The following is a 72,089-nucleotide window of genomic DNA, read 5'->3' as shown; positions in this document are numbered from 1 at the left end:
AAAATGTTTCAAAATTGTTTTGCCTTTGGAACTTCACTCAGATAAAGAATAGGGTTTTGAATCAATCTTGTTTAAAGTAATGCGTCAAATCCTTGGACTCAAAGAAAACTCTGATAGAAATCAGAAAATTTGTGATTAATAACTTCCACTTCTACCTACTAGTTATTTAATAACATTACCTATTTTAGAGATAGGTTAGAATGCCATTGAACACTCTGTAATCACGTCCAAATAATAGTGACTCAAAAGAACCTTACATAAAATACGCAGAGACCAAGAAAACACTAGTGATGTTATAAATATCCTTTCTTGGGAAATAACTAAGTTAACTATTGATTAATTTGATTAAGTAAAAGTTGCTATGATGTTGATAATACTGAATTCCAACATGGTGACACATTATGAATGTACAATCCCTTCTATAAAAATTGGAAAACTTCAAAGTTAAGCAGGTGTTGGGAAGAACCATATGTTATACCAAATCAAATCAACGATATGGTGTAGAAAACCCACAAAAAAACAGGCTTTCCAAGCCAAAGGTCATCTTTTGTGATGGTCTTTAGAAATACTTTGGTGAGTGAACAGTGTACTGGGTAACTTCATTGAGTAATTGGCCAGCAGAATGTCAGCCTGCTTAAGATCCCGGGGTTTCTGTCGAGACCACTTCCAGAGGATTTTCTCAACCACTAAGAGAGAACTCCCTTAGTGACAATAGGCAAAAAGAGACTGTTACATCTATATATCATAACTCACGGAAAATAAAACCACCAAAAAATGTGGTGAATAAACAAGTGAGTGTTCTGTTTTATTTTTATATTAGAATTATTCAAGAGGCTTCACAATAAAACTAGGACTGTATTGTAAGCTGTATTTTTCTTCTGTAACTTAAATATATTCTAATTACATAGTGATGATGAGGTAATGGTCTATTAATTTGCTATAGTTAGTAGGAAACGAGTACAATTAAAAAATATTCAGTAAGTAAATGAGTAATCAGTAAGTAATTCAATTCAGTGTTAGTAATGATGGTTATAGTGTCTATTCTGTTCTAAGAGAGCTAATCAGTATGTTAATTCTTCAGGTAACTTTATTTGTAAGTTAGGGGTACGAATCATTGGTTTCGGCGTTTCTGTTGAGACTTTTATTTCTGAAGTTAAGCTTACAGGGTACATCCTGTAGCAAACAGTTTTGATGAGATAATTTAATTCGTTCTCGTCACTAGGATCGTACTTGGCGTAATTTTTATCAAATAATTCAAAAGAACTCACCTACCGATGCCATTAGATTTTTCAGTCTTCCAGATTCGACCACACTGTTCTAGACTCATATAAAGTTTCTACCTAAGGTGCCGTCTACTTCTGATAATTTAAAACTTTCTTGCTGCCTTTCGCCCTCCATTGGCACAGCGGCACGTCTAACTTAAATCGATAAAAACCGTGTTTCGATATCTGTGGTGGTCAAAATACACATAGCTCATTGTGTAGCTTTTTGCTTAACTTCAAACAAACACGCCTACTGCGTTTCAAAAGATCTATGTATTTATACTTTATTTCAAACGTAATTCACTTATTGCATTACATATTTTATATATACATTAAATTTAACAAATATTCTGATATCAAACAGTTGTGTATATTAACCCTGATGAAGCCGCAAAGGCGTCTAATATGTAACAACTCATTTTTGACCTCTGTAATAATTTGAGATTGGTCAGTCAAGAATACAGTTTAATATGTGTCTGCTGTTTTCACGAAATATGTCACTGATTTTGCTACCAGTCTCACTAATGGGCAGCAGGTTACAAAGGTTATAAACAGTACAGTATATAACGATTGTATTTGTTTGTTTGTTCAGAATTAAACACAAAACTACACAATAGGCTATCTGTGTTCTTCCTTTTACGGGTATCGAAACCAAATTTATCGCGGTGTATGTCCACAGACATATCACTGTGCCACTGGGGGGGGGGCATATATAACGAATTCTGATAAACATGTAAAAGTATTTTTAATGTAAAAATGATTTGTTGGGTATGTCACTGAAGTTTGATTGTCAATGAGTTGATATGTTACACAGTATGGTTAAGTGGTTAGGACATGGAACTCGTAATCTGAGGGACACAGATTCAAATTCCTTAATATGCTCGCCTTTTCAGCGATGGGAGCGTTATATTGATACGGTTAATCGTACTATTTGTTGGTAATAGAGTAGTCCAAGAGTTGGCAGTGGGTGATGATCACCAGATGCCTTCCCTTTAGTTTTGCACTGCTCAATTATGGAAGGGTAGCGCAGATAGTCCTCGTGTAGCTTTGCGCGAAATTCAAAAAACAAGTGTGTGTGTGTGTGTTTTCTTGTAGCAAAATCACATCGGGCTATCTGTTGAGTCCACCGAGGGGACACAAACCCCTGATTTTAGCGTTGTAACTTCGTAGACCTACCGCTGTACTAGCGGGAACTCCGAAAACGAAAACAAATAAACAAACAAAAGTTACACAACGTGGTCAGTTGCAGCAAAGAAAACCAAGACGAGTGTCATGGTGAGTATAGTTAGTAATGTTAGCATAAACAACGATATCGAGAAGGAATGGATTGTGTCTAAAAACAACAACAGGTTGCTCAGTGAAAATACCCGTAGTTTAAGTATTAGTTTTGAAGAATGTAAAGGTTATCCCTGACAGTTTTGGTGATTTGAGGAAACACAAGGGGGAGATAATAGATAGCTAAGGTCAGCTTATTACGTTCCGTTTGTTGTGTCAATGTCTCAAGAGTATTCTTACGAGTTTTATGGCTAGCTTCAAAGAAAGCTTTTCGTTACATCCATTTAGGATAGACCCAAGAGAAAAAAGTCAGTCTTCCCTTTACACTTGTGAACAAATTCATTATTGCCACTACAAATGCAACGTAAACTCAAAAACCGTAATTAAACGGTTTGTTATCTTCAATGATGATTTCCATGTCAAGAAATAATTATTAAAATGTGCCAGGTGAAGTTTAAAGAAAAGTGATAGACTGAAACAGAATGGATAAATTTGTAAAATTCAGTTCTATTGCCAACAATTATGCAAAAACGTTGTCATTATACCTAGCGCACAAACTGGGAATTTATTTCCTGAAAACTTGGGAAAAGACTGATTTTCATTACAGCTAGCAAACAAATTTATATATGAAAGAATCATCGTGGTTCTCATAGCGACATGACATAATTGTTTATGAAAGGTGTCATTAAACTTAAATATATTCAGATTTACTGAAAGTTCAGTAAACTATAATATTGTTCAATGGGAGGTATAAGTGTGTCTTGTATATAAAGGAAGAACTTGAGGGCTTGTAAACACTCAATGTGAGGAATAATTGTGTATAGGAATATTATATCAGCCGCAAAGATCATAACAGAAGAGTTTGTGTGCATATTAAAATTGTTACATAACTGCACAGTATATGTTGTGCCTCTAACATGGGAAAGAAAGTTTGTTGGTTTTTTTATGGTGGGAGAAATAATATAGTCAATAAAATTAGAAACCAGTTCTGGAGACAGTTGCACACAAGGATAATTCAAATTTATGGATCTTTGGTAGTAACTAAAAGACGAACATTCTAGGACATGATTAAATAAGATAACTTTCTTCAGATGGTAGGTTTGTTTTGTCGATAAGTATGTTTATGGTTTTGGTTATTTGAGTTTGTATACTTCGGAGAGAATTGTTACCATTAAGAGAGCGGTAAAATAAGTTGTTGGATAAGTGTTTTTCAGCTTCAGCTATATATAATTCAGATCTCTAGGCTACAATAGCTCTTTTTTATAAAGTATCACATCATTATTTCAAGAGCCTGGCATAGCCTAGCGCGTTAAGGCGTAATCTAAGGGTCGCGGGTTCGCGCCCGAGTCGCGCCAAACATGCTCGCCCTCCCCAGCCGTGGGGGCGTTATAATGTGACGGTCAATCCCACTTTTCGTTGGTAAAAGAGTAGGCCAAGAGTTGGCGGTGGGTGGTGATGACTACCTGCCTTCCCTCTAGTCTTGCCCTGCTAAATTAGGGACGGCGGGCACAGATAGCCCTCGAGTAGCTTTGTGCGAAATTCCAAAACAAACAAACAACATTATTTCAAGATAAAAATGGCTTAATGTTCCTCTTTAAATAGGTTGTCTGAAGATGCAAAAGTAGAGTAGCCGATATTTTTTTATTTGTTTGCGACAATAGGATATTAAGTAATTTACTACACAGTTCATTTCCCCAATAATGAAATCCATTTGCTTGTTATTAATTTGGCTCAACATGGTATCAAAACAAAGGTTGTTGGAGAATCAGACTTGGTGTAACTTGTCTCATTTGAAGAATTTGATCACTAGAAAGTGTCTCACTTACTGATTTATTGAGATTAACCTGCGAACAAATTCACCAGAAGAATCATTTTTGTAAACACAAACTTAAATCCAACAGCGCATGGTTATTGGTAAATAGAACATATAAGCATTAATATTTGAAAACGTGTCACAAATCCAGATGGCAAACAAAGTACCAGAAACCTTACAAAGTTTCAAAATAGTACGAAAATATCTCTGTGGCAACAATACATTTCTGAGAAGTTGGTATGATGAAGTTCTGTACTCACGACTTTAATAACTCCACTATGACAAAATGCGAATCAAACGTCACGAAATAAATATGCCTCAATCAAATTTATACTATATCTTACGTTTTTTTTTGTTTGCTCGTTTTTTTTTAAATTTCGCACAAAGCAACTCGAGGGCTATCTGCGCTAGCCGTACCTAAATTAGCAGCGTAAGACTAGAGGGTAGGCAGCTAGTCATCACCACCCACCGCCAACTCTTGGGCCACTCTTTTACCAACGAATAGTGGGATTGACCGTAACATTATAACGCTCCCACGGCTAAAAGGACGAACATGTTTGGTGCGATCGGAATTTGAACCCGCGACCCTGGGATTACCCCTCGAACGCCTTAACACACTTGGCCAAGCCGGGCTCTATAGCTTACATAGATAAACTTGTCCCAATGGTATAGCGGAATGTCTGGAATTTACAATATTAGAAACAGCGTTTCAATACCCGTGGTGGTGATTTGTGCATAATTCTAAAGAAACGAACAAACCAGATAAACTTTTTAATAATATTTTAACTTATACCTAGCATAACTATTATACATGATTTTAATCATATTAAAGTAAGTTTGGCTTTTGTATTATTTCATTCACGTTTTTTAAATAAGTTGAAGACAAAGCTGTAAAAAAAAAATTAAAAGCCCTATTATGGGGCGAACTGTTTTATGCAAGATGTGTGATAAATAGTTTTAATTACCCTGCATAAGACATCATTTACTGTAGTAGCACTAAATCAAAAGAACGTTTTTATAAGATTAAATGAACTTTTACTGTTGACAAAAATCGTAACCAGTTGATAGAATTAGCTGCACAGATTTGTCGCTGGATCCTCATTTAAAATTGGTTGCCAGATTTAGCAAAAAATTCGTCATTAAAAGGTTGAAGTGAAATCACATTGAAACTTGTAAACTTACTGCTACAATCATTGAACGATTTAAATTAGACTTTAGCCATATATTGTAAACAATTATTCGTTTGTCAATTTAATATTTATAAATTTATTATATTGGCAACAGTTCTTCTCTCTTCTGTTTGAATGATTCGTCCTCGTGGAATATATTGGATATAATGAATAAACAACAAATAACTGTGTATTATGGTTATTGTATTTATAATTTTCGCGATTAATTAAATAAATTGTAAGTGTGAGTAAGAAAATTAAAAGTTCTTTTGGTCCTGAGTAAAACCATGGTAGCCAATTTGGTATTGATTTAAATAGGACGGAAAAAAACAGATTATTTAGAATTTCATTTTATCCCTGAGTAAGCTTTTCGTATTTATATACGAAAAAAATGTTACTAATGTAACGTTGCGATTCTATCCTTTTTTGTTGCTGTGATTTGTATCTTTTGGTAATACACATTAATGGGCCTGCCATTTACAAATTATGATTGAAGTCATCTTCATCAGAGAAATGATATAAGGCCTAAGTTTTATGAGTTAAAACTTAAAACTCCTAATCAAAAGTAAAATAAATTTTAAAATTTATTCCGTAAATTGCGTATATATATCTTATTATGTGTTGATACAGTAAGATTTAACGATATTGAACTTAAGATGAAATCATGTATCCTTTCGTATAATTGCAATATTCAAAAGTAATGAAGTTACAATGATGTTCTCAAACTCTTTTGAGAGGTTTGTAAAAAAATAAGTGCTAAATCCATTTTTTACCTATTTATCTATTACGCCCTATTTCCAAATACTGAGTCAATATTAGATTGACATTAAATTCAGTGGATAAGGAACCATCATCCTTCATAACTTTCATCATGTTAGACAATTAAAAAAGATAATTAAAAAAATTGGCTCCCACTTAACAACACACAGCAATATTAAAAAAATAACATGGAAAATTTGTATTTTAATTACAAAGAAAGTACCATATACGTGGGTCCCTTCATCAAACTTAAAATTATATTTTTTGATATTATTAAAATATAACATTCGTTTCTTTAGATGTTTAAAATTTAAGAATAATTTTTCTTTGGTAACTGCATAATTCTCCACATCTTGTTTAAAAGCCTGTATTTCTCAGTACATTGCTACTTTGCCAACTGTATATTTTCTATGGCATTAATATTATGAAGAGACAAAGCCATATAATAACATTCAATGATACTTCTTACTCAGGCTACCCCTCGGTGTGGATTCCTGTACGTGGCGAGGGGACCTCCCAGGGAAGGTTCTGTTCTTTCAACTTATCTCCTCTAGGATTTAAACATTCACCCACGTGTTTGCCGTGCGTGACGACACCCTGAAGGGGAAGAGAAAATCCTGGTGGTTGAGGGGTCCAACTCTAACACACCACTTTGGCCTTGAATTCCTGTAGACGGGCGGTCTTGGGGTGATCCCTAGGGTCAACCAAGTATCAGTGTTGGATGCTCTCAAAAGGTGTTGTGGACATTGTATCTGATGCTGGTGTTTGGGTATAGTGCTCACGAAACCCTGACGTTGCTGCAACGTCCTTGTTTTGTATTGTAATGAGTTCCCTCGTACGGCTCCATGCAAGGTATGGCCAAGCCATACATTCCAAACTCTCTCAGATGTTTCCAGTCTTAGCGGTTTCGTCACTCGAAGACATCATGTCGTGGTTCCTTGACGCATGTTCTTTTCGGATGACAATGACCATAATGCCTATGAATGTGAAACGGACCCTCATTGAATCAGTTACAATGGCTCTCACCCGTCCTACTTTCGTTCTTACCCTAAAAGGTTGGAAGGAAAAGAGGAGCTGCATTTGAAAACAATTCAAAACATTACTCGAAAGTTGCTGTCCACCTCTTCATTTCGGACGTATGCTGCTGCAGTTCATTCCACTACTACAGTGAGAGTGCTCATGGACCTATCTGTGCCTCCAAAGGAATTGTTCTCAAACAAAATGAAAAGTCTTTTGACCTCCATGATTAAAAAGTTGATGAATCAACGTCAACACGCATCTCTGTCCCATCATACATTCCAGCAAACCCTAATAGTGGATATTCCTTTAGTTCCTAGTACAGGTATTTCCTCGGGTACAATTTCTTCTTCCACCTCAAAATGCAAAACGATCATTCGTTCACATCCTCACTGGCTGGAATCCTCTTCCCACAGCAAAGACCTGTCCAATCGACCCAGGCAGGATCCATGGAGGTCGATAGACTTACCTCGAATAAAGATAATAAAGAAAAAGACGTAGTCGTAAACAGAAGAGTTATCCACTCAATTTGCCTTCACATAAATAAAAATGGTCACCTTGATACAACGAAACTATCGAGGTTTCCGTCATAATCTGGATGACATTAAAGCACTGGTCGCTTTCTACCATCCTGTATATCTTTTCTTACAGGAAGCATTTCTGAAACCCGCCGATACAGTCACCATTCGGTAATTTTCGTTGTACAGTAATGACAGGTTATGTGATGGACGAGTGCATGGAGGGGTACCACTGTTGGTTGAACAACATGTGCCCATCCTGACTTTGCCACTCTATACACCCTTGGAGACCGTAGCCATTCGTGTTTCCTTTGGTGATACCATCACTGTTTCTTCTCTCAACCTGTCGCCTGGAGAGACCTGTGATCAATCAGACCTTGATGCTCTCATTGAACAGTTGCTGTCTCCCTTTTTAATCCTGGGGGACTTTAATGAACATAATCCCCTTTGGGGAAATGCTGATACTGATGGAAGGGGTCGCTCCATAGAGCGTTTGCTTTTGATCATAGCCTTTCTCTTTTCAATACTGGTTCTTATACATATTTTCATGCACATAGTCAGTCCATTACGGATATTGATGTCTCAAATTGCTCTATTCACTATTCTCCTGCTTTTCATGGAGGGTTAACAATAACCCACGAGGCAGTGACAATTTTCCAATAACTTTGAAAGAGACTGAGCGTGGTCGATGCCACTTGAACCACCTGCCCTGGTGGAAGGTGGATCAAGCCACTTGCCCTCTTTCACAGTTTTTCTCAGAACTTGATCTTGCCATCGTTTGTAAGACATCAATAGACGACTGTGTGGCAGCAGTGACTGACTGTATTATACAGGCAATCAGTGTATTCCTAAAACTTCGACATGTCTTCAACGATATCCTCGTTCGTGGTGGAATCCTGCATGCTACATGGCATAGAAGGCTCAAGAACGGGCCTGATATATTTTTGTAGATATTTTACATTCTCCCATCACATCGCTTTCCAACAGGCCCATGCACATGCTCGGCAGGTAAGACGCCAAAGCCAGAAGGAATCATGGATTAAGTTCACAACTAGTATATCTTCTACCACTAATTCCAAAGTCATATAGAGCAACATTCGAAAGTTCAATGGGCAATATAATTCTGTCCCCTATCGATCTTGCTCTCTGAAGACCAGGAAGTAGCTGATACACAGAGCATCACCGATAATTTAGGTGAAAGTTTTTGCCAGTATCTAGCACTTCTGCCTCATCCTCCACCTTCTTCATCTTTAACTTTCAAGCTGATTGTCTCTATGATTATAATCGTCCATTCACTGGTTGAACTCAAACTGGCCCTTCACTGATCTGGAAGTACATCAGTCAGACCTGATTATGTACACTATGAAATGCTGCAACATCCATTTCCTGCTTCTTGACATTCTTCTTATTGTTTTAACTGGATATGGCAGGAGAATGTTTTTCCTGATGCCTGGCATCAGGATATTGTCCTACCATTCTCTAAGCCTGGGAAGGATACCAAGATTCCCTCAAACTATCATCCAATTGCTTTGATGAGCTGTCTTTATAAGATTTTAGAGAGGATAGTTAATGCTGGTCTTGTTTGGTTCCTCGAATCAAACAACCTCCTCTCGCCCACCCAGTGTTGGTTTCGTCGAGAGTGCTTTAACATAGACCACCTGGTTTGACTTGAAACGTTAATCAAAAAAGCATTTCTCAAACAACAACATTTTGTATAAATATTCTTTGCCTTGAGAAGTCTTATGATACTACATGGAGGCATGGCATTTTGCGAGACCTCCACTTATATGGGTTACATGAACATTTGCCCGTTTTTATTTTGAAAAGTTTGATGGACAGGTGATTCAAAATTTGTGTGGGTTCGACACCTTCCCGTTCTTTTCTACAGAAACTTGAAGTCTCTCAGGGCTGTGTTTTGAGTGTCACATTTTTCAGTATAAAGATTAATGCCATCACTGAACAACTCACTCTTACTGTTGCAAACGGGCTCCTTGTTGATGACCTACACATTTCATGTCAGTTGTTGAACATGAAGTATATTGAGTGGCAGCACAGCAAAAGGTTTTACCTTCTCTCTCTAGAACCACATTTCCATGCACTTTTACTGTCAACGATGTATTCACCCTGATACTGAACTCCATATCGGTGAAGTTGTGCTACCTGTGGTCCCTGAGACAAACTTCTTGTAGCTTATCTTTGACTATAAGCTGACCTTTATACCACACATCAAGCAGCTACGGATCGATGTTCTATGCTAAAGATATATCGTGCTCTTATTCGATCAAAACTAGACTTTGGGTCACTGGTCTATGGCTCTGCCAGGACCTTGGCCTCGAAGATGTTAGACCCTATTCATCATCATGCATGTCGGTTCAGCACCGGAGCTTTCCACACTTCCCAGTCCAGAGCTTATACGCAGTCTTATGAACCTCCTCTACACCCCCGTCATTTGCAACTGTCTTTACTATTTGCTTCGAGACTTCGTTCCTTACGAAAGCATCCCACCTGGGGTTGTGTTTTCCTTTCTCAGTCGGCCATGCTTTTTCAGAACAGATGATCTGCCATTGCTCCTTTTAGCCTTCGTATCCAGGTGCAGTTGGATGAATTTGGTCTGTCCTTGGATAACATTGCTGTTATCATTGGTCAGCTCCTCCCACCATTGCTTACTGCAGATTCAAGATGCGTCGTATCTTTAAGTAATCTAAGAAAAGCAGACACTCCTGATTAGAAATACTGTCTCTTATTTGCTGAACATCTCTCGAATCATCTTTCCATTCCTATTTATATAGATTGTTTGAAATCAGGTGACTCTGTGGGCTCTGCCATGGTTTGTTATGTTTTGGTGGTTGAACACAGAATCCCCTCTACAGTTTCTGTGTTCACTGCTAAATTGTACGCCATTTCCTTTGCCCTGGATCACATGGAAACCAAGCAGTACTCAAATTGCATTATATGCAAAAACGGCTCGTTTGGGTTGAGAAAATATTTTACATAGAAAAGCGAACAACGTTTCGACCTTCTATGTAAAATATTTTCTCAACCCAAACGAGCCGTTTTTGCATATAAATTTCTCAACAAGTGGGTTTCTCGACATCACTGATCACAAATTGCATTAATTAACCGGCTCGCTTAGTTCTCTACTGGCTCTGGAACCGCTTCACGTTAGTTCTCACTCTGTTCTCGCTGATATTCAAAACCGACTGGCCCATTTCTCTGTAACATCTATTTCTACTCAGATTTTCTGGAAACCAAACCAAGTTGGTATTCGTGGGAACGGACTCGCCGACACCGCAGTCCATTTTTAATTTAATTCCATTTTAGAATCAAAGTACATCTAGTTCTATTTGACGTTACGGCCATTTTCTAATGAAAAGACCAACTTCAGGTGACTAACGCTGCTGTTTGAACTACCCGTTAATCAGCCTGGCGAATTATAATAATTAAAATTTTGCTACAAGTCTTTAACAACTTGTATTACTTTATTTTCTGAAACTGGCCATAACATCAAATAACTCGAAACCAGGACTGGAAAAGCCAACTTCAGGTGACCAACACTGTTTTTTTGAGTTTACGCATTAGTCATCCTGGCGAGTTATGATAATTACAATTATGCTACAGAAAGTCCTTTACAACTTGTGTTACTGTAGTTTTCTTTCACCGCTGTAGACGAGATGCAAACATTGGATTTAGTGCTATTTATATTTTTAATTCAAAAATTAACTTTTTCTTATCTTACCTCAATTTCCTTTTATGAATTTTTATATATATTTTTTAATTTCAACTTTTTACCGAAGATTTGATGCAAAAAGCCTAGTTGTTTTGCGCCATAAAACACCAAACCAACCATCCAACCATTCCATCAGTGTGCTTCTGAATGCAAATGGTAAACTAACTTTCTAAATAAAAATTACAGCTATCATACAGCAGTAACGCAGAAAAAAATTAAAATTATATTGTTTTGTTTTTGTTTGTTTTTTAAATTTCGTCCAAAGCTGTTCGAGGGCTATGTGCGTTAGCCGCCCCTAATTTAGCAGTGTAAGACTAGAGGAAAAGAAGACAGTTATCACCACCAACGCGTGGGCTACTCTTTTACCAACGAATAGTGGGATTGGCCTTTACTTTATAACGCTCCCATAAAAGGGCGAGCATGTTTGGTGCGACGGGGATTCGAACCCGCGACCCTCGGATGATGAGTCGAACGCATTAACCCACCCGGCCAAAAATTATATTAAACGATTGTTTTACCTTAATTTACATACGTGTGTAAACAGTATCTTAATAAATAAATAAATCACTAATTTGTTGCGTGAAGTGTTTAAATATCTAAATATTTCAACAAATAATTTACTATTTACCAATTTGTTGAAAGAGTTCATTTAAGAAAGAATTTTCATATCAGATAGTTTTATAATTATTAATACAGTATGGTACTCACATTGTTTATTCAACCCTCAGTTTGAAAGCTTTGCAAAAACACTGATTTCTTATTGGGGTATACTGGTTGTGTAGGTTATGCATTGCAGCAGCAATTGGGAACTAAAAACGGTTGAGACAGACTTGTTTTCTTTGTTGTGTCATAAACATTACCAGCACTGCCAGAATGCAAATGTATAGCTATATATATTTATTTAGCGTAATATTCATATATAGAACCCTTATATTTACTGAGTTTGTTGTAATAATGTCTAGAACTTACAGGACTAACATGTTTAATGAACTTTGTGCTATGGTGTAATGGCTTGTATTTATGATTATGGTATTTCTGTATGTGGATTATATATGTCGTTTGTTGTTGGTTTTTTCAATAATTTTATTTTTGTGAGTTATGTCTAATTGGAATCAAACTTCATGTTAGGTTAATACTGAACTGCTTAACAGGTAGTTGCTGGCATGCTTAGCCTAACTTATGTAACTCCAATTCTAAAATATGTTTATATTTTGTTATAAGCTGTATTTTTAACATTGCAGATTGTTTGTTTTATTAGAGGGAGCTGCAAATCATAATGATGCCACTGAGATCAAGAAGTTTTATAATTTAGATTTAGAACACCCAGAAAATCCTAAATGATTTTACATAGTTTCTACTAAATTAGGGTAGACAAGAAATATAGGGTTTATTGATGTATCATAAAGGTTGGTCTTGTTCAGTGAAAGCGGGTTTTCTTAGGTTCTCCTATTTTCCACTCCCCCCACATTGAAAATCCCAGTTATTTGATCTGTAAATCCCAGCTATAGCATTTTTAGGCATTTGGATTTACAGATTCCTCCCAGATCCTGAAAAGACCTTATTTTGAATATTTTGTCATTATTGAACAGGTTATTTTCATCTACTCATCAACCATACCAGAAACTTTCCCTTTTTCACCTCATGCTACACCACACCTATCTTTTAAGATTTTCTATTTAGGACATCCAAAACTACTACTACATTATAATCAGTGTATGTAGTCTCTACACAAACCTTAACCTCTAGCAAAGTAAAGGAGGATAAGTCTATCTTCAGACACTCCATATGCTTTCTTCATGCTGACCAAATATTTAATGCCATTTTTTATTTGTACTCAGCTAAATTTCTGTTAAGTTACTTAAATTTGAGTAATGAGATAATAAGGTTTCCCTAACTGCTAGAGTGAATCAATCTGAGTTACTGTCTCACCCATGAAGCAATACAAGTACATTATTCTTCAAGTTAGTGCAGTTGGTATCATTTGTAAACGTACTTGACAAGTTGCACATTGTTAAAGTTTGTAAAAATATCAAGGATGAAATAACCTAATTTGTTATCATTTACATGGACTGGACTGAGAAAAAACTTCACTAGATAATAACACACCAGTGAAAAAAAAATTGTCAAAATGAAATATGTTTTACAAAAATACTTTGTGTTAATTTGCACATGTACATTAAGAAAGATAATCTTAATACAGTGTGACAAAACTGTCACTTGTCTTTCATTTTTCAATTTTTGTTATCAAATACTGAGGACCATTACGACAGTGTTTTCACAGACTTAGTTATCAAGCTCTGATGTTTGTTGCATTTACTGTTCCTCTTTTGTACCCTCTTGTAAGATTTAGCACTGACATTTAAGCTGTTTGTTCAGGTCTGACATATACAAGTGTTTGTAATTTTTATGTCATTTATTCAATTTATTTTGTGCATATAGTAATTGCAGTTTATGTATTTTTTTCTCATACTTGGTAATTGAATATCTATGAACATTGGGTATATCAATTAGTGTCACACAAATATTCATTTAATTGAAATATTATGATTAAATTGATTTATACCACAAAAAGAATCAAATAATCAACATTTAGTATTTCTGATTATTACCGTTTTTTTTTTTTTATTATTCCAACGCTCCAAGTAATTGAAGTATTGCAATTATGTTTTCTTATTATTTTAAGTCAGTTTGTTTGGCTTAATCAGTTAGTGTCATGATTCATGAAAATAACGAACTAATTAAAATTAGTTGTTATAATTATTGATCTTTTATATTATTCTCACTGTCCAAGTCTCACCTTGAAAAAATCTGTTAGTGGAGTGTAATCAATTAATGAATGATTAATCAATTATCAAATTAAACTTACTGTCCTTTATTTATCAGTCAGTTTCCCCAAGTATATGTTGTTGTTTTCTAATATGCTGATCTAAGTTCTTGGTCCACCTTGACTACTCAGCATCAGATAAACAGTTTCTGGTAATTTATCTTGAAAAAAAATCAAGACATTCTTACATGTCATTCCAATTTTTAGGTAAAGTTAACTTATTTTTGTAATTAGCCAATACTTTTTAGGCAAAGTATAATTTTCTCAGGGGACCTATTGAACTCTGATTCTAGATGTTTAGGGGAAAGCAAATTTTTGAAGCTCCATTATTGGTAAATCCAGAAATAAACTTAAAACATGTATGTGGCTATTCAAAACGTATGTAGCAGTTTTCTTAAAATATGAGCTTAATAATCAAAAACAAGTATCCACCCATCATTAGTAAAATATGTTTAATAAATTATAATAGCTTAAATAACTGTTCAAACAATGTTATGTAATTGATTTAGGTATAAAATAAAAACATTTTTGCAAACATATTATTTGAAACTTAGGTGCTGTGTTAACACAACAGTAGTTATACATACATTAAGCCTAGAGTAGATTTACAAGTTTATTTATTGGTGATTTATATGTGCATGACTGTTAAGAGAACTGAATTTAAGAAACATTAGAATTAGGATTTTCAATAATCTGGTATTTAAAACTAAAATCTCTTCAAGGCAATCTCAATAATTTGCAAATCCATCAAATAACTTGGAATGATAGTCACCAGTTATGTGACAATTCTGATTATGTGTGGTTACCAAAACTGTGGCTAGAGCTTTGAAGCCAGTTACTACTGTATTCTTTTTCCTTCTGGTTTGATGAGATGTAACTTTCTTTTTTTTATAATCTTTACAATAACTTCTAAACATAATTAATAATAGACATTTATTCTCACTGTTTGTCAGTACAATTTTTTTTTTCTTTGGTAAGCACTCTGTAACTTTCTCTTCAGATTTATCTGCTCTTTATATCAGGTCATCCCATAAGTAATGTCCAAAACTTTAATACAGAAAGTGCATCATCATCTCTGTCTTTGTAGAAGGCTTTAATAACTAAAATATCTAGTAGGACATGTATAAAAATGTTTAGACAAATAAAAGAAACTAACTCAACTCCACTTTTTCAGATCATTAATCAAATAAACTCTTATGAAGATGGATGTGTCTGATGAGCACATTAGGCATATACTGCTTTATGAGTTTAAAATATGCAATAGTGTAACAGAAAGTACACAAAACATTCAAGGTGTTTATGGTGTGGTGTTTCTAAATGAAAGAAAATGTCAAAGGTGGTTTCAGAAGTTCAGATCAGATGACTACAGCTTAAGTGATGTGCCACATTCAAGTTGTCATGTTGAGTTTAATGATGACTTGCTTCTAGCTGCACTAGATGAAGATTGTGCTGCAATTAGATTCTTACTTGGAAACACTCTTTGGAAGTAATTTTCCTAACATAATTAATTATGTTCTTACTTTGAAACAAAGAAACCTAAAATTCTAAACAAGTGAACTTTCAAGGTATCTTCAAAAAATAGCAATAAAAAATAAATAAAAAGGTAGACTATGTGAAAAGTATTTGGGTAAGACATTGTCCTTTTTTTTTCTGAAAACTTGTGACCCTTTGTCCAGTGAAACATTGTCCATATCCTAATCTTTGATCATTTGTTTTCCAAAATTTCTTATAGCTAAAACAGTTTAAATTCATCTCATTTTTACATTATCTTTTGTTTCATGTTTGTATGTTGTACCAGGTTAGCTTTGTCTATCAATAATTAGTGGATTTAATGAAAATTAAATCTATTATGTTTCACCATCCTACATCTGGTTTCTTTACTGTCATCTCTTTTCTAACATTAATATTTCTGTGGTTTTCAGATACAACCCAAAACTTGAATGTGTTCAAATACTTCACTGATCTTCTTTCATCATTATCCTGAAAGAGAATTGTGATCTATATTCCAAAGCACTTAAGATTTCAGTATCATTTGAAAAAAAATAACAACATTACAACATTGGTATGTAATTCTTTGAGCTAGCTTAAATCAGAATTCATATTTTTGTTTTACCCATCCATGGTTACATAAATCAACTGTAATTTCTTGTATTGTGAATTTTTAATGCCATATTATTTTTATTCATAACATTCATTTTTACAGAACATTATTTATATTGTTCAGTTTTGGTTTCAGATGTCTCTCAGAAACAAATATTTATGTCCTTTTGCCACATGCATGTTTATCTTCAGAGTAATTGTTTTATTCTTGAAATAATTTCTATTTCTATGTTTATATGTTGTGCTTTTAAGAAGTAGAAGCTTGTACATCATAGCAATACTTTATTCATTTAAAGAGGAGAAGCTTGTAGATCATAAGCATTTTTTTCATTTAAGAAGTAGAAGCTTGTAAGTCATAGAAATTATTTACTCACTTAAGAAATAGAAGCTTCTAAATCATAGGAATATTTCTTTCATTTAACAAGTGGAAGCTTGTAAATCATAAGAATGCCTTGTTCATTTAAGAAGAATAGAAGCTTGTAAATCATAGAAATACTTTATTTATTTAAGTAGTAGAAGCTTGTAACTCGTAGGAATACTTTATTTATTTACGAAGTAGAAGCTTGTAACTCATAGGAATACTTTATTCATTTAAAGAGTAGAAGCTTGTAAATTGTAAGAACACTTTATTGCTTTCTAAAGTAGAAGCTTGTAAATCATAGGAATACTTTATTCGTTTAAGTGAAAGCTTGTAAATTGTAGGAATAGTTTATTCATTTCACATAAATGAACAATACCTTCAGACACTTGGAAGCACAGGATGAGATTTAATTAATATATATTCTGTGAAAGTAAAATAAATACTTTTTTCTCATATTAAAGTGATCTGAAAGTAAAACAAATAGTGTGCTATGGATTTTTTTATATTATTTTTCTACACCTGAGTTTACTGATAAATTGTTCTTGTCTTATGGAAAAAAAACAGTTTATTGATAAGTGTACATAACTTTTGTTGTTGTTGTTGTTCTACAAAGACAATTTCTATTTCAGTGATCTATTAGCAGATGTCTTTAAAAGTACCAGGAAGTAGAAGTAGCTGGTATTGTAAATTATAACAGTAGCAAATCTAGTATAAATAAAAAAATGTTGTGTAACAACCTAATTAGTTTGATAGATGATTTTGTAGTTCATTGTGATAAGAGAAGTGCTGGAGAAGACACAGTTTATGATGTAGAATGCCATAAGATGGCCATGAAATGGAAAAACCAAAAATGTTGCATTTCACATTTGGTTTGTGGAATTATGTATTTTGGCAAAATCTAGTTATGTTCCAAAGTGAAATTTTAGATATTATTAGCCTGAAATTAAAGCTAATAAAATTCCTTAAATATGTAGAAAAACCTGGGGAGATTTTTGAAGGAAAACTTCAAGAACTTAAGCAGAAAAATCAGTCAGAGGTGAACATGCAGCCATAACGGTCAAAGCATTGAAGATAACCATATGCCATCTAATTTTCCTGCTGGTACAGCAGTAAGTCTATGCTAAAATCAGGGGTTCGATTCCCCTCGGTAGACTCATCATATATCACAATGTGGCTTTGCTATAAGAAAAGACATATGACATCTTGTTTGGAATTGTCAAGGTAAAAAAAGTGACACAATTACAGATTCTTATATTTTCTCGCAACAGAAAGTGTTTTGAATTATCATTGGTAAACTTTTTGCTAGTACGTTTATCAGCATTATACATTCAAACCAGGCAGTGAATAATCATGTTAAAGAAATGTCTAATTATAATGTTCTGAAAACACCCATTGTTTTGAAAAATAGTTAATCTTCAGATTATTGGCTTGTTTATCATCACATTTTGTACAGTTGGGATCCAAATATTGCATCTTATTAAGTAATTATATGTTTTTATCTGTTACATAATTGATATGGAAAGCTTACCAAAATATTTCTGGGTGAAATTTGCCTTCTGTGTTTGTTATATACGAAATAGAAAGCAAGTTAAGAATTTATTGTTCAACAAACTGTTGCTGAAATACCCAGTAGGAGTAGAAATATTTCACTTATTTCAACTTATTTATACAAAATGAATCCATTAATTGTGCATTCTGTATTAATGGCATAAAGGCTGTACGGTCTGTTTCAGTAGAGTGAAAATGGTGACTTTATATCAGAATAGACTCTGCATGGTTCATTAGGTGTTAATTGAAGCTAAAAATAAGGTTGTTAAAGCACAAATGCATCAGGAGAATAAAACAATTTCATCCCTTGGTTCAAACAAATGTTAGAGAACCTGCAATGTAGTACATGAAGCAACTATTTGTACTCTCTAACACTTTCCTCTACAGGTACTTGTAAATAGAAATGCACTGTGCAGGAGTTGTTAAACTAGAATCATTAAAGAAAAAACTACGACGTTTCAGTTAAGGGTCACAGGACAAATAATATTTGAACCAGTTTTTTTTCTTTGATGATTCTTGTTTAACAACTCCTGGGCTCAGGATCAAAGCTGAGAGATTTTGCTTGATAAGTGAATAATCTTTTAACTGAGTGAAAGAGTTAATCCAATAATTATCACTAATTGATAAGACACTTCTTTAAGATTAATACATACTACAGATGCAACCACTACAATTAGTAGATACACTTATGGTAATGCTTTTCTTTTATATTTTTCTATCTATTGTACATTAATAAATGTATTACAGTAAAGGACTTTTCATTTTATCCTTCCATACATTAACAATTGCTTCACATCTTAATAATCTCTGCCTGTGAATTCTGAATATTTTAAATGTATCATCATGCTCTCATATCTTCTTCAGGATATGTAGTTCATCATTTCTGAAGGCAAGATTTAGCTATGTTATTATGGAAGTGAACAGATCTTTAATATTCTCTCATTAATATAAAGGTAAGCATGATCTTCAGTTTCTTACAAGTCATTCAGGTTTCATATAATTTGATATATCATAATTTGCTTCTTTTATTTAAATATACTGAATAATTGTTTTATATTTTTGAATTAATTTAATGCCACTTTTTACATGTGACAGCAACAAAAACAGTAAACCAAGTGATTGTTTTAGTTATTGGTTCACTAATGTTCTTAACCAAATGAGAAATGTAACTTTATTTTGACCTGAAGAGTCGAAAGAGTTCCAAATAGTTACTATTACTTGTTATGTATTTTAATGAAAATAAATATTAAGTTATTGATCTCATCACGACATTCTAAGAAAAATAGTTATGTTTCTTAATGTCAAATCTATATGAAAATCTTGTTAAGTTTAATTATATCTGTGACACTTTTAGAGATCTACAATCTTAAAATTATACCATATTACAGCTTAAGCATACCAGCTTACGTATAGGTAAGGAACAACCTAGCCTGTTGCTGATGTCTACCTAGCTGGAGTGTACACCTTTGAAAGCATTGGATTTGGTAAACATTTAGCTGAATAATTAATACAGTTGCTAATTGCTCTTAATAACCTAGCTTTAAACCATGCAATCAGTTCATTTAGCAAAATTTAAAGCTACATTTTGTAGCATCTACTGGTGATTTTAACGAGTCCTAATTTTTAAGCCTATTTTCACTAAGTAATCTGAATGAATAATGTGATAATTTTTAGTTTGTTATATTACTACTTCTGTTATTTTTCTAAATCTTATAATGAAAATTAAAAAATATATAATTTGTATTGGTTTAATTCAAGCTCCCTATTAAAGATATAAAACTCAGGATTAAGTAACTATTCCACAAGTGTTACATGGTCAAAAAATGCCAGTATGAACTCTGCAGTACTAGTAATTAATAACAACTGTTTATCACTGACCTAATAACAATTATCATGTTACCATAGATTTAAGTGAGAAGGGCCTCAGAGTATTGATCATGTTCCACTGCCAAAAAATACATAAATGTGTTTATATGTACATGATTATAAGCAGACATGGACCAATTTTGGCAGGAAAATGAGGAATAATATTATATATATGTCTACAAAGTTTGTTTTTTGTTTTTTTTACTGTGTTATAGGACAAAAAGTTTATGAAGAAATTGGTACTTGCTACTTGTTGGACATAGCTCAAATGTGTACTAACTTCTGTCTGAATCCATTCAACTGTTTTTGAGAATTCTTGCTAACAAACACACATGGGTGAAAATGTAACCTGTCCACCTTTGGTGGTATAAATAATATATAGACAACAGTAAATCATGTAATATTTATCTTTTTTTGCTTTCACTAGGTAATGAAAGTAAGTAATTTTTGTTTCATATCTTACATGATTATACTGTTTGAATTAACTCAGTTCAAAACCATAATTAATAAAATAGAAATCACACTTTTTCCAATCATATTTGATCTTTCAGCTGGGGTTTACTGAAAGCAGTTTGTGATTACATTTGCACTCCTTCTGAAAGTGCACTTGAACAGTATACTTGTGGATACCAGAAGTGTACTAGAAGCTAACAGCTCTATGCATATTTACACTCCTATGAAAAGTGGGGCCTAATAGGCCCCAGAGCAACTAGAAAGGTTATTAATATTAGGCTAATAATTTTTTATTTAAATGAAATTGCCATTTAAATCCATTAATGAAATCCTAATAGGCCCCAGAGCAACTTGAAAGGTTATTAATATTAGGCTAATAATTTTTTATTTAAATGAAATTGCCATTTAAATCCATTAATGAATGGATTAACGAGATTCCCACTGTCCCTATCTACTATCTAGCGAAACCACAGCCAGGGGAACGGGCTTGGAGAAATCAGGACTAGAAACGTCTTTTCGTAGGAGTGTTTAAGAATGAAACTTTTCCTGTCATTGTTGATGAGTACTTTTGCTTATATATATTAATAAACCAAAATTAAAGAATTGTTTCTTTTGAACTGAAAAGATATGATGCTGATACTGAACTAAACTAAAAAATAAATACTGCATGAAGTATAAATACAAGATTAACATTAAACTAGACTACAAGTTTAAAACATTATTGGTTCTTTTCCACTGTTTTAATGTTAGCATTTCATTGTGGTGTAGGTGTATGTATGGAGAAACGTGTTCCATTTGTATCGAATAATTTAAATAACATGTTTAACTACTTGTTGTTAAGCAAAGAGCCACACAGTGTCTGCTAACCATGGATATTGAAACAAAGTTTTTAACCTTACAGGCTTTTAGACTTATAAACCATGGAAAGCAACACAATATGTAAGATTGAAAATTTTAAAACACTTTGTAAACACAACTAGTTATGCAATAGACATGTTAACATGCAAATACTCTTGTTTGAACTCTATATCTTAAATAAAAGACCACAACAGATGTAGGATCAGCTTATAAAGTGAACTAATTTAAAAAAGCTAAAGAAATTCATTTGACAAGTTTTTTTTTTACTATTTTATTACAACTTGTAGCTTTGAGAGTAAGGAAGAATACTTTTTAGAACAGGTACAAAATTTTGATCACTAGGGTGATCATTCTCAGATATACCACTTTTAATGATAAAGATGGTTTTATTATTTTCAGATTGCTACATTCAACATTCTCTCATGAACAGTTGTAAAGAATTGACATTAAGCCTTTTTGAAGTAGTGAAATTATCAGTACATTTTTTTGTGGAAAGTGTTCTAGATGTGTATTAATGTTCACTTGTAATTTTCTTTGTTACAACACTTTATGAGAGACCAAATGAGGATAATTTGTGGATTATGTGAAGATCTTCATATATTCATACTAATTAACAGGTTCGGCAAGGCCAGGTGGTTAAGGCACTCGACTCTAATCCAAGGGTCGCAGGTTCAAATACCCTATCACACCAAACATGAGGGCATTATAATGTGACGGTCAATCCCACTATTCGTTGGTAAAAGAGTAGCTCAAGAGTTGGCAGTGGGTGGTTATGACTAAATGCCTTCCCTCTAGGTTTACACTGCTAAATTATGGACGGCTTGTGCAGATAGCCTTCGAGTAGCTTTGCGTGAAATTCAAATCAAACAAACAAACAAAATTAACAATTACAGCAAAAGGTGAAAGGTATTTAATCACTGAAAGAAATACCATGAATATTTTGTCACTTTTCTACTCTGAATCAAATACATTAAGTTGATTATTTTAGTACAAGATACATTTAATTAAATTAATTCATAAATTAGTTTTGGAGGAAACATTTAACAAACTTCAATTTTCATAACTCTGAGACTTCAAGATAATAGTAATTTGTTGACATTTATAGCACTGATGCCATTTTTTAAGTGCCATATTTTAAAATGCTTACTAGAATAGTCTTTGAAAACATATTATGTAAATATGTGCTCATACAACTAATATTAATTGTACCAATTATATTGTTACAGGATGATACTTAATATTTTTGTATTATATTAAATATATTAAGTCAAATGGATGTTATTTTGCAGTGAACCTTTAAAGATTTTTTTTTAAATATTATCTCAGTATATTTAAGCAAGGCTATCTAGCAAATAACAAAGATTAGCTAATTAACCTTTTCTTGTGTATTAGATTTTTCTAATTTTGTGCAATTTTTGTTTTGCTTGCCCATAACTTTGAGGCTCCCACTTAAACTTGGTGTTTCCACATGCTTTTGCTGTGCTGTAGCATGCAAATGAGCATGTAACAACTCTCCAACATTAGAAGTTTGACTCACCCTTCTAGTGCAGCTGACTCCCTCTGTACTGATTGGTCAAACATCACTTTTCAATTTAGCATGTACTCAGATGTGTATTCTTTTGCTTATGCCAGTGGTTATTACTCTTCTTTCTGACAGCTTCTTTATTTCTGTTTGTCTTTTTCCTAGTTTGTGAGAGTGTTTTGGTTGTTTTCTTTTTTCCACGTTATGAACTCACAAGTTACTTTTGTTACTACTTCATCAAGCATTGATCTGCTGGATCTTATTCAGACTAGACAAACTATAACTATGGCATCATGTGTCAGGAGCTGGAATCCAATGTGTGGCCTGATCTGTCTTCTATTCTGGGGACAGGTATTCCTTTACTTGTGAATCCACTGCATGAAAATGATCATTTCAAAAGCCTTTTTCTTCCACCTGCTTTAGCTGCACATTCTCAATCCACTACCATAGATCTACTTCATCCAACTTGGATACAGTTTGTTACCTTTCATGCCTTTTTCCTGTTCTCATGATGCTTCCCCTTTCCTGCTGCATTTTGACCTTGCCATTGCATATTTTGTTTGCTCCCCTTCTTCTAATATTCAAGTCCATGCTGAACAGATTCTCTCACCTTTATCTTGGAACCAGCATGACTTGTCCTTCTCATTTGCCAGACACATGCCTACCAATGGGCTGAGTTTTCTTTTCTTGACTCTTTAGAATTTGGAGTGTGTTATTTGAACATGGGCTCAGATACTTTCTCTTCTTTCCACCTTTCCCATCTCAATTCTCTCATCTTTATTTCACTCTTACTACTATACTACATTATCTCTCCTCATCTACCTACTTTCCAAGGTTATCCACCATTCACCAGAGGGATTTTTGTCAGATTCTCATTCTTTCATTCTTTGCCTTTTCTTTATTGGCACACATATCTTATTCTGCTTTACCTCTTTATATGTAGTTGCTTTGCTGTTGGCACTTATAAGGCAGAGATGGCTTACTTTCTCAGACATGATTATATGCCTATCTCTGCAACTTTAGTTTGTCTCTTTTCCCTTGCCAGCATTCCTCCATTTATTCTCTGGTTTTCTCTTCTCTCTCTGTTCCACATTCTTGTATTATTACTCTCGCCATTACCTTTAGTGCCATCAATATTGACGGTGTCTTCCCCTTGGGTCCAAGCAGGGTAGGGGCATATTTGGCTTGGTTTTCAAAACTTTAAGAACTGTTTGCAACCAATTGTTTGGTTCTTTAGGTGTTATCAGAGGGTTGATACTTTGTTTTTCTTCCTCTCCTCCTTTGTCTCACATTCCCTCCACTTTTCCTCCTCCACAGAATTTGATTTGCTGCCAGCATAAGTCTGAAGTGTTGTTGTATCTCTTGGAAAAATGTACTTTAAAATTTTTTTTTTTCCTTTTCCAGGTTGTTATTCCCATCTGTTTGTCTTCCGAAGAAAAAGGAATTGGTATCCAGACATCAATTTCTCACATTTCATATGCTTTATTGACTTCCATCATTTTACACTGGAGTCCTTTCACATCTTCAGGGGTAATTTTTGCTCCATGTCTTTTGATGACCAAGGTCAACGTCTTGGATATTTACCTTCCCATTCCTATTTCAGCGACTTTCAGGTATTACCTTCAGTTTGTTTATTGAAATCAGGTGGTTCAGTTCTGCACTGTCCTCTTTGTTCTACATTTTTCTTTTTACTTTTGCTTATAATATCCATGCCTTGAGACTATGGTTTCATTATTACTTGAAAACTGGCTTGTTTTGGCTCTGTACCAATAGGTGTTCTGTGGTTCTATGTTTCTCCTCCTTCATGAGTGGATATTTATTATCTCAGTCATTTATAGTTTTTTTCAATTATTTTATATTCCAGTTGAAATGCTCTTGCTGGGCACTCCCCTTCTAGCTGTTCTTGCTCTATATTTCAACACTAAACTCACATTGTTCTGGTCCCCTGTTCCTCATCCTGCAGCTCTCACTGTTGATACATTCAGTTAGGATTGGTCCAATGTTGTTTTTTTTATTCCTACCATCCTATTAATCTTCTCTTTAATATGTTTCATTTTTTTGGACCACTCTGTATTGCACCCTTCTAATTGCTCCATATTAGCTGGCTCAGCTATAGTATTCTTTATTAAGCCTCTTTCTCTGCCTCTGTCATGACTTATAGTTCTTCAACTTCATTCCTCCCACTCACAGCCAGTGGTATCTGAACTTTGTGTTCAGTCACGGGTTTTGTCCAGTATTTTTCAAAATGTTCCAGACTCTCTTTTAACACATATAATTACTTATTTTGTTCTGTTTGTTTTTTCTCCTCTCTTGTCTATCAGTGAAATTGGAGAATTTTCCATAGTTGGTCTCTGTGTCACGGCTTTTCCTTCTCCTGGCCTTCTGTCTGTCCCTTATCTCTTGTAACTTTTCATTTGGGTGTTTGACTAAGACTTGTTGATTTTCAAAATTGTTGTATACAGGGTGGCAATTCTGAAAAACTCTTAAATTTTCCCATTTTTGTTGTCAAGTCTTCCTGTAATCTGCTCTTTCTCTCATCTTTCATTTTCTCAACTCTTTCATCTATCTTATCCTGTTGTCCTTGCTGGTTAGAACCTAAGAGGTTCTCCATACCATCATCCTTCCTCTGGTTGAGCCTTTTAACCTCTTCTTTGCTTAAGACCTATTTCTTGCTCCTTTTTGCATGTTTTCATAGGAAATGTGACGTGCATGCTATTGATGCTTTCTGTGTTCTCTGCCATCATTTTTATATACTTCTTTGACCCTTAAACAGTGGGAATGTTGTAGGTTTTAGCATCAATTGATGGTGGCCACCATTTAAGGTTTCACCTGATTGTACCTTTCTCCTCAAGTTGTCTCACTAGATATCTTCTTTGCTAAACAAGGTTCAATCCAGACTGCATCTATTCCTGAATTATTATAGGTGAACCAGTGTCAGGATGGCTGCTTTTCCATTTAGTCATGGTTTCATGGTTGAATCAACTGGTACTGACAGTTACCCATTATATTGTATTAACCTGTTCAGTGTCGTAGACGAGATAACTCATCCAAGCCGATTAGTAACACAGTGCCATGGACGAGTTGTTGTTTCATGTTTTGTACACATTTCTTCATTTTGTGTAGTACTATAAGTTTGGCGTAGAGAAAAAATAGTATTTGTTGCTTATTTCCTTTGTTTTAAAAATTACTCAATTTTGCTGAAACAAAACAGGAATAGGAGCTGCTGTAGCAGCTGAAATACTTGGCAGTCAACAGGTTAAGATGTTGTGTCCTTTTCAGCTCCACAACATGCATTTACCCACCTTCTGAAGTCAAATGGAATATGGGAGTCCTTACCACTCACCAGTTCCCAGCTTTTGGTGCATCTTTCCTTACCTAATTTGAAAATGATATTTGAACAATTCATATAGAAAGGGTGTGTGTTTTTCTTATAGCAAAACCACACTGAGCCATCTGCTGAGCCCACCAAGGGGAATTGAACCCCTGAGCTTGGCATTGTAAATCCATAGACTTACTGCCGTACTAGCAGGAGGCAACATAAAGGGGGTCATCTTCACTAGAAAAAGTATCTCACACTTCTCTTGATGGAGAGCTGTTGCAAAATAATTTGCAATCTACAAAACAGCAATAGTACAGTGAAACATAAGTTTAGGTGAGAGCCTCAATGCTAGTGGCAAGAGGAAAACATTGAACATGCAGAGAGCAGCACAAAATCAGTAAGAGTTAATATATAAGTAGAGATATCATGTCAGAAATATCTTTTCAGTTTTGGTCCTTACCTACTTATTGTAATAAATCAGTGTGGTAGATTATCAATTGTTACTAATTCTCCTAACCCTAGATTTGTATATTGGTTTAAAACACACAGTTGAGTTTCTTATTGTACTAAAAGCTGGCATAAAAGTTATTAACTTGCTTATACTTTGGTTAAATCCCAATTTTCTTAAACTTACTAGAACATTTATTAGTCTGTACTGTATGATAAAGTGATATATCAGTTCCATAATGCAACATTTGTTTTTACAGATGGTCAGTGTCAGAATCACAAGCCAACATATGACAGTAAGGAGTTCTTTTATTATTTATGTCAACTAAGTAAATGATGCAGTTTTGTGTTCTACAAATTGTTTGGCATGGCTTCTTAAATATTTAAAATATTCCCAACTTGAGCAGGTTAATGCATCATTTTTTACCTTTGCTTGTTAGCTCAATTTTTACCTAGTATTTTTAAATCTATCAGTGTTTAAGTCATTTTCCTAACTTTTTGAGTATGAGTATAATTTTAATCAGCAAAAACTTGAAGTGTTGTGGAAGAAAACAATTTTGATGAATTGTTGGAAATGTTTCAGGAGACAACTTTTAGTATGACACCTGGGATTTGAAAGGTTGTATTGCAAGAATAGATTAAGATCTCTGCAGTTTTTACAGAGTTAGAGTCATCTTCAGAATAGACAATTTTATTTTTTTATCAGGGTAGTTGGTCATTGGAGTAGCTGGCCTTCAAGTGTAATTTAAAGAGTGTTTAAGAAAAAGCTTGAAAACTATTTCAGTAAGGTCTGGGTTTGAGTTTTTTTAGTATTTGAGCACACAGGACAGCCTAAATAGACCTGAAGGTCCCTTGCTGTCCTTTAATGTTATGTAAATGTTCATAAGAGTTAACATTTGTATGCATTTAATATTTTAATGTTTCAGCATATTTTTTTTCAACATCTAAACAAACTAATGCAACTTTATATCATAATATGGTTTTGATCTATTGATTTATAAAAATATACAGATGGATGTAGATATACAAACACAACCAATAATTATTCTTAGTGTGATAACTGAAGTTAATTAAACAATATTTACATAAGGAAGAAATTGAAAAAAAGTCTTAATTTCTCTGTTAAATTATGTGTAATAGATAGACTTGTTTACAGTAGATAAATGCATCAATATGGCATATAATGAAAATATAAATTCTTATATGAATAAAAATTAGTTTTTCATAACAATAATGCTAACATACATGAAACTCTTCAAAATTTCCATATTTCAAGTAATTTCATTTCACCAAAGCTTAAGCCAAATATTCTTGATAGTTTAGTGTTACAGTTGTAAGTAATTATTTTCTGTGTACTAACTCAGAATATTTTATTAAATGGCTTGTATATATGAAGGATAACAGAGTATACTAATACCATAAAATATGAGGAAGTATGCAATGTAGTAGTTAATTTGGTTGATATAAGTTATACATTTTGTTCATGAAACTTTGCAGTATTTCAAAATGGTCATGTAATTTTGCCTGCTTTTTTTTTTTTGGTTTTGCATTAAGAAAATAAGAACAAAATCAGTTTGTGGCTGTAGCTATACGTAATATTTTACTAATACTGAAAAAATGTAGCTTTTATAAAACCTTACTGACTTGTAGTTCATTGGCTTTCAATGTAATACTAAAGGCAGGATATGTTGCATATATAATGGCTTTTCAGATTTAAGATGTATTATCTAAAATTTCTATTTTTGTAGTAGTTTGAAATGTTAAAATGTTTTTACTAGTAAATGCTAGTGGATTAACACTAGTTAGAAGAGCACTTTCTTTTGTGTGTGTGACAAGTCTCTGTTATGAGAAATATGTTGTGAAAAAATGAAATTTTCATTACTTAATAGCTCTGTTCAGTGTTTATAACAACCACCTAGTTAACAGGATAATGTAAAATTTAGTTAGGTAGGTATAAGAATAATGCACAGAAGTTTATCATTTAAGTTGTTTTGTTTATGAATGTGAAATCATAGCCAGTTTCATTTGATTCAGAATAAAAAATATGTAAGCAGTATTATACAATGAAAATTACCAAAAAACTCTAATTTTCATTAGTCAATTATTGCATATAGTTAACCAGAAGATAAATATTTTTTGCTAGATAAAAGAAAATAATTATTTCAATCTCTAGCTTGTAGTAAATATGATCACATATATAGAATTAGAACATTTTATTTCAATACGTAATAATTTTTTTTTTAGAAAATTAATGTTAGTTACCAGAAGTTAACTGTGGAAATAAGTTGTTTAAATCATTATTAGAAATAAACATATAATCATCTGTTTATGGTATACATTACATATTATGCTGAATTCAAATCTTTTTTTTCTTCATTTTTTAATATATATTTCCTTTTTTTAATGTTTTTATTGAAATATGCCTTGTTATGTTTTCCTAGGAGAAAAAGAGAGACCTCTCCCACATACTGCCAGCTAGAAGTTTGCATGAAGAAAGACGTGGTTTGTATTATGTTATAGGAAAATATCAATGCCTGCCTATACATAGAAAAAAAAAAAAAGGTTTGATACTGAAGATGGTTAAAATGTGGCAAAACATTTTGTAAATAACACATGAAATGGATTCATGATAGAGAAACCAAAGTTGAATAATGAAGATAAAGATGGTTGATAAAATATAAAAGATTTTACTTACAAGATTTCATGGAAATCTAAAAATACATGATTTTTCAGATTTCGTTCAAAATGGCATAGGTTATTTTGAAATGTTCAAACCTTGTACGTAATATTTTTGTATTTTACGAACTGTCTTCATCTTCATTACCACTCAGTAAATAAGCTGATGTTAATATTATTTTAAGGCACTTTTCTCAGCTACATACACAAACAAAGATATAATACTTACATTAAGTTGTATTTGGTGTTCAAAACTGTGGATTTTATATGTTTTCAAAAGAGTATTTATAAATATGTATATAATTACTTATCAATGTAATGAAATAGAAACCCTATAACCCAAATGCTTTCAAGAGATGGGCCTTCCTTCTTTAGGGGCAAATTGGGAGTGATAGTGTGATTGAACGAGTGATATGTGTATATATAGGGTGTTTATTGACATCAAGGGGGTCATCCAGTTTTTGGGGAATTGTTTATTTTTCTGTAAACTGTTGTGAGCATTTCATTTTTGGTCCAATGTAACCAATGGCAAGAGCATGTGTGAAAAGGTATTAGTGATATTTTAATTTTGAAATTGATAAATATATGTGTATTTTTTTTTTAAATGCTTAGGTGTTTAAGTAAAATAAAATAAAAGATAACACCTGGAAAGTGATTGAAAAAGATATGTTATACTAATCAATTTTTTAAAAAATCTTTGTTATTTTATGAAATAATAAGTGAAGAATAAAGTTCTTTTTCTTACAGAGATAGAAGTAATGACCAGAGATCACTAATTCCTGGATCTAGATTAATTTTGAAAGGTTGAACAGTTTTTAGCTTGGCAATCCAATAAGCTTCTTTTATTTCTCTATCTGCTTTAGTTTTGAATCCTGTTTAAATGCCAGTGAGAGTAACATCGTTAATGGAGTGATCGTGTTGGTTGAAGTGTTGAGTGACAGGGAGATCTTTATTGGTGTTAATAGAAGATTTATGATTCTTAAAATGTTCTCTTAGAGTTGTTTGTTTATGTCCTACATATTGATGATTGTATTTTTTACACTGTATAAAATAAAATGGTGTTTTTTGTTTCACAAGTGATTTCTTCAGATATTTTAAAATTTCTTTGATTGTGCTTGTCAGAAAATGAGTCGGTGGTTTTTATGAATTTGCAGGTTTGACAATGGGCTTTATTGCATGGACAACAACTACTTTGTGGTGGGATGTAGTTTAGTTTTATGTGAACAAGGATATCTTTTAAAGTTCTGCATTTTTGGAAGGAGACAATGGGAACTTCAAGAAATATCTGTATGAGATAACTGTTGAGCTGTAGTAGATGAAAATGTTGTTTTTTTTTATTCATGAAGCATTTCTGAGCTTAAACTGATAAGTAATAACAAGAGGAATTCTATTTAAAAGTTTAGTATTGCTCTGGTTCAGAATGTTTTTCTGCTGAGTATTGTTAGCATTCTCAATTTGCTTGTTGATTTTGGTATCTTTATACCTTCTTTGTAATATGGTTTGTTTTTGATTTTTAGTGTGTTTCCTGTAATCTGTCTCATCTGAGGGAATTTTCTTTATTCTAAGACCTTGACTGTACAAAATGTTTTGTTTAGTGTGAGAGAGGTGACAGCTTTTATAGTGAAGATACTGTAGGTTTTATGACCAAGTAAGTTTGTAAAGTTCCATTTTTTAGAAAAACTGTGATGTTAAGGGAGTTAATCTGCATAGGTGAATAATTGCAAGTAAACTTGATTGTTTTGTAAAAGGAGTTTGCAAGTGTGATAAATTCTTTAAGTGATTCAAGATCGACTGTCGAAAACAAAAAAGTGTGTATGTAACGTTTCCATATATGGGGTTTTACAGGGCTGAGTTGTGAAAGATGGTTTTGAATATAATGCACAAAAATTTTGGTATAACTGTGAGCCAGTTTGGTACCCATTGTGGTACTGTGGTGCTCATTATTAAATTTGAAGTTGCTCAGAGTTAGGACTAGGCTGGTAAGATTGGTTATTACTTGAGATTCTGATGGGTTAGAGAGGTTTAATGTGGACTTTAGGGTTTCTAGTTCTTCAGTTGTTGTAAAAGGAAGAAACATCCATCATGCAAAGAAGACTATTTGGTGGTAACTGTCTGTCAGTATTAATATCTTCTGTGATGTTGAGAAAGTGGGTAGTATCCTTTATGTAAGAGAGATGGTACAGGAAATACATTTTATGTGTTGATCAGCAAAAGCGGACAGCTTTTTAGTAGAAATTATGGGTTGGTCAGGGTTGTTTGGTTTGTATATTTTGGGCTAGATATAAAATTTACCAAAAAACTTGTCTGTATCAAATACTGAAAGGTTTCTTTGTGAATGTTATTGTTTCTGAGGAGTTCTTTAAGCTTATCAGTAATGATTTCAATGAAATAAGTTGTAAGATCATGTGCAAATTTTTTATAGAAATTAATGTTCTCTAGTTGCTGGTTGGCTTCCATGATATAGTCATCTTTGTTAAGAATAACAGTAGCTCCCCCCTTGTCTGCTGGCTTTATTATGATATTGTTGTTCAATTTAAGATTCTTTAAAGCATTTCTTTCGTTTTGGTTAATGTTATTAGGACATTGCTTGGAAGACTTTAAGGTCTATATTATATCATTTTCTACAGCTTTAATATAGCTCTATAGAAGTGCTCTCTGTTTGGTGGAGGTGTCCATAAAGACTTTTCTTTAAACTTAAGTGTATGTTGAATTTCAGTTGGGTGTGGTTTGTTGTTAAAAAAATGAGCAGTCTTCATTTTCTATAGGATTCATGAAGGTCAGAGAGAAGTTCAGTCTCGTTAAAGAGATGTTATTTGGGCAGAAGTTGAGACCTTTACTAAGGAGACTGAGTTCTGCTTTAGAGAGAGTTACATGTGAAAGATTATAAACATTAGAGATATGTCAGAGTTATTCATTGTTATTTGCACGTTTTATAAGGTTGCTATTATTTTCAACAGATTTATTAGTTTGAGAAGGCTTATGCATATTAAGGTATAGAGTGTTTTTAACTGTTTTTTAGGCTGTTTGTTTGGAGATGAAGGGATTTTGGTACTTTCTGGTAGACTGTTTAACGTTACAGTATTTTCTTTATGATGAAATGGAATGCTGTTAGAAGCGTTTTTTGAATTAGTGTTATTGGTAGAAAGCTGTTTCTTGTCCTTCTTTTTAAGAATGAAGATATCGGTTTTATTTGTTTTGTTTTTTTAAAGTTTTTCTTTTCCTTACTCCAAAGGGTTGTATAGATAATAATATTGGGAAATTTTTTCATCTTGAATATCAACAAAATGTTTTAGTGATATTCATGACTCCTAAGGAGGTGTTTTTAAGGTTCTGTTGCCACTTGTTGCAGAAGTTCTAATCATGTGCTTCTATTGTTATCGGTGCTTTTAATGTGAGAGATTGTAATCTTAGCGTAATCTCTACACACCCAACTAATTGGAGATAGATTTATTCTTCACTCTTCTATATAATAATATAGTAAGAGTTATGCCAGTTATCATTGCAAAAAGATCACTGGACTAAATATGCTACAAAAATGTGATATTTGACACCCTATTTGATAGTTATACCATTTAACTGGTTATAAATTTTGTGCTTAAAACTTTTGACTTCTTCAGTATTTCTTTATAAATATTTTTCCTACACCTAATGTTGTGGGTCAGAATCTTAAGCCTAGAATTACTAAATTTGGATGCTTGTATGGATAAGAAACTTTTGTAAAATAAAATGCTTGTGAATTCATGTTTTACTGGTTACAGAATCCTCAGTAATATATGTTGCACAAAATTATTAAACAAAAATGCTGTCAGTGTTATAATTAATTCTATTGTTACTGGAATCCCATTGTGCTTTACATAGAAAATAAGCGATTTCACACAATTTTTTGAATCATTCCAAGAAACTAAATGGTATATATGGATTCCACCACTAGTATATGTAAATTATGGTGTAGTTTTAGGTTTAGTGGTTTTTACTTGAGTGCTTTTGATCTTTTATAACATATCAGAATCATTTTTTCACAGTTTTGTTGAATTTAAAATGGGTTAAATATCCCATGGTGCATTATACTGTGAGAGTAAAACAACAGGTTGTGTTTCCAGAGGTATATTATATTGTGAAACTGAAGGAACAAGATGGAACAGATGTCTATGTTACTTTCTTTTAAATAGTAAAAATACACTTTTAACATTATAGTTTTATGTCTCTAAGTCAAATTATTTTTCTTGCTATATATATATATATATACACACACACACACACACACACACACACATAAAAAGTGACATATACATTTTATTTTCTTCAACTGAAAAGAACTTCTTCCACATGAGGGGATGATATGAAAGAATTGTTCTTTCTTCTTTGCTTTACAAGTTTTTTCAACAATGGACATGACTAGAAAGCTGTTAATAAATTTTCATTGTCTCTCTGAGAGAAACTAGTTTCTGAATGATTTAAGTTTCATTCTAAGTTAATATATTCCACATCACAAAAGAGACTTGAAATATTCTATGTTCAAATTCTTATGAAAATTTAGCTTATAGAGCAGTAGAGTCTTTAGTTTCTATAGCTCATTGTTTATTGTATGTAACACACACATTAATTACAGTACATGTCTTTACCTGAGACAAATAGAATGATATTTTGTAATTTTGTTAACTTGCTGTCTTTTTATTTTCCTTTATTGGAGGTTAACCAAGTCTCATCTAGTATTTCTGTGCCAAAGAATGATGTTATTTCATATTATATTGTGATATTTTTTCCACATTTTTTAAAGCAATACCTCAAGACTTAGGAATTAAAATTAGTATCATTTCTGACAGGAGCAAGTTCCATCCAGGTGGGCATATTTCTACATTTTACTACAGAAAGAACCTAAAAGTGGAGAAGTCTCATTTGCATTGAAAGTGTAAGCATTGTTTTCTTCAACCTTAAACAAATATGTGCATTAAGTGACAGTTGTATACATTTTCTGTTTTTCAAATAGGATTCAAAACAAGCTGTTTGTCTTTCTGATAATAACAATGAGATTCTATTCAAAAGAAAAATTGTTCCATCTTTATTGAGAGCTCTACTAGTAATAAAGAAAGAGATTGAATTTGTTATAAATCCAAGGGATTATTTGATGTCACAGAAAAGGTGTGCAAAATGATGTGTTAGCATAACCTGAAATTTTAAAGCCTTCATAATATTTATGCAGGACACCAAACTGTGTTACTATGCATGTGTGTGTGTGTATATATATACACGCATTCATACAATAATACAGTCAAAATTACTAGACACAACATCTGTTACTACTATTAGACTTGTCCCTTGGTATACAGCCATATATATATAACTACACAGTAAGAGTCAAGATCCTTTGATAAAGGAGATTTAAAAAATCTTTGCAGAGGAGTGTTTTGTAAAGAAAGACATTTTCAAACTGTGCTTTAATTGTGAGTGAGGTTTATTTGTCATATTCAAAATCTGAGTGAAAAATCTGATGAAGATCAACCTTTCTTATTCAGTGAATGGCTCAATATTTTTTTAATATTTCCAGTATTTAAACACTTGAAATCATTACATGAAAATAGGAAGTTGCTTAAAAACTGAGAGTGAACAATCTATAAAATTATTAGTTGTGTTTAAACAAAATATTTACATATTTTAATAGTTGAAGCCAAATTATGATTTAACTGGAGCTGAGCTTGTTTGGACTGACACAAATTTGGATCTTCTATTTCAATCTCCTGATTTTGCCATACCTTCTCATCCCTTGCCTGAAGAATCAGTTAGATCTATCATGGTCTTTTTGGATTTTGTTTCTCAGTTATGTGATGTATTATTTCTTTCTCCTATTTTGTATGAGCTACATCTGTCCTTACTCTACAAACAATTTTTCCCACTTTTTTTAGGTTTTCCTTCCCCTTGATATTCGTGTTATTGCTGATCAATTTGCTTGATAGCTAGTTAAGCAAAGGAATTAGCACTCCTCGGCCATCATGGACTTTGGATTAGTTTTTGCTTTCATATCATTATACTGACTGTCTATGTTTGGATCAATAGCTGTTAGGTTCCATGTTGCCTGTTTGAGGGCAGCTTCTGAATCACCTGTCAATCAGACCCATTTTCAGTAATTTTGTCTCCATCTTACCCTTATAACTCTTTAATGGTATTTTTCTTCCCTACACCTCCTATCTGAGGCTCTACACAGAAATCCTGAGAGTATTTTGAGGGACATCTTTTCCTTTTTTTCCTCTGTACTTGCCCATTTATTGTCTTTGGCTCTGCCTTTTCAAACATGATTTCTCTGTTGTTGGGACCTTTAGGGTTGTAATGTAATTTTGACGTGATTCCATTTACCATCAACTTATCTTTAGGATTTACAGATGGTTCATTCCTATGACAGTATGTTTTTGGAATTATCATGGAAGTGCTAGAGGCACGAGTAGCATTGATCCAACAACAATCTACACTTACCAATATTGCTACTCATTTGTCTCAGTCAGAGCCTGTGTGCCACCTTTTATCATTTCCCATTTTTCCCAACCCCTATCTTCAGCCTCTTGTTTTATTTTCAGCAACGTAACTCACCAGTGGGAGCTCAGCTTACCAAATTTCATCATATATGACATTCCTTCATTGAGGATCAATGGGCTATTCAGGTTTTATCAGAAGGATTTATGATTCCTTTTCATTCCTCTGCTCCTGTATCTCCTTTCCCCATTTCCTTCCTTCCTACTCAGTTCAGGAATTGCTGTCTCAGCAGGTCACCAAACGTGTTCTCCACCCTTAAATAAGTTTTTATTCCAGACTTTTTGTTCCTTCCAAAAAATCTGGGGCCTGGAGGCCTATTTCTCTCCTCAGTCACTTTCTTTACCTGCCCTGGTTTACCATAGCCTTTTTTATCACCCTGATATGAGAATTTTCTCCAGATTTATGAAGGTTCAAAACAGATGTCATTAAATCTCATAGTTATATACCTATATTGTCTCTCTTCATTCTTCTCTTCATTTCTTTATCAAATTTAAGCTCTACCATTCAGGCATGCTTTGGCCTCTTATGTTTTCTGTTGTATAATCTGAGCATTTGTTTGACATCTTCATGTTCTGGGGATTAGATTTTCATTACTACATATGTGACTGGCTTCTTCTGGCTCATTCCAAACTGAAATCAGCCAGCCATACTTTGCAGCTCCTTTCAGTGGTTGCTCGAGTGAGCTGGTTAACCAAACTGGAAAAGTCCTTCCTCAGTACTTCTAAATATCTCTTTCATATGGGGGTTTCTTTTTAATTCTTGTATCAGTCAGGTCTAGGCTTCTCCTTTAAGACCTTATTCTATGGTATTTTTATATTTCCATGCCCTCTCAGTTCCATCTCTTGCTGCTCATGAGGTTCTATAACTTTTGAGGATGTGGTTTTCAATGACATCACTTGTCACTTTTATTTATGTCCATATGATATCCTGTTAGTAAGCTGTTCATGATCAATGGAACCTCTCTCAATGGATCCTCTTTTTACTCCCATTACCCTTCCTTTTACCCTGCAAAACGATGTACTATGGTTGTTGGGCAAAACATGTATTTCAGCAGTCATGCCACTTTTTTTTCCCTACATCTGAATCTTCATCATCTTATGGATTCATTCCTGCAACACTGGAGTACATTGATCAACCACCAGAAAGCTTCAGGCAGACCACTGGTCTCTGAACAAAAGTGGTTTGCATATCAACGTTCATGAACTTTCAGTTGTATGTCAAGCATTGAATCACTTCCTTCTTCTCACCCAATATTCTATCCGCTGATAGTTCATCCAGATAATTTTATGTTGGTGGAACATATTAATCACAAAGGGGAGCACCCTGTTGTGGGATCTATGTTTCAGACATTGTATCTTTTATACTGGATCCACACAGAACACATTCATCTCATTGCATGTCATGTGTCAAGTGCTTTCAATTTTGATTCAGATCATCTTTCAAATCTCGATTGGATATGTCCAGTTGAATGGTTTTAAATACCCTTGTTTTCAGAAAGCTTTTCAGTTGTGGGGTTCTCCCCAACTGAACACAATTTATCTTTGTTTTGGTTGCCAATCCTTCATCATCAGGCTCTAGTAGTCAATGCTTTCAGCCAAGATTGGTCCCACAAATATATTTCTTGTCCTATCTGACTGCTTCATAAAGTTATCCCTTGGAGTAATAAGAAGGATCTGTACTTCTTCTGTTGTCTCCCTCCCACTTTGATCAAACTTAGTCACAAAACCTACATCCCATTCTTCATGCTTGGCTTTTATCCAGTCTGATGGCAGAATTTTTCACTTGGCTCTTTGACCAAGGATCCTTAGTCTCATCAAGCACAAGTTGTCAGTCTGCCTTATCTCAAACTATTCATTTTTCTCATTACCATAGAGTTTTTACTTCACTTGCCTCACCATGCTTATGCATTCCTCCTAGGTGACCTACCCTTGTGATTTGAAATTTTAATGTTGTACTCTATTTGAACCACTTTCCTGATGTTCCATGTTTCATCTTTCCATAGAAACATATTTCCTTCTTCTCTTAGCCCATGGATATCAGTGGATGGATTTGTTTGTTGTTGATGTTTTGCCTACACTTTATCACTGTATCTGTCTTTTTTTTTATCCAAATTGTTCCTTTCTTCCAAATACATTGGCAGCTTGGAAGGGTAGCTCTTTCGTTTTGCCTATTTTCCTTCCTTCTATTTGTCATCCCATAACTGGTTCCAGATAGGCTTCTGTAGTAAGATATCTTTATTGCTATATTACTGATATGGATTCATTTACTAGCACCCATTCACAACTCTTTAGTACCTGTCAGTCTTCCTCCCTTTGTAATCTTTCATCTTCAATCCTTACTAATTGGATCTGACTTTTTTATCCAATTGGCTTCTTCCTCCTTGCCTTTTCCTCCTGGAATTTGTTCCATGTGTCTTCTCGTTAGATTAGACAATTCACCTTTTTTTTCACTTTTCTTTTCCATTATCCATTAGAGAAAATTCTACAATCACGCATGTAGTCCACATACAGCGCATTCATCTCCCATTATTTCCACCATATCATGGTTTCATCTTCATCAGGTTTTAGTCTTCCACCTGTGGCTGATCTTCAGACTTCATTGTGACTCTGACTCATAAGTTTCTTTTCATACTTTGTTTTCTTTTCAGAAACCTTTTCCTCATTCATCATTATAGTAAGTGTAGCAAGTGGTGTCTGGCCAGGTATTCTTTAACTTGAAATATGCACTGTAGAACCATGTTGAATCACACTTTATATTCCATAGCTTTGCAATGCTCACCATTTAGATGGGGTTTTGCATAAGATCGCTTGTAGGAAAATAACATTGTGATATTTTGCTTTTAAATATCTGTGTCTTGGACTGTACCACCCTTGGGGACTGTATGTGTAAAGCAGAAGAGGATTTTTGCCCTTTCCTGTTATGCCTATAGTGAATTGCTTGGTATGGTCTGCTTTTTAAAATGAGTTTTGTGGCAACCCATTGCACTGTCTCAGATGAAGATGTTTCTCTGGACTCTCCACCACCTTTTCACCCATTTTTTTTCTTGTGGAGTATAGGATTCCTAACTACTTTCCATTTCCAAACTCCTTGGTGTGGATTCTTACACATGGTGAGGGGACCTACCAGAGAAGGGTCTGTTTTTTCAGTTTACTTCCTCTGGGATCTAAACTTCCACCCACATGTTTGCCGTGCATGGTGACCTGTAAAGGGCAGGAGAGGATCCTAGTGGTTGAGGGGTTCAACCCTAACACACCACTTTGGCCTTGAATTCCTGTAGACAAGTGGCCTTGGGATGGCCCCTGTAGGATCAATTGATTGGTACACTTGGGTTAGGGTCAACCAAGTACTAGTGTTAGATTTTCTCAACAGGTGCTGTGGACATTGTATCTGATGCTGTTGTTTGGCAATAGTGCTCACAAAACCCTGGCATTGTTGCATTGTCCTTGTTTGGCATTGTAGTGCATCCTCCTGTACGGTTCCATGGAGGGTGGAGTCAGTGGGCACTACAATATTCTTTTTATGATATGGATCCTCCAAATAAAAATTTAAATAGTGATAAGACAATCCATAGATAAACGACCATGTCTTGAAGATTCTGAGCAGCAATCTTCAACATCTGTAACAACTCTTCCTCATTTTCTTATACTACATTCTCTTTCAGACAAACCTTTAGGACAGATGTCTCCCTTTTTCATTCAGAAGGGACTAGTAGAGGGACTTGCTGGCTCCAATATCAGTAAAAAAGCTTCAATCTGGTGACATATTGGTGAAAACGTCCACATCTCAACACAGTGAACTCCTCTTGCATTCAAAAGTTATTGGGGTTAAACCTCATGATATTTTGAATTCGTCACAAAGAGTTATTGTTGAGAGGGATTTGAAGAACATCCCCAAGTCAGAGATTCTTACTGGTTTCTCCACCTAAGGAGTTTCTGCAGTGAGGCATATCTCCACTCACAAAGATGGAATTATGATGCCAACCAATGTCCTCATTCAGACATTTACATCATTGCGTTCACCTTCCACCATCAAGGCAGGTTATCTTAATTTCAAGGTATGGCTTTACATTACAAACCCTCTCAGATGTTTCTAGTGCCAGCAGTTTGGACACTCGAAGACATCATGTCGTGGTTCCTTGACATGTGCTCGTTGCAGTGGCAAGGACCACGATGCCTGTGAGTGTGAAACAAACACTCATTGCATCAATTGTAGTGGGTCTCACCCATCCTACTTTTGTTCTTACCCTAAATGGTTGGAAGAAAAAGAGGTGCATCATTTGAAAACAATTCAAAACATTACTTACCAATAGCCTCAAAAGTTGTTGTCTACCACTTCATCTTGGACGTATGCTGCCGCACTTCATTCTACTACTACAGTGGGAGAGCAGACAGATCTCTCTGTGCCTCCAAAAGAATTGCTGTCAAACCAAATTAAAATCTTTTGACTGCCATTGATAAAAAAGTTGATGAATCAACATCAACACCCATCTGTGTCCCTAACATACATTCCAGCAGACCCCAAGATCCACTTCCTGTGGTTCTGAGTATGAGCATTTCCTTGGATATATCTTCATTTTCCACCCCAAGACGCAAAATAATCATTTGTTCATGTCTTCAATCGCTAGGAATCCTCTTCCAACAACAAAGACTTGCCCAATCGACCCAGGGCAGGATCCGTGAAGGTCGACAGACCTCCCTTGAATAAAGACAATAAAGAAAAAAATGGTGTCATAAACAGAAGGGCTTTTCACCTTGATACAATGGAGCTGTCAGTGTTTACATTCTAATCTGGATGACATCAAAGTGCTGATTGCTTTTTACCATCCTCTATATCTTTCCTTACAGGAAACATTTCTGAAACCTGCCAATACAGTTACCTTTCTGCAGTTCTCTTTGTACAGAAATGACAGGCTGTGTGATGGACGAGTGCATGGACAGGAGACACGGTTGTTTGATCAGCATGTGCCCACCCTGTCTTTGCCGCTTGACACACCTTGGAGGCCATAACCATCCATGTTTCCTTTTTTTTCACTGTTTGTACTCTCTACCTATTGCCTGGAGAGACCTATGATCAGTCAGACCTTGATGCTCTCATTGCATCATTGTTGTCTCCCTTTTTAATATTGGAGTATGTTAATGCACATCATCCGCTCTGGGAAAGTGCTGATATTGATGGGAGGGTCCGCTCCATAGAGTGTATGTTCTCTGATCACAACCTTTCTCCTTTCAGTAGTGGATCTTACACTTATTTTCATGCACCTAGTCAGTCCTTTACTGCTATTGATCTCTCAATTTGCTCTCCTTCACTATTCTCCCACTTTTCATGGAGGGTTGACAATAACCCATGAGGCAGTGATCATTTCCTATAATTTTTAGAGAGATTGGCTGTGATCAATGCCACCTGTCCCACGTGCTTTGGTGGAAGCTGGATCTAGCAAAGTGGCCCTCTTTCACTGCTCTCACACAATTTAATCCTACCATCATATGTAAGCTATCAGTAGACCACTGTGTAGCAGCAGTATCTCACTGTATTATACAGGCAGTTGCTCAATGTATTCCTAAAACCTTGACATGTTTTCCATGATATTCTCATCCATTGTGGAATCCTACCTGCCACATGGCATGGCAGGCTCAAAAACAGGCCTGTGATTCTTTTCATAGGTACCCCAAACTCTTGTAGTGTGGCTTCCGACAACACCACTTCGCCACGGACTACCTAATTCGACTTGAAACGTCAATCAGAGAAGCCTTTTTCAAATGACAACATCTTTTATCAATATTCTTTGACACTGAACATGGAGGTATGGCATTTTACCCATTTATATGGGTTAAGTGGCCATTTTCCCATTTTTATCAACAATTTTTAATGGACAGAAGATTCCAAGTTTGTGTGAGTTTGACACTTTTATGTTTTTTTCTACTGAAACTTGGAGTCCCTCAGGACTATGTCTTGAGTGTTACACTTTTCAGTATAAAGATTAATGCCCTCACTGAACAACTTCCTTTTACTTTTGCAAATGGGCTCCATGTGGATGACTTTCACATCTCATGTCAGTTGTTGAACATGAGGTATGTTGAGTTGCAACAACAGACTGCCCTCAGTCATTTACTGAAGTAGACCACAACAAAAGGTTTTAACCTCTCTCTCTGAAACCGTTTACATGCACTTTTGCCATCAATGAGGTATTCACCCTGATCCTGAACTCCATATCGGTGAAGTTGTGCTACCTGTGGTCCCTGAGACAAACTTCTTGGGGTTTATCTTTGACTGTAAACTGACTTTCATACCACACATCAAGCAGCTATGGATCAAATGTACAAGAGCACTGAACATCCTCCATGTCCTCTCTTCAACCACTTGGGGAGTGGATTGATGCTCTTTGCTTAAGATATATAGTGCTCGTATTCGATCAAAACTAGACTATGGATCACTGGGCTATGGCTCTGCCAGGACCTCATTCAGTCGACGTGCAGTGAGCAACATGAAAACAAGCTTTTCCAAATAAAACCCTCTATTGGACTTTGGCCATCTTGTTTTTGTGAGGATCAGAAAGAGGAATTTGTTCTAACTAGACTATGCATTTGTCACAAATTTTTAACTCAGTATTTTCTTTTATATGGGACTGATGCACCAATGTGATGTCTGTGTAACACTCAGGTCACAATAAGCCTCATTTTACCATCTTGCCATCATTACAACTCTCAATGATGGCACCATTTTAAACATGTTTTGTCCCAAGGTTTATTCATAATATTAGACTGTGTTATTGTGAAAGATGACACTGTCCACCTTAGAAATGTTTTTAGTTTTTTAAAGGCCATTATTTTTTTAATGCCATTTAAAAAATGTATTTTAGTTTATACATTAGACCTTTTTTAATGTGGTTTCCTTTTAAGAATCAAAGTACATCTAGTTCAATTTGAAGTTAGAAAATGGCCATAATGTCAAATAACACAAAACCCGAACTGGAAAGGCCAACTTCAGGTGACTAAGGCTGCTGTTTGAACTTACCCATTATTCATCCTGGCGAGTTACAATAATTACAGTTATGCTACAGAAAGTTCTTTACAACTTGTATTACTGTAGTTCTTTCTTTTGCCACTGTAGACTAGATGTAAGAATTGGATTTAATGCTATTTATGTTATAAATTCAAAAATCAAACTTTGCCTTGTTTTACCTTAATTTCCTTTAATGAATTTTAATAATTTTACTTTAATTTTAACTTTTTAGTGCAGATAGCGCAGTTGCTTTGCACCATAAAATACCAAACCAACCAACCATTTCCAAACCTTTAAGGTAGTCAACTGGAAGTACCCTCCTGAATGGTTTCCACACAAAGATGGCTATAAACCTTCAGTGCATAGTAGTGCAGTAATTTTTGTGCAGGTGTAGGTAATATAATGTCCTCACAATTATAAATAGGTGATGTGGTTATAAAAAGGCAATTGAACCTTTCAGTTTGGAGCCCTAATCTTACTCCTGCAAAGATGTTGGTATCCCATGGCTGAGTTTTGGATTTAGAGTAGAACCAGTCAACATAAGTTCTCTCATCTTTCAGGTATTCTATCTTCCACCATCAACTTTCTCTGTCTGTGTTGTGGGTCATGGGTTGATTGCATGAGATAGACATCGTTTTAATAGCAGATGTCAGGTCCCAGGATCAGTAGCTCATTGCTAATACTTGTGATGTACCTGAGAAACAGCATGAGGTGAAGATGGTATGGCCCTCATCCTGCTCCTGCATAGGTGTTGGTTCCAAACAGCATTGGTTTTGGATGTAGTTAACTTACTGAGTATGGCAAGTTGTGCCCTAGCCCTCTATACCTGAAGACATATCCATTGTTTTATCCATTTTTCTATTTGTGAGAGTAGGTATATTTATTTCACATAGTTAAGAACACAGTCTTGACATGGTTTTTCTGCCATTTAAATGAGCTTCTCTCTCTTACTTCCATTATTTTCTCCACATTTCACAGTGGGGCAAAAAATATACCTTATTCACTTGTGGTGCTGTTCCTATCATTGGGTCTTTGGATCTGACTCTCTCAGTTCCAGGGATATCCTTTGGTGTTCCAGCTAATTTTGTAACTAGAGGGAAGTACCATATTCAATGTTGTAATTTTCCTATACTAAAATGTATTACCAATAAGTACTTATATTGATTCACACTTCCCTGCCTTCTTCCCCACGTTAATCTGGTGCTTGCATTTTCTGCCAAACTTCAAAGTAATAATTCAGTAAAGTAGTATAAAGAGTCACATGCGTCACATGAGCATGTCATGCTTTTATTGATGGAGAAGTGATGCATAATGATTTGCATGAGAGATATGTTGGAATCCAGTAGGGTGGGGAGACAAAAGACTTGTGGCAAGCATATAGATGGCAGAACTGAATGAGAATTGCTATGTTTTTGAGCAAAAATAGGTACTTATTGGAAGTACATTTTTATTATAGAAAAATTATAACACTTACCAGATCCTATACACTTAAATCCACAGCTGTATGATTGACCAAAAATACACAGATCTAGCACCTCGTATATATTAGTAATAAGCTTTATTGATAATCCATCTTATACTCTAGAAAAATATTTAACAAAGCTGTTGAGACTTTTAACTTTATAAAAGGTATGCCATCATCACGAAAATTTAAAGTAGATTAAAGATGCAATAGATCAAATGACAGATACCCAACCTAATTTTACTGTACAGTGATTAGTTTCCAAAACTTGGAAATGATGTGTCAACCAAAATGTCCATCTCCTTCAGCTGCTAGTTGGTTGATTTCTTGCTTCATCATACTTTTTTGAAAAAAGTATATTTGCTTTATAACAGGTGATACACTTTTGGTTTATCCACAGGCTGTTACATCTGAAATATTCCTGCAAGAACTAAAGAATATATTGTGCTCATCTTTAAATCAAAATTCCAAATGATGGCATTTCATTCATTGTTTTATTATTATCTAGAAACACAACTGAACAAACCTAAGTAGTTTTCATAATCATCTGAATTAACAGTATCCTTTGTCTAGTTTATAATTATGAACCACAGGCAGTTCTGTTTTAGTTTTTCAAAAAATGATCAAAATCTTCTCACTCAAACATCCAGAAATCCAACAAAATGATCCATTTACTTCACCTTATGCTGTCTTCTAATGGTCAAGCAAGATTGTCTCATTGAGCCTTGTAAGTTTTACTTTATTGATTCTGAAATAAAATGCTCACAAAAAAAAATTTAAGGAAAATAAATATTAGTTAAAACTGGTTCAAAAGTGTGTTTAAACGTGCCAACAAAAACAAAGAATCTTTCAACCACACAAAGACAAAGTTCCTGTACTGTTGTGTTTAGTAGGACTGTCTTTTAAAATTTGTAGGATATGCCAGTGACATAAAACAGTCTTGAAGAAAAAGATATCTCCAAGCAATTTCTGTACAAGCTGAAAACCAATTTAGGACTGTCAAACAACAAAAGAAAGTAGTGTATGTTGTTCATTATTGGTAAAGAATATATTGAGCTAGAACAAGCAATGTTTAAAGACCTAAATATAAAGACAAAAATTCCAGCAACTTAAGTGCCATCATCAAACACAGGACTTTGTGCTCATGAGATAGTGGCTAGGATAGTGTAGAATTTCTTGACACTGAGCAGTACTACACACATAGGAATAAAGGAGGTGCTGCAGAAAATAAGGGAAAAATACATCATCCCTGAAACTAGTATATCAGCAAGAATTTTTCTGGGGTCAAGGTCAGTTTATTATGGCATCTCTCAACTTTAACACTCAGTATCTGGTATCTTTTCATCCAGTTCCTGCCAAGTCATTCTATGTTTCACATTTTAAGAACTTTCCTTTATTATTACTTTTTCTTTCATGAAAAGTAGTTGATTTTAATTTTGTATTTTAATGAAGAATACTGTTAAATATATTGTATGTCTATATATATACTTTTTGTTTAGTTTCTCTGTTATAATTTCAATATAGTACTGCCATTTGCTTTCTACAATTATTTTAACTTTATTTTTAAGGTGGTGTTTTCCTTTATTGTACTTATCTGTATTTCTATACATATGCAACTTTTACTCATTGTTTTATGCTTGTTCTATATTATTTTTTATTTTTTAACAGTTTTCTATTTTTCTTGTATTTTTGTTTAAAAGCGTTTACTGTAATTCTAGCTATGAGTCACAAAAGTATTGTTATCCTTGCTCTCATAGAAAGTTTTTTTTTCAGTTAAAGTGATTATTCATTAAAAAGCTCCTAAAATGCATGTAGGTTTAAATAAACTTCAATTACATGTGAAGTATTAGATTGAAAATATCTTACCTGATAGTTTTACTGTGTGTATGAATTAACCTTATAAATGCATTAGGGATTATTGTTATAGGTAGCATGTATAACATTCAAATTATTGATAGGTATTGATGGAAGACAAGTTAATGCAGAGTAGTAGTTTAACCATCCAAAATTAATTATGTGAACATTGAAACATTTTACGAAATGAAAGCTCAGAACATTCACCACATCCTAGATTCTACAGATATATCAAATGTTAACCAAGAAAAAGTTGTGAACTATTTGTCCAACATGAATAGTGCTGACAGTGGTATCATGATTCTTTAACTGGTTTAGACTTGACTCTCATGTAGAGGTAGATAACACTGAATATTTTGCTGTACTGTGAGATTCTGAACACTGTTGCATTGCCTGCATCACTAAAGTTCTGTAGAAAGTACCATACTCTCTTGACAAGATAATGAATCATATCTCACCACATGCATTGTTCCAAATAGCAGTTTAAAAAATGTATCATCAAGACTGACTTGTCCAACTCAGTCCTCTGACCTGAGTCCAGTTACCATTTATGAAGTTTTGGAATTCTACCTGAGAGTCAGAAATCCCTTCAAATCTCACTTTTAAAGAAGCATGCTTACAGAAGCTGTCTATTCAACCAGGTTTATACTAACAGTCTGTAGTAAACATTAGCAACAGAATATGAACTGTGATTAACTTTAAAGATGGTTCTGGACAGTTTCTTTTAGAATAGGGATCCATGAACTTCCCCTTCCTCCTCAAGCACAGGTGCACCAATACTTTTGGTAATAAAATATATATGTATATTTATTTATTTGTTTAAACTTGTTTAAACTTTTTACAAAAAAAAACATACACTTTTTAGCATTTTAGTTTTTTCATTCACTTCCAGAAATAAACAGGTAATTAGTTCTTAATAAGTAATTATCTTAATAATAATGTAAACAAAGTTTACTCATTATAAACTTTTTATTCAGAAAAAAAAAGTTCATAATAACATCAAACCTCAGTAACTGGCTTTCAAAATTAGGTATTAGAAAATTATAGATTTGGTCTCAGCAAGATCCAGAACAGACTTTTAGACATTATTCAAGGTATTTTAGAACTGGTTTAGTAATGAATGGGTAATAATGTAACTTTTCAAAGAACTGTAGTGGAGAAAAGTGACTCATCTGGGAAAATATGGTATGTTTTATTGGCCTGTTTGAATTTCTTTAGAGAAGACAATTCAATCTGCTGGCAAGAGCTTTAATCAACATTCCAAGAGACTGTAATATTGTCTCCAAACAAACAGGTGAAACTTTTGTTTCTGTATATTTCATTGTTACCAAACTTTTTGCTTCTAAGTTAGCCAATAGAGAAATAAAACAATAAAAAAAAATTGAGACAATATGTATATATATATATATATATATATATAATATTATATTTTGTTATTAGAATTATTAAAATTATTTGGTTTGCTCATGCTACTAGCCCAGTATTACACCTTTCTGGAGAAACACTTCCAACAATGTGCAAATAAAAGAAGATGGCATCCTATAATTAATAGTTTGTGATGAGTTTCTCCAGTCAATACATTTAGAAATAAAAGCTACAAAATATTTTGTTGGTCTGTGTGTGTTCCACATCCAACATCACACATATTAACCAATTGACACTCATCTTACAAATACATCTTATACAATGGCTCAGTTGAATGTTTCAATCAAATTTAACCAATTCATGGACATACTGGAGCAGAGCTGGCAAAGGTCCTCCTTTATTTCTTTAGGACTTTGGAATCAATACCCATGACTCTTGAGGTCATTGTTACAACATTATCTCAAATATAAGTGACAAGTACAGTGGCATGTAAGTGGTGATTCATGAAAAGAATTCTCTGGCAGACTACAATTTGTATTGTGTGCATTAGCTCAACTTGTTTTGAATATGAACTATAAATTCCTGCATGGAAGATGTTTTGTTTTTTGACTTTGCACATAAGCTATTTGTGTATACGGTACATATATGTATATATATATATGTTTTTTGTTTTTTTTTAAACTCTTGTACCTTCAAGATCACCATTGGTAAAATCTATTTCACACTTAAAATGATGAACACATTCATCCTTGTTTGCCATGAAATTTCGATATGGAGCTGTTAGAGAAATTTTTGATTCCATAACTGAAAATGATTCTGAAACACCTAATATGCAAATAGAAGCTAGTAGCCAAGTTTAAGTCATGAATCAGTTAAAACCTGGAATTATAGTGGAGCTGTAGTCCAACATACTGGAGAAATTTGACAATACCAGCAAGTAATTACAAAATCCAAAATTGGATTTAAATATTGCATCTCACTTGTTCGAATCTTTGAGATAATGTGTGCAGAAAATGAAACCATTGTGTCCAGAATTTTGAGATAAAGAGAAAAAAGGTGCACATTTTGATACTTTCCAACAATAGAATTTTAGGAAAAGGGAACTGGAATACAAGATGGGGTCACGAAGGTGCTGAATTTTTCTCATCAGATAAATTAAAAATAGAGACACTCTTGGCTGCAAGGAATAAACTGTCATCAACACTCAATCAAAGTCTGACTGCATATAAGCTAATTCGAGAGATGTTTGGTTTCTACCAGTTGTGGATTCCATGTCCACTGAGGACCTCCATGATGTGGTCAGGAGTTTTATGCAAATATACTCTAAAGACATTGAACAGGTCACAGTAAACTAAACGGTTTAATGTGCTGCTCTGTCCAAAGTGTACGTCTTTTGAGAAGCAGCTGAATCCAAGAAGGTGCAGTTGCTCAGTTTGGTTTCTCGCCAGTCACTGACATCCCCCTTCCCAAATGTGACTACATGAAGTCATCCGCATATTCTTGTGCTTCCTGATCAGTAATTGCTCTAATAAGCGTTCGTTGTCAACTTTAAAGTGGATTAAAAAACCTTACGGTTAATTATGGATCAAAGTTGATTAATCATAGTATTACTTCTGTACAATGAAAATGACAATTCGACATAAATGAAACTGTTAACGAATTTCCTTTTCACAAGACCAGAAAAAGAATAGTATAAGATTGTTTTCAGATTTATATTTGTTTGTTTCTTGCTGTACAGTAAAGCTCTCATTGTGTTAATGTAATAGCGTTGTGATACCAAAATTCTATATGCATATTTATATACTCAATAAATGAGGCACCAGAGAACAAACTCTTGTTAGTCAATGATTAACACAGACCTGCGATGGTTTTTATTGTCTTGAAATTTTTACATGTTTTACAGTAATTCCTGTAGGATAAATCCGAATATGATGTCGATTTTTCTTCATCATGCACAGATTTTTCACAAAACATCATATATACTTCTACATAAATGAATAATTTTATTTGAAATCGGGCCACAGTGTTTTATTTAAAATGTTGACGACCACTGGCTAAAGATTTCTCTAAATCAATCGCGACACGAGAAACTTATCGATCGTTCTAGAACACAAGAAACACACCGCTGTGTTTTAACGGTTATCAGGCCCCATGGCGTGTCATTTTTGGATAGTACTTCTTTGTGCGTGCACTCTGACATTATTATTTTTATTTTCAATATTATTTATTCATCGTTATAGTAACCAGAGGTTATGTAAAGGACCCAAACATATTCGGTTACATTTGTGGTAAATTTGATCCAACTAAAGTTTTTTTTCTTCTAAATTTGTAAAAAAAAAAAAATGTGTAGTAGAAAAAAAATATTATTTTCGAAATATGCATAGCAACATTATGTTAAATCCGTTATTAAAACCAAAACAACTTTTATGGAGTTTAAATTCCGTCTTGCATTATTACTCAGTTTTTTTTCCATACCTGGAATTTAAAAATGTATGGTTTGGTTGGAATTTCGCGCGAAGCTACTCGAGGACTATCTGCGGCAACCGTCGTTAATTTATATTAGAGGGAAGGCAGCTAGTTATCGCCAACTCTTGGGCTACTGTTTTTAACCAACGAATATTGGAATTGACCGCCACATTATAATGCTCCCCTCGGATGAAAAGACAAGCATGTTTGGTGTGACAGGGATTCGAAACCGCGACCCTCGAATTACGAATCGAGTGTCTTAATCACCTGGCCATGCCGGGCCTCAAAAATGTATGATTAGGCTCTTATACTTTTCTCCCGCTGCATACCTACTTGGCCCTTAAAAAGGATTTGCCTAAGGAAATCCATGTTCTTTTGTTTTCGAGTACCATTAAGTATATGAGTTATTCTCCATTTTGAAAATTCTAAATCCTCCATCTAAACAACGTTGTGAGAGGATTTGAGTGTATGAATATTTCGTGCCTAAAAGACCTGTTACGTGCCCTTCCTTAAAAAATAAAAAATTCGGCAGTAGCAAACTACCTATGTAACACCAAATAATTTCAAGATGTAGTTCTGATACAATCAGTTTCACCGCGACTTTACATCAAGCATAGTATTACATGACTTGATAATTTGCATTTTCAAAATTATTATGATATAATGTACTCAACTCTCTCTTATGTTTTGAAGAAAAATATATATGTTTGTAGTGTAACGATACTAAATGGTTAATCTGTAAAAAAAAAATATCCTAAAAGGGTACACTCATTTAAATGTAGTTAAATCACTTGTGTTTAATAAAATGCACCTAAGCTATTTATCAAATGCAATCAACAACAAAATATAACTGCTGAACTTGGTAATACTACATACAAAAACATATAATCACTACTTGTGTTTATGTTGTTTACTATATTCAGTCTGTTACTGTTTTATGGGAAAGTTGTATTTCAAGTCCATTTGTCTTGACTGTCACAACTCGTCAGTTTGGCTGTATCTACAATTAAATCTATTTAAAATGGTACTTGTATTCAGTACTAGTAACCTAGTGTTAAATTGTAAAACGATTCAGTTGCCCAATTTTTAAAGCTCAAATGGAATGTTACAATATAAAAATATTTGGAAAAAAAACAAAAAACAAACGTGATGTTTCTTTACATTTGTATTAAATCAAGCTGTTTTCGCCTCACTGACTTTGGAATGTTATACTTTATCATTACCTCTTTCTTCTTAAATTTATTATTAAATAAAATGCCTATGTCTTCGTATATTCACTTATGGACCTTGGTGTTTGAACGGTGTGAATACTTTATAGGTAAACTAGAATTAATTCTTGCAGTTACGAGTCTTCTGGAGAGCAAACTCGGTCCTACAGACCACATCCAACAGATCAAAATATTTAAATATTAGTGAGTGATGGATCTAGGATTGAAAGAGCTTCATTTCCAGGTTTAGTTAAATTTTTACACGTTCTTTTTAAACACCAGTAATTATCTGTTCTTGTACAGCTATTAGATAAAGAATCACCATATACTTGGGTTTAATCTTTGGCTCACAACCTACATCATCTTAAGCTTAATGGTTATCAGAGCAGCTAAGAAACTTGAGCACTTTCGAGTATAAAGCAACAATTTAAAAGCGTGGGTACAGTCTAAGACCACGATTGCGAAAAACAAAAAAATCATTAATATTCGAACTGTATATTTTGGCATTAAAACACAAAATGTATAGTTCTTATTAATTTTTTCTTCATCGTTTTATAACGAATTTCAAATAAAGGTATATGTGTGAGTGTTTCAAGTATATCTCTTGTCTGCCACAAATTACTGTCAGATCTCCATTGATTCAAATTGGGTATATCGCAAGGTTTAGTATATATGTATAAAATGCTATTTTTATTCAGAATAAGAAACTTTGAAATCTTAGTGTAGAACATCTTAGCTGGAGGGGAGGGGGCAGCCGGTGATGTGTGAAAGACTAAAGTAAGAAACCCTATAAGTCAAGGACTTTTCAAAAGTCAAAAGTTTCTATTTCTGATGAAGGGAGGTATGTCTGTCAAATGTGTTTGACTTATTTTTATATATTTTTTACTTTAACTAATTTTTTGAATTCCTGTTTCCCTAACATGATGAAGTGATGTATGAAAGGTATTTCAAATGTATCTTTTATCTGTCGGGTCGTTGCTAGCAAGATTTTTGTTCAATCTATCAATTTATTTATTGCTGCCAACTTGTCTTTCGTTTCGAATCAGAACTAAATTTCACTTAACAGTGTATAGGTAGGTGTGTGTGCTTAAAAAGATAGTGAAATCGGCAGCAGTGGAGCAGAATCCGAAGTTATCACTCTCTCTATAGGGAGCAAGTGGCAACTAGCACCCTCAGTTAGAAGAATTCTTATGGGAATCAAAACAATAACAATGTATACATATATATCGTATAGTGTTTCCAGTTACTTAGTAACAATATTCTTCATGTGTGTAAGTGATATCTGACAGTTTCAAGTTTTTTGAAAGTCGTTTATCAGCACTGTATGTCAGATATGTTTAATACAGAGTAAATGACTTCAAAACTTAGTGAAGAGGGTAATATTGCGAGTTTAAATGGAGAGGAAAAAGGTCAGAGGGAAAATTCAGTTCTTTATACGTTATTTCTGTGCATGTTGTAATAAATGTGACAATTTTATTATAGTTAAGGATCTAATGCTCGACATAGATTAATTACGTGTACTGTCTGACAGCAACTACGATTACGTCATGCACCATTGGTATGAGGCATTCATAGAATGTAACACTCAAGACCACACAGACAGGGAATACACAACACGTGCGCGCTTTCATGCCTGTCATTTGCCAAGGCCAAGGAAATTCGAAGGAATTCCTTAGTTTCTTGACCTGATCACTATTTCTTACCACTGTTCCTGATGACCTGGAATCTAGAACTGAAAAGTGGCGCCATGATTTTCAACGTTTGCCTACAAGGGCAGGAAATTTGAGAACGTGTAGCGGGGGAGGGGTAGTACAGAGCGCACACTGTCCAGTCGGTCCAATAGATAAAGCACAACTTCCTCTCTTCAGGCGGGACACATTCCTATGCGGTCAGGTGATGTGGTAATTGATAGCAAAAGATGTTTTTGCTTTGACCGTTTGTCGTGAACGGGTAATAAAACTCGAAACTGCGCGTTTAAAAAATTCCAAAGTTATTCCCTAGAACGTTTTTTTTTTCTTTTCATGTACAAGACTTTGGTAATCTTAACATGATCTGTCATTATATTCTCTAGTTTCGGCTTTTGACTTAGTTGATTACTTCAATAATGCCATAAATGATAGTAATCCAGATTCTGTGTTTGTTATTCTAGAAATATATAGGAATTAAACGTTTCTGTGACGATAGCTCAGAAGTGAATACTAGTTCAGCATTAAACACTGAGATCACACTGTTTCCAGTTCGTGAAGTAACGAATAATTGGAATGGAGGTTAAAACGATATTTCAAAAACTCCTCTACACCTAGTAGAGGTGGACTAAGCCCGATGTGGCTTTGCTATAAGAAAAACACACCCAATTAAACAGAGTTGTTGGTTATTAATTTTTAAGAAGATGTCAACATGCTTTTTCTGAAAATATTTTACTCTAGAAACGTTACGCAATTTAGTTTCTCGAGGACAGAATCGCAGCAAATTGCGTGACTCGACTCTTCATTCGTAACTGTTTTGCTTGGTGACTATGAGAATAAAAGAATTCCACGTGTAGGGACAAGAGGTCGTTACTTATTGACGTCGTGACAGGGTTAAGAGGCCCATATTTTGCTGTTTTATATTTCTGTAGTTTTGTGCTTATGTCTTCCTACATAACTTAATAAATTGGAATCAGTCGCAGCAAGACTTTAATGTTGCAATTAGTTTTGTTGCCGTTTGTAGTAATGGTATTTAGAATCGAACGAATTGCAAGCTGTAGTTTGCTTATGTAGTCATTTTGTAGTTGTGACAAGGGACATACGCTGCTAAAATCACTTTTGATGCGGTTAAATAATAAAATAAATAAAACGTTAAATGTACATTAACTACTCCTTTATAAGAAATGAAATTAACAAAAAATGTTTTTGTTGCTGTATTTTAAATATTCTCTTTTGTAGAAACCAATAATACAGGTTAAGTCTACGGATTAATAGTTTGAGATAGTTATAGAAAAGCGAAGGAGAGGTTGCTGTTACAGAACATCTTACTGATGGTAATTTAATAGTTATTTATAAATGTAGTACAGTTGACGCTAATTTAAATCCTGTTTTTATGACTGGTAGTTTCTGAAAGAGAGACTGAAAAATATATTTTGAGTTTCACCATTGTTCAACAGACGTGATTCCTTTCAATGTCTTTATACATTTTGTATAAAACTACATAGGGGCTATCTGCGCATAGTTTTTATCACTTTTAAACTGGTAAACTAAAGGAAAGACGCCTATGAAACAGCACCCATCGCCAATTCTTGAAATAATCTTCTCTAGTTGAGTATTAGGTTTTAACCGTTATTTTTATAATGTACCCGCAGTCACTAAGTACGGAGCGCGTTTTTAATACAGCAAGTAGCGAACCATGATCCCTTGGGTTCACAGTCTGAAAAGGTTAACCACAGGGTACGTCCTACCCAATTAGAATTTGTTTCAAAACATGTTGGTGAAGTAATTCCACAAGTTTCGAATGGACTTTATTACAAAGCGGTAAAGGGTCAGAGTAATGACAATATGGGACTATTCTCATCGTAAACGTCAACGCCCTAACATACCCAGCTCTTCACAGGCAGATGGTTCATGATGGCAAACATTTTCTAACTGAATCCCTTCTTTCTTTTAAAACTCGCTACCATAGCATTGTTGTGAGCTAATTACTCTTAACTCTAATGATTTTTGCGTGGAAACATTATAACGCAGAAGATTTATTCGAGGTCCTTGGAACTTTACTGATCTTTCAAACAGACTAAATTAGTATCCTATTAAAACAATTACATGTGACGTAAGGTGTAAATAAGACTGCGAATGGTATGATACAATTCACTGATTTACCTGAAGATGTTTGTTTACAAGTATATCAGATTTAAGCTGTGTTTATATTGTACACTTCGACGAGGAATTATGATTAAAGTACTGACATGCATAATCAATATTATTTTGGTTTAAAATTTGACACTTTTAAAAAAAAATCATATTCAAATTTTTATACAGAAGTCTGGGAAATTACGATACTGACCATGTGAAAATCAGCGATTTACACTTTTTATATTTAACATTTAATAGTAAAGAGGGTTTGTGTGTGTTTTTCTTATACCAAAGTCACATCAGGCTATCTGCTGAGTCCACCGAGGGAAATCGAACCTTAATTTTATCATTGTATTGGTTTGTTTGGCTTGTTTTGAATTTCGCGCAAAGCTACTCGAGGACTAGCCGTTCATAATTTAGCAGCGTAAGACTAGAGGAAGGCAGCTAGACATCACCATCCACCGCCAACCCTTGGGCTACTCTTTTACCAGCGAATAGTGGGATTGACCGCATATTATAACGCCCCCACGGCTGAAAGAGTGAGCATGTTTGGTGTGACGGGGATTCGAACCTGCGACCCTCAGATTACGAGTCGAATGACTTAATCACCTGGCCATGCCGGGCCTTATCATTGTAAATCCATAGACTTAGTGCTGTAACAGCGGGGGACAGTAAAGAGGGGGAAAACAAACTCGAAATTGAGAGTAGACATTGGAATTTGCAATCTGAACGTTACATTACGTGCTCATTGACTAGGGTTCAAGTACAACTTCCCTAATGTTCAGTGGAAGGGTGGCCAGCTAGCGACGATACCCTCCTCCACAGAGGAATCGAATAGCAAATTCAACTCTCACTTTTATAACGCGTTCACAGCTAAAATGACAGCTATTGAACAGAAACACGTTTCTAACCTTGGATCCTCGAGCCCGCACGCTAACCATTTGGTCCTGCTTGGCCAGTAGTTTTAGAAACCGAACTTCTATCAAGAGTAAAGTAGTTAAATAATAATATAAAGTGATCACATAGCGAAGGTAAATATATTGCAGGAACGTAAATAAAATCACCACATACGAATTTGGATGCAGTTTGTTTTTCAAAAATCATCACCATGTTTACATAATTCAGATTTGTGCTAAGATAAATAGTCTTCATTTAGCCATTTGTCTCTATATAATTTCTCATACTTTAAGCATAATTTATGGTCTTCATTTACTTGAAGTTTATGTAGACGATATTTTATCTTGTTTTGAAACTTGTAACAGACCGAAATGCCATCTACCAGAAATCTCCAACAAACCGGTGTCTTTGAAATACATAAAAAATCGAATACTTTTGCCCCAAGAGATTTCATTATGTCCCCCAGAAGCTCAGATGGAATTCTGAGAACTTACAGCGCTAAAAACCTGGCTTACCTTAAAACGTTAAAACTCGGGGGTCGATTCCCGTAGTTGGCACAGCAGAGATAGCCAATTGTGTAGTTTTCGTTTAACAATAAACAAAACAAGATTTCATTGTTATTTATTATTCATCGTCTATTAGCAAGAATATTGTTAGTTGATAAAAGTATGTACAAGCATGCTGGATCGTTATTAACGGTATCGAAAATACAGTTATCGTGTACTGAAAGATACAAATCTATTGAGGTTTCTAGTTGTAGCTAAATGATTTGAGAATATCTATAAAAACTCACCGAATTGATTTGGATCGTATTTCTTCATTAGTTTCCTAGCTGCAGTTTCTCTGTCGTATCATTAACTTTTACATTGATAAGGGTACAGTCATGGCAGCTGTTGGAATCTCTGCATGAAAAATCAGCATCTCAAAAAATAAAGAAGGAAAAAGATTATTTACTGCACTTCGCTGTTTGAGCTCATAAGTTATTCTCTATCAGTCCTTAGTGAGACCGATCAACTTGAAGTCCAGCAGGTTGCTGCAACGTGATCATAAGGTGTATTCCTCTGGTAGCTAAAAGTGTGGACACTGTTCTAACAAGACACGCGTTCCGACGGTCCCCTTTTCCCCTTTGCAATGACCTCAATAATTACTTTCTGTCATCACGTACCAGAAAAGTCAATATTCCCTTAAGGCTTTCTTTGCAGTAAATATCCAAGACACAGGAGGTACTTACCTGTTTCTACTGCCAATGTCACCCCTGCTGAGAACTTTTCGACCACGTAATGGGTGGGAAGGGATTTTTCAAAACTATTTCTCCACTACCTTTTTATCTTATGATTAACATGTTTGCTAAATATTAGAATAATATCATAGATTGGTCTTCCGAATGTATCAATTTCTTTATACAGTAAGCCCTCCTCCCAGTGGCACAACGGTATGTCTGCGGACTTACAATGCAAGAAACCTGGTTTCAATACACATGGTGAGCAGAGCACAGATAGCTCTTTGTGTAGTTTTGTACTTGATTTCAAACAAACAACTTATATGGTAAATAATTGTAGATCATTAATTAAATAGGGTAATATAAAGTACAGATGAAAGTGCGTCTGAGACTAAGAATCAGTAAGTTTTATAGCGTTGTCTTCCGAATTTATAATATTATCAACAAAAAAATGGTGCTTTACGTGCATCTTACATATTACATCAGATTTCAAACTTTAGGATTCTGTAATTGAATTAAAAACAGAGAAATTAACAACAGCTCAACACATATCAAAATTATATTTTGTCGTTAAATGTATGTAGTATATAACATTAGAAAGATCATGTTACAACAGGAAGGGATTGAAGGATGGATCTATAAGTATTAGAAGACGTTACGTAAGATGATATGATCACACTTAAATATTTTTATTCCAATTTCAGATATCATCTTTAAATTAAACATCACCAAACAGTCATCCATCTTTTTTTTTTCTTAATACAGATATCCCAGCAACGTTTTATTGGTAGGTGAGGACTAGTTTAATCATAGATGAACATGAGATTACATCGTGCGTTGATAAAGGTGGTCGTTATAGTGTGCCCCCAAGTGGCTCAGCGGTATGTCTGCGGACTTATAACACTAAAGACCGGGTTTCGATACCCGTGGTGGGCAGAGTACAGATAGCCCATTGAGTAGCTTTGTGCTTAATTCGAAAACAATAACAACAACGTTTTACTGTTTGAAATGGCGGAAGAATTATAATTGCAATTAGTCAGAGCTAACAATTTCTAAAGAGTATATAACAAAGCTGGGTTTGTTTTTTCAATCATCTAATTAGTTATAACTTTGAATTTCAAATTTGTAGAAGTGGGTCTGTATAGGCAGTGCGTGTATGACGAGAGTAAACAGATCCAAGAAACTTTTAAAGTTTCTACGTAACAATCTTCGAAAGTTTGTTTGTTTGTTTGTTTTTATTTCGCACAAAGCTACTCAAGAACTATCTGTGCTAGCCGTCCCTAATTTAGCAGTGTAAGACTAGTCATCACCACCCACCGCCAACTCTTGGGCTACTCTTTTACCAACGAATAGTGGGATTGATCGTAACTTTATAACGCCTCAACGGCTGAAAGGGCGAGCATGTTTGGCGCGACGGGAATGCGAACCCGCGACCCTCAGATTACGAGTCGCACACCTTAACACGCTTGGCCATGCCGGGCCCCATCTTCGAAAGAAACGCTTGAATATTTCAGTGAAAATTGTGTAGGAAATTAACTTGCAAAAAAAAAGTGTTTAATATACGTTTTTCAAGGACACTTGAAATTACTTCTGAATGAATACTTTAAATTACTTGCAACTGAATACTTGATATAACGTGTGGGTAGCATTTGATATAACTTCTGGGTGGGTATTTGAAATAATGGGTAGGAGTTGGAAAACTTTATACAAAGAATATGAGACAGTAAAACGTTCAATTCGGTATTTTTTGTAAGTTATCTTGTTTAAGGTATTTTTTGTAAGTTATCTTGTTTAAGTAAATATTCCAAGATTGATTTGAAAATAAACTAAAAAATCATTATCTGAAAGAAGTAATATAATTTCTGTATAGAATTTCTTTATTGGTATTGAGAGAAAGTTTTGAACAGGTGTTCGAAATACTTTTTTAAATTGCTATTATTTTAACATTATCAACGTGTGAGTAAAACTGGTATTATCCCTTACAAATTTTATTCTAATTTAAAAGTTCATGTGACTAATAAATTAGAAAACATGTCAGTAGTGAATTTTTAGGTTTTACCTTAAAAAAGATCATTATTAACCAACTGTTAAATGGAAAGAGGAGTTTGTTTGTTTTAGGCTTTTCGCGCAAAGCTACACAAGGGGCTATTTTCGCATAGTCCCAGCTTTCATCTGATAAATTAGACGGAATGCAACTAGTCCACAGCACCCACTATCACTCTAAAGCCACCCATACAATAATGGCAGAGCATAATTTTGCAGCAGCTGGTCGCGAACCATGAACCCTTTGATTCACAGTCCAAGTACAATGACTTCTATGTCACGCCCAAGCCATACAAGAAGGAAAACATAATTTCATATATGTTCAGTCACTAATTACAGTGTGGACATCTTTTCAACGTTTTAATATATATAAGACATACATTGTTTTATTTATAATGTTTGAGCATTGAGGGCTGAATGCAGCCCAGTGATTGGCATGTGAAGCTGAGATTCCATTACTTTCGTATCGTTACTTCAAAATAATAAAAACAAAATCACGCTCGAAAGGTTGGAGCTGTATATGCGCTATATAAGTGGCGGTCGAATTACATTATGAAGCCTGACTAAAGTTGACGATTAATGACATTGGCTGGTTATCTTACCACGTGAATCACATCGAAATTAAAGATAGCTAACTGAAATAGTTATCGAGTAGGCTTGAACGATATCCAACATACAAACTATGTTTGTTTGCTTTTATTTATCGGTTTCAGTTCGACAGTGAACATGCAGGAATAGTTATAAGTAATATATGTTTCTTTATCCTTCGTATGCTTTATGTTTTTGTAGATAAAATAAGGATTTTTTAAACTTTTCACTTCAAAGTTATATGTTAAATTATCATTGGTTTCTCCACAGAAAGCGATAACAAAACACACGAAACCAGTGTTTAGTTTTAACAAGAAGAAAAGCTTCCAGAAATTGAAATATATGCAGGATTAACGCGAAGAAAACTCACTATTTTATGGACTTTGTACCAAAACACGTGCACACACTGCTTTTTTAACTTTCGAAGTTTTTATTTCCGAACGATTAACGTTTCGAACTATTAAAAATTGTAGACATACCGAAAGAAAGTCCTAAACGTTATATAGTATGTGATATAAATAGAGAGAAAGAAAGAACTGAATGATAATACTGCATATGCATGAAAAATATATTTGTAGAGAAACGTACTTCTCAATACATATTACATTAATATCTGTATCTCGCTGGTACAGCGGTAAGTCTACGGATTTACAACGCTAAAATCAGGGTTTAGATTCCCCTGGGCGGACTCAGCAGATAGCCCAATGTTAATATCTTGAGGTGGAAAGATTTGTGCAGATGTAAGAAGTTATTATGAAGCCTTCAGACAATATGTCTTTATAATGATGTTTACTCATTGGTAGCCCTCATTGACTCAGCGATAAGTCCGTAGATAACCCATTGTACAGCTTTATACTTAAGAACAACGCCTCAAAGGTTAAAATTTGGCAGTGTAAATGATACGTGCATAAAATATTTATATGTGTATATACTTACATATATATGTGTCGGCAAAGAGAAGTGAAATAAATGACAAAATAAGGCCGAAATAAATTTTTCAATTTAAATTTTTAGATACTTTCGTCTTACAGGTAGCAATATTGCAAGGTAAAAACAGATTTTCAGCCACTCTGAAAATACATAAATTAATCTTTTTAAAGCAAAGTTACAAAAAATGCGTTGACCGTATAACTATACTGTAGTGAAAAATTTGATATTACGAGGAATTAAAACACTAATAAAATTTTGTGTAAAAGATATATTTATATACGTGCTTCGAATACATATGCAATTTGTCATACAAATTGTAGATGTTTTTGCTGACTTTGTGAGATGAAATTTCCTATCATTCCTTACCTATATTGATTATATACTATTAATGTAATTGATATATTTTTTGTTTCTTCCAAATGTTAATAGTATACTGATGTAGGACGAAGTTATAAAGTGTGGGTGCTTGGTTAGACATGAAGAGTTTACAGAAATAAACTGAAAGCAGTTCAATCTAGGGCGTGGGAATCTAAAGGCATATCCCACAGGAATTTAATATAGTAATATAATTTACAGTTGCCATATAAGTCAAATAGATCAAAGTGGTGATCACCTCCGGTTTCTACTCCACTGTGGTATATCAAATATATTAGAAATATATATATACATAGATACAACTAGAAATTGCAGTTTCTAGCAATGTTAACTCACACAATCTTAGTTTTGTTATTTTGTAAAGAAGAATGACTGATGTAAAAAAAAAGCATTGGTTAATTACTAAGGTTTTATCAAAGTAAGTATTTAGTTCTGGACCAGAAAACAATATCACGTCACTCTCACCAAAATCTATCCGTTAATTTAGAAACATTAATCACCCTTTCTTCATTAATTACTTATTTTTTCTTCCTTGAGTGGCATTAGAAAGAAATTCAGTTTATTGAAACATATTATTTAAAGATTCGATGTTAAGAAAGAAAATTAAAATATCGCGACAAAAATTACATGAACAACCGCAAAAATACCTCAATGTGGCTGGTGATCAGAGGAAATGTCTTAGATAGCAGTCAAATTAGTCATCAGTCGAAGCATTTTGAAATATATGTATATAATACGCGCAATTGAATGACTACGACGGACCTGCTGGTCTGTGTAGGCGGTCCCATTCAGTGAAGCAGACTTTAGACTACAACACTCAAAGCCAGCCTTTGTTATTGAAATATTCATCCTTAAGCTCCCTTAACTCAGCTGTAATCATCCATGTGAAAGCAATCCATTCCAATAGCCATCTGCCTTGCTTGAAAAAATAATACTATTTTATTTGAAAATGACTCCTACCCTGCCAAAATTTATATTGGATCCTATAGTCCTTCCATATAACTATTAAATACAAAGAATAAAATAAAACATGAGGCATCAGTGCTATCAATTCCCTTAAGAACCTTAAATATTTAAATTAGATTTTCTGGAACTATTATTTTTTTTCAAAAGGAAACAATTTGGGAATTGGGATCAACTATGGAAACGGTGAAGAAATTATATGAAAGAGAAATGCTGAGGGAATGTCATCCCTTATCATGTGAAGACTAATTGACTAGTGTATAGTCATGAGTTAGTAGTTTATATTGAGGTTGGTTTTTATTCTTCTCTCATCAGAAACAATAAAAGTATGGGTGGTTATGCTTCATATAAAACATTCAGTTAAACTCAATGTTTTAGTAGGAGCTGAATGATCTGAAGATTGTGCGTGTTCGTTTTTAAGCTCGAAGATACACAACAAATTATCTGCACTTTGTTCATTGCAATTATCAGAACCCGTTTTTTAACATCATAGGCCTACAAATTTATCGCCGAACCACGGGGTGTAAGGGCATAGAAAACTCTCTACAGAATAAAAATGGTCGTCTAGGTTTAAAAATGTAAGCTCTCCAAAACTGATATCGAATATCTCACTGTGTGTACTTTACAAGTACAGACTTTACCAACAACGTTACGGTAACTAAAGATGTGAATGTTAATTTGGTGACAGTAAGATACACATCAGCATGAAGTAGTTTCAATGGACTCTTTAAAGCTGGTAACGTTTGCTCTTGAATTTAGATTCAGCAGTGGTTTGTTTAATAGCAAAAAGGAGAAACATTTTATAGACAATGTGTAATGTCAACAAAGAATCATGGTAGAGAATCAGCACGAGATTGATTTTGTAATTCAGCCTACAATGACTTACCAAATTTCTGGCACCCTTAGTGCTGACAAGTGCAAAAATGTTTTTACCCACCATTCCATTCTCTTAGGATTCTTCGGGCGGGAATTCATCTTCTAGCAATAAAATTATTTCTAGTGTGCACTATGTGAAGTAAAACAATATTTTAACTTTAATTTTAATTTCAAGTCGTGTTTTGGGTAGTCTGTGTTAGATTCCATCATATGAAAGGATTGCGCAAGGTGATAGAGATACACAAATCACAAACAAGAAGTAATGGCAACTATATGCTGTATTTATTGGTAGTACAAAAAAAACATTATCGTAACATTTTGTAACAGCTAGACCATGGCTGTAAGTATCCAATCTGTCTCTTTAATGTTAAAATATTGTTTTACTTTTTAAAAAAAGTTTCTTCGATGGAATTTTCCCAGTTAAGCTATTAAGTAAACACTTTTCATGCCATCAAGGCCTCTAGAGGCTTCAACCTGACTCATATTGAAATCGATTTTTTGTTTTTGTAAATTCTAATTGTATAGTCTTGAGAATAGTACACAAATGTTTGACCATTTAAGACTCAATATTAATCATAAAATTATCTTGGAAACCTCATGAAACTTATAAATAGCAAATATAGACCTTTATAGTGTGTTTTCGAATTAGAATAACTAGATGGGTGTGTGTGTTTTTTTATAGCAAGGCCACATCGGGCTATCTGCTGTGTCTACTGAGAGGAATCGAACCCCTAATTTTAGCTTTGTAAATTCTTAGATTTACCACTGTCCCAGAGGGGGGCAGGATAACTAGAATAAATAAAAATAAAATAATTTGTTTAATAACCTGGTTAAAAAGGTACCAACCATTAAACCGGTAATTGTGTCTGATGATAATATCATGATATTAGAGTAAACTTAAAAATGGGAAACCGTAGTTGCCGAAACATGTTAGGTTAACAAACTTGTCATGTTTAATTCATTCGGCATAACCTTGTTCGTTTTTTCTTGTTCTCTTTAAATTTTAGTATAAAGTGCATTTTTAGTGCTTAAATAATAATTAACTTAGTTTCAGCCCACCAGATGGGGCCGTTAAATCTTTGTTTTTTTACAATGTACATACGTACTTAGTCTTACAATGTTTGAACGTAATTAATGGCTTAAATAATATCATGGTTTAAGTATGATAGTAATATCTCATCTTTAAAACATGATTCTATAGATTTGTTTAATTTTTTAACATTGAATAAATGTACATAACCTGCATGAGATTTACTTGATTATCACTAGACGTTCTTCGAGAGGTCGATTTTTCTGAAAGAGAACTCAGTTGTAAGAAAATATCATTCTTTCAGCATTCATGTGTCGACTTGCCTCACTGAAAAGAGTCTTGTAATCCAGAATATTATTATACTTCTGTTGTCTTACTTGTCCTTTTTCCTCGTTCATGTAAGACACGTAATAAGAAAATAATTAACATTTCTATACTTCGTATATCGTCCCCTAGTGGCTCAGCAATACGTCTGAATACTTATAACGCTAAAAACTGGGTTTCATTACTCGTGGTAGGTACAACCCAGATAGCCCATTGTATAGCTTTGTGCTCAACTATAAACAAAACATAATTTCGAATCAACATAAGTTGAATCAAATGGGACTCACTGTAAATAAATTACTCACATTTTCTTACCTTATGCGTCAATTCCCTTTGTTCATTTCGGGCTCATAGTAGGAAATAATTACTCTTTCTTTACTTCACTTTGGCTCAAAATGGAGGCTGACTCGTTGTAAATATTTTATGTAATGTGTCGATTTTCTTCATTGACATTATTTTATCTTACGAAATAAAATATTTTCAATTTTATTATTCTTCCCTACATATCTCTTTAACTACAAATAAAATATAAAATTTTAATACGAAAGTTCAACAGATTTTCCGATTAAATATTTTTGGTGTTTTTTTTTTTTTTGCTCAGTTTCTTGCATTTTTATGAGAATGAAGGTCGTTCTTCTGGTTGATTTCTGGATTTTGGAGCTGGCAAACTGATTCAAATTATAAAGGCCCGCCATGGCCGGGTGGTTAGGCACTCGACTCGCAATCTGAGTTCCCATAACTCTAAACATACTCGCCCTTTCACCTATCAGGGCGTTATAATGTGACGGTAAGTCCCACTATTAGTTGGTAAAAGAGTAGCCCAAGAGTTGGCGATGGGTGTTGATGACTAGCTGCTTTCCCTCTCACCTTACACTGATAACTTCAAAACAAATCAAACAAATCTTAAAGTTTCTATCTTATTAAATATTTAAATATAACGAAATAAAATAGTTGAAGGAGAGAAATATTTAAAAAATTGGAGGAAAATTGAATAGCATTTGGTTTCATTCACGTGCAGTTTAGTTTGTTTGTTTTGAATTTCGCGCAAAGCTACACGAGGGCTATCTGCGCTAACCGTCCCTAATTTTGAAGTGTAAGGCTAGAGAGAAGGCAGCTAGTCATCACTACCCACCTCCAACTCTTGAGCTTCTCTTTTACCAACGAATAGTGGAATTGAACGTGAAATTATAACGTCCCCGCGGCTGAAAGGGGTAAGCATGTTTGGTGTGATGGGGATTCGAATCCGCGACCCTCAGATTACGAGTCGAGTGCCTTAACCACGTTGCCATGCTGGGCCCGTGCAGTTTAGTCGAAATTACCCATTGGAGCTGTTTTACATGGATCATTCGGTTGCAATGAGACTGCGATGTGTCATGAAGATAAGTTATTGAGCAGACAAGCTTACTGTGGTACATCTCATTTATCGTTATACAAACAATACTGGAAGGTCGTCAGCACCTCAGTGAGAACTTGTCACTTATGTGTTTTATTGAATTTTTTATCTTCACTGTAAGGACTTTTAGTTTGTTTGTTTTAGAACAAAACCACAATGAGCTATCTGCTGTGTCGACCAATGTGAATCAAACCCTGAATTTTGCTTTGTAATCCCGTAAACCTATCGTTGTCCCAGGGACAAGACTCTTAGTCACGCCTGGTGGAGAAAGAGATAATCAGTGGTTTTCATTTCTTCATCTGCCTCCGTGATCATCCGAAAATATTTGTGATAAGGAGACTATTAACATCATATATGTTTTGTTATAGTGTTGGAATTCAAAGACCAGCTTTGAGACTTTCCGATTAAAACATTGATAAATAATACAGAAGAACATATCCAAAGTTTAAAATGATTCTTAACGCAAGTGATGTATTGATAAGTATCGATAACAAAAAACAGTGATAATAATAATAACAACACTTTCGTAAAACAAAATATTAAATATGTATCATTTTGTTCGTTTTTTTTTTTTTTTTTTGTCATTCGGGTAACGACAAAAGTTTCGCTTTGTTATTATTATACTGCTGTTGTTTTATTTTCACATGTAAATTAAACGCAAGCATAAGTTTAGAATCGTCACCCCCTTGATAAGAAGTTATCTAATTCCCAGTTTTCCATTGGTAAAAGATAAGATTTGATTGGCTTCAGAAATTCACGCAAAATTATCATAAGGACTATTTTTGTTAGCCATCCTTCACTGAAGACTGACAGACTATAGAGAATACAAGCTAGTCAACACATCCAATTTTCATGATATTCTTATCTCATTTAATAGTGAGATTTGCCACGTATAATGGGTCGCAAACCATGACCATTGGAATCACAACCAGGACTTCAGAGCATAATGAAAGTAAAACGTTTTAGACAGAATGTCCATTCCAAGTTAAGCAATCTTAAATGTTTCCCGTTTACTTAACGTTTTACACCCAGTGGCACAGCCGTATGTCTGCGGACTTACAACAACAAAAACCTGGTTTCAATACCTGAGGTGAGTAGAGTATAGATGGCTCATTGTGTAGCTTTGTGCTTAATTCAAAACAATATCAACCACTTGACATTTTAGTCGCCTTTCCCCATCCTATCCCCTTAACAATTAGCAGGAGCAAAATGATGGATAGTTATTTGACTGTGTATATTTTTAATTTGAAGGGGCTTTCTATAGAGTACAATTTACTTTTTCATCAACGACTATGAATCTTCTACTTTAAATTTTAAAACGAAAAAATAGATAACAGAGCTGCAGTCCGAAATTGTCTATTTTCCCAGAAGACTGTTATGTTTCGTCAGAAATAATTGGATGAATTAGTGTATTGGATATAATTTGAAACGTATCTAAGAGTTCTCAGATTTGCAATAATATTCCTATAATGTTTCGCTAACAGCTTCCAACAATGCATTTTCAAATAAGAAAAACATAAATCTGGAACACAACCACTTGTTATTTGCAAGCTACTTGAAGTTTTGTGTCATTCGGTTTGTGCGTATGTGTATATATATATTATGTGCATATACACACAAGAATTTTTTTTCTTTCCACAATCTCTAGTTCCTTGCTTTGACAGAAACTACACGATAAAGTATTTCCATTTCAAACAAATTTTGTTCAAAAGAAAACAATTAAATATAGTTTGTTTCGAAAAAGCTTTCTACAACAACGGCAGAATCTACGGTTCTTCTTCCTCCACGACTTGTTTGAAAATGCTAAAGTTGAAGAAGAAAAAGAAAGAAATATAGTGAAGTGCGTGCTGTACTTGCTTAAGTAAATAGGCGATAAATAAGCGTCGTTAGTGTACCATCATGAAATCTTATAGGCTTACCTGAAAGATGTACTATATCATTTTCTATGACATTAATGTTTACGAGAAGTAGCAGTATAAACCATGACTGGTATCTCTGACTCAGTAGTTGACCTCTGTTTATGACTACCTGTTATGTTGTGAAATGCGACAATAAATAACCCAATAAATAGAGAATGATGTTCACCTCCCTGAGAAACTGCCCTGAAGATATCGATGGTTGATGATAACTTAGTCTAGAGAGGACACGAGCTCTTCAGTTACATCATTCTAATGTTTATGCATTAGTAATTGCTACATTCCTTAAACCTAGTTCTCGACACCTGATCCCAGTAGAAGTCGTTTATCACCAGGCAGGTGTGCTAGAATGTGAGAATCTCGGGTTGTTATCAATCTGTCTATCCTTCCTTCCTCCGTCTGTATGTACCTATCTAAAATAAATCATGAGGCACTAATAAGCTAGAAGATTTTAAAAATCTATATGAAATTAAAGACTTATTTTTGCGATGTCTTGAGCAACTGGCTTAGACCCTGCATCGGATGTAACGAAATGGTCATAGTGCCTGGACTGTGAATCTGAGATATCATGCTTTGCCTTCAGTTGCCCGGAAAATGCACTGTAAAATGTAAGGCCGTGGATTCTTTATATGAGTGATGGTTGAAATCCCACAATTCAGTCAAACAAAAGCTGGCTGTTGCTGTCTTTGACTAGTTGCCTTCCTTCTAGCCTGTTAGATCAAAAGTAGGGCCGGCTAGAAGCAGATAGCTTGTGTGTAGCTTCGCACGAAAATTCTAAGTACGACAACTATGTCAAATTATATAAACTAATGGATTTATTTTTGCTACTTTTCAAGCAATTAGTTTGAATCCTTTTCATCTTAGAAAATCAATAATTCAAAATGTGAAAAATATATATACATTCTACGTTGTTTTAATATAACGTTGCTGAGGGATTTTATATAGTACTATTATAGGTACTAATAGACATAATTAAGAAACAGGTTCACGTGTTTTGAGTTATTTAATTGTTTTCACTCACAAGTTCTTAGAATTACTGATGTATGAAGCTGTAGACTCGTGACTCGCTCCTGGAACACCAGCTTTTCTGAATGACATTAAACATTAATTGAAGTAAAAACAGTAATAACAAATATATAAGTGGTGTTAAAAGTAAATAAATAGTATTGTGTTGTTAATATTTACCGTATTTTCTGAATTATAAATGACTTAACTAAAAAGTAATAATAATTACACATCACTTATTTAATCTAGCTTTTTTCATAACAATTGCTGTTCATGTAACTGATTTTATAAAAAGCATTTAGACTATTATTATGTTTGTTACCTACTAGCCACCTTGTTGAGTCGTGGTATTTACAATAGGTCTTGTCGATACTGAAAATGGTAGATATAAGATGGGTGACGTATTATTAACTTTCTTTTTTGATTTCACTCATGAGTTATGATAATGTTTGAATTTTCTAAACAGGAAGAGCATCTCAGCTCATCTGGGCTCAGTATTAGTTTTTCTTATTTCTTCAGTCTTTACTACTAGTACAATACTTTAAGCGTGACAACTAACCACATTTAATGCGATGAAAAACAATATTAATCACAAATTCTGGCCACAGTGACATTAATTCGTATTAGCATTAAACGTATTCTTAAAGCGTTATTTATATATGCAATTTTTAATAATACATGAACTTTATATATATATGTAAGGTGAAACGAATACCCCAACATACTCCAAATAAACTTGCTTTACTAACAAAACTCTGGCCTTGATGAAAATTAACCCATTTGTGTTTCTTCATCAAGAGTTTTAAACGAAGAACAAATTAACCGCCGAAAGTTCTATAGGTTGTTGAGTCATCGTTTGATGAATAGGTTTTCAGTATATATGCCCTTTGTCTCTGTCAAGTTGGAGATTTTTCATACTGTGGACCCTGTGTCTGTTTTCTCTGAAGAGTGAGTTAAACCTAGACTCTGTCTTTCATGGTCTGTTGTTCGCCACACAAGTGAAGATGAATTTATTGTTGTGTCCACCCAGACAATAATGTATGTTTTAACAATTGCGTTCTAGTATTTAAACTGCATATTCAACTGTTTAAGTTCCATCAATTGTTGCTCCCTCCAGTGACACAGCGCTATGTCTGCTGACTTCTAACCCTAAAATTATGGCTTCGATATCTGTGATAGGTAGAGCACAGATAACCCGTTGTGTACTTTTGTGCTTAGTTACAAACAAACAAACCATTAACTGCTCTAATTCAATTATTTATCACATCACTTTGATTTTTAGATAATGATACCTAGTGATTATTAAACTTTGTGATTCCTGATATTAAGTATAAAATAGGGATAAGTGTTTTGCGTTACACATCTGGTTAAGTCTATGAAGGGTTAACTATGTTATATTAAAACGAATTTGAATATACAAAACAGCAAGCCACTTGACAACTACAATCAATATACAGTCGCTGTGGAACAGAATTATTCAGATTTAGAATTTTCAAGACGGGATATTTTTGTAATTAATGGTATTGGAGAACAACAAAATATGGATCATCTTGGAACACAAGACCTTTCTGTAAGAGACCTGCAACAGTTAGTACTCCAGTGGTAAGCAAAGTGCAGTGTCTTGTAACTGGTGAGAACCACCGAACACAAAGGTTGTTGATTGATTGGTTACTAGGTGTAAAGCTACACAATGGTTTATCTTTTTTGGGCCTACTGTCTTGTGAATAGTACACAGCATACTAAAAATTATATTCGTTCGGAAACTACAAAAATGGTTTGTACACAAGCTGCTCCAAATCTGGAGAATGAAACAAGTTTTTAATATCTTCCATATAAAAGCATACCGGTCAGATCCCCAGAAACAGCGCCTATGGATGTTTTTATCTTTGAACTGTTGTAAAAATGTGTGGGGAAAACTATCATCCTCATACACTATATCGATTATGGAAAGCCTGCACGGTGGGATGTATTTTGTACATAACAGTCTCAGGACAGAACTATCACAATGAAAATTATGCTGCAGGTTGACTGTCAAGATTCACGGTCATCAGGTAAAACATGATCAGATGTGGCGATGTAAAACGTAACAATGTGGCGAAGCTCCAACGTCGTTTTAATATAATGTATTCAACATCTGAACATCTTAGTCCGCTTATACTAACTGCATCCTTCGAACTCTTGAACACTTGCAGTATTTTAATCTCACCTATGCAACCTCTCCACGAATACCACCTTGCTGTAATCACTCCTTAGTTTTCTATCTACTTAAATAGCCCATTGTGTAATTTGTACACAAAAAACAAAAACCACCAACAATAAATCTGTGTACCGTATGACCCCTGGTGAGTATAATATGTTATTTTAACCCATTAAGATTGTTATGTGTCAGAGTAATTCAAGCACAACTGAACATTCCTGAGTAGTATTAACATAGGCATACTTGTTCTTCGCTCATCACAAAGCAAGAAAAATAAAACTTTTTTAATAACTTGCAAAATGGATCTCAGGTTAGCTTCATTACGAGAAGGGCCACCCGTCTCGCACTTGGCATGTAGTTGGTTGCCTGGACAACATAGAAAGCTGTTGGTTTTCAAAATAGAATGGAATGAAAGGATGTTTGTGCAACAAGAGAGGAGTGGGTGGTGGTGTGACATAAACTTTACAGCTGGGGTGGATGTCTGCTCTGTTTGTGTTGTGTTTTTTTTTTCGTTTTGTTTTTTACACTATAAAATGAAAGAGACATAGTAATGTCAGAGTATGTTTTCGTGGGAAGAAAGTTTGGTCTGTTCAGTGTTGTGTTTTAAGAAAAGGAAAGGGGCAAAAGGGAAACTACTGTTGTGATAACAGGTGTTAGGAAAATATCTCAGTATTCCAGTCTGCCCTGTAAATTCTTGCAATATTTTGGGAGGTGAAGGGAATACGACGCATTTAAAGTACATTAAAAAAATTAGTAGAATCAAAATATAAATACTTGCTTTATAAATGATTTCTAAATGTTTTCAATATCGTGCCTAATTTGGTATCGGCATGTAGGAAACGTGATCACCTCAACGTTCGGGTGGTGATGAGTCATCTCGGTTGTTTTAAACAGGTACAACCTCCCTCTCCTGTCGCATTTTATGATTTAACGGATATGAGTAAAAGCAGTTTCATTTTTTACACAAATGATGCCCAGTTATTTATATACTCGAAAAACGATTGTGCATACAATATCTTTAAATTTCGTCACCAAACAACAATCTTTCCAGGTGGGCCAAAGCTGTTTCTCCACCCTCAGAAAAAGAATTAAAGATCTGCCAGACAAAAGCCGCAACTTACG

The 72,089-nt window shown here is 34.2% G+C and overlaps 1 long non-coding RNA gene across 38 annotated transcripts; it reads left to right on the top strand.

Annotated features, from left to right (window-relative positions):
• Positions 1–12,205: 12,205 nt before the first annotated feature.
• LOC143226145 (uncharacterized) lies at positions 12,206–47,953 on the top strand. 38 transcript variants are annotated; one of them, XR_013014374.1, is made up of 9 exons: positions 12,271–12,421; positions 16,287–16,426; positions 17,800–18,046; positions 19,238–19,326; positions 19,762–19,857; positions 27,099–27,134; positions 29,280–29,340; positions 31,032–31,162; positions 34,338–47,814. It is a non-coding gene; the product is annotated as an uncharacterized LOC143226145 (long non-coding RNA). The 38 variants fall into 38 exon arrangements; XR_013014370.1 differs by lacking the exon at positions 31,032–31,162; XR_013014371.1 differs by lacking the exon at positions 34,338–47,814 and having other exon boundaries at positions 30,378–33,254.
• The last annotated feature ends 24,136 nt before the right edge of the window (positions 47,954–72,089 follow it).

This window comes from Tachypleus tridentatus, chromosome 9 (assembly GCF_004210375.1).
Source record: "Tachypleus tridentatus isolate NWPU-2018 chromosome 9, ASM421037v1, whole genome shotgun sequence".
NCBI lineage: Eukaryota > Metazoa > Arthropoda > Merostomata > Xiphosura > Limulidae > Tachypleus > Tachypleus tridentatus.
Note: the sequence above shows the minus strand (reverse complement) of the source record. Positions and strands in the feature narration are given on the sequence as shown.